At 37.4% G+C, this 71,405-nt stretch overlaps 3 protein-coding genes and 5 non-coding genes across 14 annotated transcripts; 4 read left to right on the forward strand and 4 right to left on the reverse strand.

Moving 5' to 3' along the window:
• Positions 1–6,600: 6,600 nt before the first annotated feature.
• LOC112767520 (small nucleolar RNA R71) lies at positions 6,601–6,707 on the reverse strand. The gene has a single exon (XR_003184962.1). It is a non-coding gene; the product is annotated as a small nucleolar RNA R71 (small nucleolar RNA).
• A 12,884-nt stretch (positions 6,708–19,591) lies between these two features.
• LOC112768506 (small nucleolar RNA R71) lies at positions 19,592–19,699 on the reverse strand. Its single transcript, XR_003185924.1, has one exon. It is a non-coding gene; the product is annotated as a small nucleolar RNA R71 (small nucleolar RNA).
• A 15,979-nt stretch (positions 19,700–35,678) lies between these two features.
• Positions 35,679–35,786, forward strand: LOC112768812 (small nucleolar RNA R71). The gene has a single exon (XR_003186199.1). It is a non-coding gene; the product is annotated as a small nucleolar RNA R71 (small nucleolar RNA).
• Positions 35,787–49,141: 13,355 nt separating this feature from the next.
• On the forward strand, positions 49,142–54,550 carry LOC112766690 (endoplasmin homolog). The gene is made up of 15 exons (XM_025812588.3): positions 49,142–49,393; positions 49,534–49,654; positions 49,767–49,920; positions 50,012–50,092; positions 50,215–50,326; positions 50,423–50,549; positions 50,649–50,787; positions 51,381–51,483; positions 51,609–51,808; positions 51,933–52,148; positions 52,240–52,405; positions 52,630–52,768; positions 52,869–53,019; positions 53,131–53,535; positions 54,026–54,550. Exons 1-15 carry the CDS (start codon positions 49,327–49,329, stop codon positions 54,260–54,262), a joined length of 2,418 nt encoding a protein of 805 aa, XP_025668373.1. The 5' UTR covers positions 49,142–49,326; the 3' UTR covers positions 54,263–54,550.
• A 777-nt stretch (positions 54,551–55,327) lies between these two features.
• Positions 55,328–55,411, forward strand: TRNAL-CAA (transfer RNA leucine (anticodon CAA)). Its single transcript has one exon. It is a non-coding gene; the product is annotated as a tRNA-Leu (tRNA).
• Positions 55,412–56,619: 1,208 nt separating this feature from the next.
• On the reverse strand, positions 56,620–59,873 carry LOC112765083 (pathogenesis-related thaumatin-like protein 3.5). Its single transcript, XM_025810949.3, has 3 exons — positions 59,575–59,873; positions 58,777–59,476; positions 56,620–57,487 (listed from the first exon to the last, which is right to left on the reverse strand). Exons 1-3 carry the CDS (start codon positions 59,642–59,644, stop codon positions 57,241–57,243), a joined length of 1,017 nt encoding a protein of 338 aa, XP_025666734.1. The 5' UTR covers positions 59,645–59,873; the 3' UTR covers positions 56,620–57,240.
• A 2,488-nt stretch (positions 59,874–62,361) lies between these two features.
• Positions 62,362–62,468, forward strand: LOC112768427 (small nucleolar RNA Z279/snoR105/snoR108). Its single transcript, XR_003185859.1, has one exon. It is a non-coding gene; the product is annotated as a small nucleolar RNA Z279/snoR105/snoR108 (small nucleolar RNA).
• Positions 62,469–63,512: 1,044 nt separating this feature from the next.
• Positions 63,513–68,357, reverse strand: LOC112765082 (protein PSK SIMULATOR 2). 7 transcript variants are annotated; one of them, XM_025810946.3, is made up of 13 exons: positions 68,167–68,357; positions 67,566–67,858; positions 67,019–67,332; positions 66,839–66,931; positions 66,641–66,734; positions 66,258–66,351; positions 65,987–66,084; positions 65,762–65,831; positions 65,004–65,098; positions 64,809–64,925; positions 64,587–64,663; positions 64,430–64,474; positions 63,513–64,312 (listed from the first exon to the last, which is right to left on the reverse strand). In XM_025810946.3, the coding sequence occupies exons 1-13, from the start codon at positions 68,171–68,173 to the stop codon at positions 63,790–63,792; spliced, it is 1,920 nt and encodes a 639-aa protein (XP_025666731.1). In that variant the 5' UTR covers positions 68,174–68,357; the 3' UTR covers positions 63,513–63,789. The 7 variants fall into 7 exon arrangements, with proteins under 7 accessions (XP_025666731.1, XP_025666730.1, XP_072079305.1 ...); XM_025810945.3 differs by having other exon boundaries at positions 65,004–65,104; XM_072223204.1 differs by having other exon boundaries at positions 67,981–68,357.
• Positions 68,358–71,405: the final 3,048 nt, after the last annotated feature.

The following is a 71,405-nucleotide window of genomic DNA, read 5'->3' on the forward strand; positions in this document are numbered from 1 at the left end:
AGACTGATTGGATGAAGACAGCAGGAAAGCAGAGGTTCAGAGGAACGAAAGCATCTCTATGCGCTTATCTGAAATTCTCACCAATGATTTACATAAGTATTTCTATCCCTATTTTATTAATTATTTTCGAAAACCCCATTACTATTTTATATCCGCCTGACTGAGATTTACAAGGTGACCATAGCTTGCTTCATACCAACAATCTCTGTGGGATTCGACCCTTACTCACGTAAGGTATTACTTGGACGACCCAGTGCACTTGCTGGTTAGTAGTGCGAAGTTGTGAACCATGGTATTGGCATCATGTTTTTGGCGCCATTGCCAGGGAAAGAAAGAGCAATGAATTTTACATCATCAAAGTGTAATCACAATTTCTGCGCACTAGAAGCCTAGCTTGTGCTCAAATTTAGGTTGAGGGCATATTGAAAATCGGCCAAGGTATGGTTTCGATTTCCTCTATGTAGTATATAATATTCATGGACACTTAGACTAGTGACCTATAGGATAGGGTTGAATTGATATGGTTGTTGATGTTGTGAACGTTGTTAAATAATGATGTTGGGAGGTGATGTATGATGAACTTATATGAATGTGCATTTTTTATTATTAATATAGAGCATGAATGAGTTGATGATGAAGATTGATATTGATGAAATGAGGATTGGTGAATGTGTTGGTGGGAAATTATTTGATATGTTGTATATGTGATAATTGAGGATAAGAATGAGGAAGTGTGATGGAAAAATTAATATGAATGGTGATATGATTCAAGAGGGTAGATTGAGCTATAAATGAAATTTTGGTATTGAGTTAGTTGGATGTATCTTGAGAATTTCGAAAAATTGAGTATTTGTGCACTTTTGGTAAAAAGGGAATTTTTGTGAACTTTGTCTAATCATAACTTATGCCTCAGTCCTTGAAATTGGTTGAAATTTATTTAGACTTAAAATTTATCGAAAACTCTTCAAATCGATATAAAGTTTGCAAAATTTGGATTTTTGTAGAGGAAATTATGATCATTCAAAAATTGGTGTTGAAATCTGAAATTCTGCAAAGTTACAGAATTTTATGATTTCTGGTATGTGCGCATGCACAGCCTTGTGCGCACACACAACCTTGCAAAATTTTAAACCTGTGTGCACGCACAGACCTGTGCGTACGCACAGGCACGGAAGGGCTTTCTGGTTGCAGCGCTAGCACAGCTTATGCGTGCACACACCAATGAGAATTTACAACCTGTGTGAGCGCACAGCCCTGTGCGCACGCACAAGTTGGGAAGGGGATTCTGTTGAGGACGCTAGCACACCCTGTGCGAGTGAACAGACCTTGTAAAAATTGGTACCTGTGCGTACGCACACCCTTATGCATACGCACACTTTTAAAAATCTTCCTGGGCGTGTGCACGCACACCCCTGTGCGTATGCACACGCCCTGTTTCTCAAATTTAAACTTTGTTTTCAACTATTTCACCTTTCCAACAATATTGTAAGCTTTTGTGAAACCATTTTAAGGCTTTTGGGCTTAATTTTGGCCATGAGAACATGGGAAATAACCTAAGGGTTATAGTTGATGATTATTATGAAAAATTAGCAAACAGAGGCTTAGGTTTCGGGTGTACTAAGGATGGTTTGATGGCGTGTGAAGGTAAACTGATATGTGAATTAAAAACTAATGAACTGTTGAGTTCGGAATCGAAATGTGAATTGACAGTAGTTGTGATGAGTCGAGGACTCGGAAATGGAAATGTTGATGCGGCAGTGGTTGAGATGAGTCGAGGACTCAAATGTGCAATGATGAATCACTGTTGTATTGAAAATGTTTTATGAAAAACCACTAAACAACTGTTTTAAATTGAGATTATAAGACGCTATGCGCCCGACAGGGACGGCGGTTGGATCTCGCCTATGGAAGTAGTGGCGGCGGCGTAAGGGCGGTGGTTTGTCCCGCTTGCCTTGAGATGTGAGGTCTGTGGCAAGAGTATCTCGCTCGCATCCTTTCAGATCAATAGAGCGTGCAGGCGCAAAACCCTGGACAGTGATCCGAGCACTATACCTCGGGGGTTCCCAATGGTAATTCCGAAGGGTGACATCTCCATGGAGATGTGTCGGGTTGGCAGTTGAACCAACAATGTGATATTACATCCAATAGGGCAGGTATTCATCATGTGCATCTTCTACCTGTTTGTATGCTTTGACTACTTGTAATGGTTTGCCTATTTATATAACATGCCTATTTGCTTACTTGAAATACTTGCCTTATATGCTTCTACTTGTGTTTTACTTGCATTGTAATTAATTGTGATTTCTACTGGGATTGAGGAGGTTCGGAAGGCGATGGCGATGGGATCGCATGGAGGATAGGTTAGTGAAGGCTGTGGGACAGCGGTGTTGGTTAGAATAAAAATCCCCTAAGATAGAGTACCCTATTTATTTATGTTAAGATCTATATATATATGCTTTATTGTTTTAGTTATGCCTTAAGATTGAAATCTTGTGATGGATATGAAGTCTAGGATTGCCTTTAGCGTCCCGGGGTCCTATATCCTACATCACTGGGCACTGTTACTATACTGAGAACCTTCGGTTCTCATACCATATTTCTGTTGTGTTTTTCAGATGCAGGTCGCAACCCACCTCAGTGAGTTGCTTTGGATGGTGACAGAAGCGGAGGATCCTTATCTATTTTGGATGTCTTTTGGTTATTTTGTTATACATCTCTCACTTTTGTATTTTACTTTAGCCTAGAGGCATGTATTGAGAGAACAAAACTTGTATAAGCTATTCTAAACTTCAAGTTTTATTTTGTCTGTATATATAGCTAGCCGGCTTAAACTCCGCGAGCCGTGGCTAGATTCCTATGATATTATACTATTGTCTTTTGCTATATCTTATCTATATCTTGTGCTTTAAGTTAGTAGCCCCGTTAGTACGTTTTGTGCTTTTTAAATTCTGTTTTTGAGCTATATCCTTCATCGGGCTTCTAGATTATATTATTTTCTTCTATATATTATATGTATGAGCTTAGAACTATCATAACCTTTGATTAACCTTTGCTTTACGACGCGAGGTAAAACTTAGGCTAATTAGGGTGTTACATTTAGTGGTATCAGAGCGATTCGTCCTCGTGAGCCTGAGGGATGGACCGATTGTGCTTCATTGCATACTCTATGTGTCTTTTCTTCGATGGTATTAGGTTATCTATTTGATATTTCATAGCATGCTTGTTTGTGAGTGCCTGTTTGGGATAATTGAAGCACCAGGCTTTGATATTGAGACTGATCACCTTGATATCGATTGTTTGGTGTAGACAGGAACCCTAATGGCCACTCGCGGATGAGGTTGAGCACGTTCACGAGAGAGTAGGAATGCACAACCGGTGGACAACCATGCCAAATGATGAGCGGATAATTTATACGCTTTTTGGCATTTTTTACATAGTTTTCAGTATAATTTAGTTAGTTTTTAGTATATTTTTATTAGTTTTTAAATAAAAATCATATTTTTGGACTTTACTATAAGTTTTTGTGTTTTTCTGTGATTTCAGGTAATTTTTGGCTGAAATTGAGGGACTTGAGCAAAAATCAGATTCAGAGGTTGAAGAAGGACTGCAGATGCTATTGGATTCTGACCTCCCTGCACTCAAAGTGGATTTTCTGGAGCTACAGAAGTCCAAATGGTACGCTCTCAATTGCGTTGGAAAGTAGATATCCAGGGCTTTCCAGCAATATATAATAGTCTATACTTTGCCTGAGTTTAGATGATGTAAAATGGCGTTTAACACCAGCTCCCTTCCCTATACTGGAGTTAAACGCCAGAAACAGGTTGCAAAGCAGAGTTAAATGCCAGAAACAGATTACAAACTGGCGTTTAACTCCAAGAAAGACCTCTGCACATGAAAGCTTCAATGCTCAGCCCAAGCACACACCAAGTGGGCCCGAAAGTGAATTTCTGCATCAATTACTCATTCATGTAACCCTAGTAACTAGTTTAGTATAAATAAAACTTTTTACTATTGTGTTAGACATCTTTTGATCATGTTTTGATGATTGAACCCTCTTTGGGAGGCTGGCCATTCGGCCATGCTTGGACCATTATCACTTATGTATTTTTAACGGTAGAGTTTCTACACACCATAGATTAAGGTGTGGAGCTCTGCTGTTCCTCATGAATTAATGCAAAGTACTACTATTTTTCTATTCAATTCAAGCCTATTTCTTCTCTAAGATATTCATTCGCACTCAAGAACATGATGAATGTGATGATTATGTGACGCTCATCATCATTCTCACTTATGAACGCGTGCCTGACAAACACTTCCATTCTACATGTAAACAAGCTTGAATGTGTATCTCTTAGCATTCTGATCGTGAGATCAGAGTCTTCGTGGTATAGGCTAGAACTATTGGCGGCCATTCTTGAGGTCCAAAAAGTCTAAACCTTGTCTGTGGTATTGATAAACCACTATTTTATGGTTTATATTGTGTTTAATTGTGTGGTTTTATCATGATCCTTACCCACTTATTCATTAAATTAGCATGAAATTATAATTCCTTCCTGAATTTATAACATGTTTGAAAACTACTCCCTAGAGACTTTAATTATGTAATTTTAATTCTCCTTTATTCCATTCGATGCCATGATCTGCGTGTTGAGTGTTTCAGACTTTATAGGGCATGAATGAGTTGGAGATTGGAAAGGAAGGTAGCAAAAATGGAAGGAACACTAGAATTTGAGGAGATAACCAGCGAGAAGTGATGCGGTCGCATGGCTCACGCGACCGCGCAAAGGAGAGCAAATCGCAGTGACGCGGCCGCATGGCTCACGCGGCCACGCGGATTGGAAAAGCTCAAGCGACGCGGAAGCGTGGACGACGCGAACGCGTGGCAAGGAAAAAAGCGCGAATGACGCGTCCTCATGGATGACGCGATCGCGTGACATGTGCGATCTGCATAATCTGCAGAATTCGCTGGGGGCGATTTTGGACCTTATTTCGACCCAGTTCTCGGCCCAGAACAGCAGACTAGAGCCAGAGAATATGCAGAAACAAAAGACAACATTCATTCTACACATTTTTAAGTTTTAGATCTAGTTTTACTCCCTTAGGTTTCTTTCTCTAGGTTTTAAGAATTTTAATTTTCAATTGGTCTTATCATTGGAACATTGAGAAGAGTTATTTCCTCATCAAGACTTCGTCATTCTAGTTCGTTCTCTTAACTTGGTTTTATTCTTCCATGTTCTTCGCTTTGTTCAATTTTGTTATTTGAATACTTTCATGATTATTTAATACAAGGATTATTTCTTCCATTTTAATTTATTTTTCCATTCCAATAATCGTGTCTTCTTTTAATTCCCTTTCATGTGTTATGGATTTATTATTTACAATGAGTGAGTAGTTCCCTCACTTGATGGGGAGTTGATTGAAAAGAACTCTTGAGTTGGAAGGACTGAAAGAAAAATTGTAATTGGGTTAACTGTTGGATTGTTATCTAATCACTAACACCAATCCCTTTGAACTAAGTGGGTTGCAACTCGTGAATAGATCTAGTATTCCAACTTGTTTGACTTTCCTTGACCTAGTAAAGGATAACTAAACAGAACAACCATTAATTATAAATTAATCTTGAAATCATCTCATCAATGATAGAGATTCCAACTAATCAACTCCCAGTCAAGGCTTTTATTCATATTATTCGAATTTTCTCAATTTAATTTTCCACCTACTTAACTCAACTTCTTGGAACATCTGATTAATAAAATAGCACACTTTTCTGCAACTCGTTGGGAGACGACCTGGGACTTAAACTCCAAGTAATTTTTAATTTAAACTCTCTGTGACATATTTCTAAATTGATAGGCAGATTTTCGGTGAGTTAAGAACTATACTTGCAACGTAACTATTTTAATAATTTTTAATTCACCAACTTCTGTGTCTCATCAATTTTTGGCGCCATTGCCGGGGAGTTGCAATAGAGTGCTAAAGTTATTAATTAGAATTTATTTATTTGCATTTTATTTTATTTTGCTACTATGAGCTGCATGTTTCTTTCGTCAAATGACGCGTTCACTTCCTGATCCGCGCTTGCTAATATTCGATCCTGAAATTGAAAGGACTATTTCACGAATAAGGCGAGAACAGCATCGGTTAGTCCGCTCTGAGGGCGGATCTGAAAGTGAACTTGAGGAAGAAATCAGCCCCCGTTCTACTGATTCGGTTGTTTTACGTGCAGAAGACATGGCAGCTAGGAGAGTTACCATCCAGGAGGAAGGAGCCCCTGATTTTACAATGCAACCGTTTCAAGCGCATCATCCAGCAGTAGCTACAGATTTTGAAATAAAAACCGCACTGCTAAATTTGATGCCCAAGTTTCATGGCCTACCTGCTCAAGAGCCTATCAAGCACTTGAGAGATTTCCAAGCAGCCTGTTCTACTGTCAGGCGTGATGGTACTGATGAAACTTCAATTTTGCTGAAAGCTTTCCCGTTTTCTCTTGAGGGAAAAGCAAGAGAATGGTACTACACTCAACCTCTAGCAAATGTATCCAACTGGGATACACTCAGAAAGGAGTTTTTGGAGAAATTCTTTCCATCTGAAATTACTGATAAACTGAGGAAGGATATTTCCACAATTGCTCAGGATGACAATGAAACTCTCTTTGAATACTGGGAGCGCTTCAATAATCTTCTGGAAGCATGCCCCCACCATATAATTGACAAGATAGTGTTACTTAGCTATATCACACAGGGCATGAGGCCCCAAGATAAGACCACATTGGAAAGTGCTAGCAATGGGTCTATGAAGAAGTACAAGACCACTGATGAGGCTTGGCAACTGATCAGTGATCTAGCTGAATCTACTAGGAACCACAGGCAAAAGCAAGGCCGTTCAAAAGCCGTTGCAGAAGTATCCTCTAGCAGAGAGACTGCGGCTCTAGCTCAGAGTATATGCGAGATGACCAACTTGATGAAGCAAATGCAATTGAATCAACAACAAGCTCAACCTCCCTCGCCACAGCAAAACCAACAACTAGTCCCACATAGAGTTTGTGGAATCTGTGCTGATTACAGCTATTATACTGATGAATGCCCGTAGCTCCAACAAGAAGACAACATGGTGGCATCCACTCATAACTTCTATGACCGCCCCAACCAAGGGTACAATCAAAGTGGAAATAATAACCATGGATGGCAGGACAATTCTAACCAGAATTGGAGGGACAACAATAACAGAGGAGGCAGAGATAATCAGGGAAATCAGAGATGGAATAATAACAACAATAGGCAGCAGAATCAACCTTACTCATTCTTCTTTATCTCCTAATGAAGAGCTACTACAATCTTTTGAGCAAAGACAACAGACCATGGAAAATAACATCATGAGTAGTATTAATGCCAGTCTGAATGGTCTCACCTCTACTTTGCAAGCTCTTATGTCACAGATTGGATCAACGCAAAATTTCAGTAACCAACCTTCAAGCTCCACTGGAATCCCCTCTCAACCATTACCCAATCCAAAGGGAGGCATTAATGCCATCACCCTAAGGTCTGGAACCACACTGCAGGAGAGGAATCAGGAGGAACCAAGTCCACCAGAACACACCTCAGCTGAAGAGGTAGTAGAAATAGAAGATGTTGAAGAGGCAGAGAACATACAGGACATAGCTGAAGAAGAAATAGCTCAACCACAGGAGGAAGCACCAAAAGGCGCAAACACCACAGAAAACACTACTCCTATTCCATTTCCACAACTTGCAAAGAAGCCCAGGAAGAAGCTGGAACCCGACCCCAAAATGGTAGAAATATTCAAAAAGGTAGAGGTAATTGTTCCTCTTTTTGATGTTATTCAGCATGTGCCTAAATATGCAAAGTTTCTAAAAGACATATGTATCCATAAAGACAAAATTAATGAATTAGAAACTATTCCTTTAGGTAGTTCTATATCTGCTTTAATGGGAGGATTACCTGAAAAATGTAGTGATCCAGGTCCTTGTATAGTTAGCTGTACTATTGGTAGTGTAGTAATTTATAATTGCATGTGTGATTTAGGAGCATGTGTCAGTATAATTCCTTTGTCTATATATGATATTTTGAGGCTCCCTCCCTTAAAAAGGTCGGCAGCTCGTTTTGTGTTAGCAGATAAAAGCATTATTACAGTGGCTGGAGTTGCTGAAGATGTTTTGGTGAATATTAAAGGGCTTACATTTTTCACTGATTTTTATATCTTGGAGATGTCCCATAATGATTCAGATAAGCCATCATCAATCCTACTTGGAAGACCATTCCTGAAGACATCAAAATTCAAATTGGATGCCTTTTCAGGAACATACTCCTTTGAAATAGATGGTCGCATAGTAATCTTCAACCTGAATGGAATCATTGACAACCCCCCAGAAGATCGTTCTATCTTCCAGTGTGATGTCATAGATGAAAGTGTAGCTGAAGTTCACAAGGAAGAGTTAGAAAAGAGGCACACTGGACAAGGTCCAAGTGTGGAGACCCTCTTAACTGACAATGAGGGCACTTCGTCATTTTCACAAGCTCCAGATAATCCAGAGCCTGCCCATGATCAAAAGTTAGAATTGAAACCCCTCCCTCCATATCTCAAATATGCTTATCTTGAAGATGAGCAGAGGTTTCCAGTTATCATTGCAAGGGAACTTACTTCTCAACAAGAAGAGCAGTTACTTGATGTGCTGAGGAAGCATAGGAAGGCAATTGGGTAGAGCTTGGCAGACATAGTAGGCATCGACCCTCAAGTATGTGAGCATAGAATATTTTTAGAAGAGGGAGCAAGACCTGTCCGTAACCCCAAAGAAGACTAAACCCCACCATCTTGGAAGTTGTCAAAAAGGAAGTGACCAGACTATTGGAAGCCGGTATCATATATCCCATTTCAGACAGTGAATGAGTAAGCCCAGTACAAGTGGTGCCCAAGAAGTCTGGAGTCACTACAGTGAAGAATGAGCATGGAGAGCTCATAGCAACTAAAGTTCAGAATGCTTGGAGAGTCTGCATTGATTACAGGCGTCTCAACCAAGCTACCCGTAAGGATCACTACCCACTTCCATTCATTGATCAAATGCTGGATTGCCTGTCAGGTAAATCACATTATTGCTTTTTAGATGGTTACATAGGTTATTTCCAGATTCATATAGCTCCTGAGGATTAGGAAAAGACTACTTTTACATGTCCTTTTGGGACTTATTCTTACAAGAGAATGCCCTTTGGCTTGTGCAATGCACCAGCTACTTTCCAAAGGTGCATGATGAGTCTTTTCTCTAATCTTATTGAGGACTGTATGGAAGTTTTTATGGACGATTTTAGTGTTTATGGTGATTCTTTTAGCCTTTGTTTAGATGGATTATCTAAAGTATTAGATAGATGTTTTAATACAAACCTTGTATTAAATTTCGAAAAATGTCACTTTATGGTAAAACAAGGAATTGTATTAGGACATGTGGTATCTAATAATGGCATTTCTGTAGATCCAGCAAAGGTGAATGTTATTTCTAGTCTACCTTACCCCTCTTCTGTGAGGGAAGTCCGTTCGTTCCTTGGCCATGCAGGTTTTTACAGGAGATTTATTAAGGACTTTAGTAAGGTCGCACTTCCCTTATCCAGATTACTGCAGAAGGATATTGAGTTCGAGTTCAGTGAGGATTGCAAACAAGCGTTTGATAAGCTGAAGACTGCTCTGACTCAAGCTTCAATTGTGAGGGGACCAGACTTGAGCCAGCCATTTGAAATCATGTGCGATGCTTCCAACCATGCAGTAGGAGCAGCGCTGGCTCAGCATGAAGGTAAGGATCCTTTCGTTATCGCTTATGCGTCTAAGACTTTAGACACTGTCCAGTCCAATTATACTACTACTGAGAAAGAGCTTCTTGCTATTGTTTTTGCTCCGGATAAATTCTGAGCTTATTTACTTGGCACTAGAGTAGTAGTGTATTCAGACCATGCAGCCTTAAAGTATCTATTAGCTAAAAAGGAATCCAAACCAAGACTCATACATTGGATACTGCTGTTACAAGAATTTGATTTAGAAATAAAAGATAGGAGTGGTAATTAGAATTTAGTGGCAGGCCACTTGAGTCGCCTTGAGCATATTAAGAATGATTCTACTCCTATAGATGATAATTTTCCTTTTGATAACCTGCAAGCAGTATCTGAGGTAGTCCCTTGGTATGCACCTGTTGCTAATTATTTAGTTAGCCACACATTTCCTCCAAATTTTTCTAAGCATCAAAGAGACAAGCTGAAAAGCGAGTCTAAATATTATACATGGGATGACCCATATTATGGAGATGTGGCACTGATCAAGTAATTAGACGTTGTGTGCCTCAATCAGAATTCCAGTCCATTTTAGAGGCCTGTCACTCATCTGAGAGTGGAGGACATTTTGGTCCTCAAAGAACAGCTAGAAAGATCTTAGACTGTGGATTCTGGTGGCCTACTCTTTTTAGAGACGCTGCTGAATTTTGTAAATCTTGTCTCCCATGCCAGAAATTTGGCAATATATCCAAGAGAGATGAGATGCCTCAACAAATTATGCTTTTCTGTGAAATTTTTTATGTTTGGGGCATTTACTTCATGGGTCCATTTCCAAATTCTAATGGATATTTTTATATATTATTAGCTGTGGATTATGTTTCCAAATGGGTGGAAGCAATTCCTACCCGCACTGATGATGCTAACACTGTTGTTTCCTTTGTGAGAAACCATATTATATGTCGCTTCGGATCACCACGAGCAATCGTGAGCGATCAAGGCACCCATTTTTGTAACAGGAGACTAACAGGATTAATGAAGAAGCATGGGATAATTCATAAAGTTGCAACAGCTTACCATCCCCAAACTAATGGGCAAGCCGATGTGTCAAACAGAGAAATTAAGCGTATCTTGCAAAAGATAGTAAAGCCTCATAGAAAAGACTGGAGCACTAGGCTACAAAATGCACTCTGGGCATACAGAACAGCATACAAGACACCCATTGGGATGAGTCCTTTCCGCTTGGTTTATGGAAAAGCTTGTCACCTCCTAGTTGAAGTAGATCACAGAGCTTTTTGGGCAGTTAAGGAGTGCAACATGGGAATTGAGAAAGCCGGAGCTGAAAGGAAGTTGCAACTGCAGGAACTGGAGAGCCTTCGCCTAGAAGCTTATGAAAACTCCAGAATATACAAGGAAAAGATGAAGGCTGTACATGATCAAAACATCAAGAAGAAAGAGTTCCAACCTGGGGATTTAGTCCTCCTTTACAAATCTCGACTAAGGCTCATGCCAGGCAAGTTGAGATCAAGATGGGAAGGTCCATACAGAGTAGAGAAGGCCGAACCGTACGGAGTTTATCACCTAAGCCACCCTTCAAGCTCTGAACTTATTAAGGTTAATGGACAACGCCTGAAGCTATACCATGGCGAGAAGATGCAAAGAAACAAGGAGCTTGAGATCTTCCTCTTGGAAGATCCCCACATAGCAGAAGATTGAGCTATTGGAGCGTCCAACTTACAGACGTTAAAGCAAAGTGCTAGATGGGAGACAACCCACCATGGTATGATCGTTCTTTTCTTTATTTTTAGTCTTTCCTATTCAATAACTCTTCTCTTTCTTAGTACTTTCGTGCATCTACATTTACATATTTTTATTTTTAAAAAAAAAAATTTTTTTGCTACGCGACGCGATCGCATCAGCGACGCGTCCGCGTCGCAGGGAGAGTAAAGAAAAATAAAAATGAACAGAAAATCACGCTGGAGTGTGGCTGGAAGCATGCCAATGGCACAAATCAACCCACGCGACCGCGTCGCTGACGCGTTCGCGTCGCATGGGAATCATTGCCTCCCACGCGACCGCGTGCCCCACGCGGCCGCGTGCCCTGAGTTTTCGATGTAAGAGGGTGCACAATGAAATATTGTGTGAGAGTGATGCTGGATTGGTGCTGGAAGCACAATCCTTATCACGCGACCGCATCGCCGACGCGGCCGCGTCATCCGTTTTCTGACGCACACTCACGCGATCGCGTGACCCACGCGATCGCGCAACCCCAATTTTGGCAAATAAATTAATTTGAACAAAGAGTTGTGCTGGTGCGAGGCTGCACTCGCGCCAGAAGCATAACATAGGTCACGCGACCGCGTGACTGACGCGATCGCGTCACCTTACTTGAAGCGCATTCACACGAACGCGTGCCCCACGCGGCCGCGTTGCGTGCGCTGCACAGCTCAACCTAAATTGCCAAATTATCTTATCTTTCTCTCCTCCAAATCCTAGTTTTTCTTTTCACTCCTTATTTCTTCCTTCCCCCTTCTCCCTTCTATCTTACCTTTCACTCTCTATCTCTCTCACCTCCATTAACAAGGTTTTACTTTCTTCCTCTCTCTTTCTTTTTCTATCATTCTTATTATTTTATATATATTTTCTTTTCCTTTCTTTTTCTTTTCATTATTCATCTTTTCTTTCTTTTTCTTTTCCTTTTTACATGGTGTTAGAAATTTACTTGTTTTTCTTTTTTGAGTCATTATCCCTCATTATATGCTTGTGGATTGTTGCAAATTGTTTGACAGTTATTTTTATTCTATTTGAGGGATTGCTTACATGTTCACCTTCATATTTTCTATACCTTATTCAACATGCATGCTATGTGTTTGTGAATAAGCTCAAATGGCATTATGCACTTCTCTATGTTGTTATACTATTCAATGCTTGCTTTTCACAACTTTCCTTTACTATTGTATTAATTGAATTTAATTGTCAATACAAACGTGATGGTTTGTTACAAAGTATTGCTTGGTCTATTCTACTCATGCCCTTTGCCGGCATGCCAATAAATACCTTGCAGTCACTTGTCTTTATATGCACTAGCTATTTTCCATTGTTGGCTTTTCACGTGTACTCGCGAGCATGTGATAATGTCAGTATATCTTAATGTGCACCCATCACCCTCTTTTCCATTTCCTTCCTTGCTGTATATCTCTTTGAATTTAATTTACTTTCTCTTCCCTTCTTTTAGGATGGCCACCAAGAAAGGAAAAGAGAAAGCTACTTCCAAACCACCAGCAAGAAGAGGAACTAAAAGAGCATTAGTGGCAGAGCCTTCTTCAACCGCAGTCAAGCCCTCAACAAAAAGAGTTAAGAGGATAATAAAGGTTGATGAGAAGGAGAAAGCCTTTCTAGCAAAGGACACTGCGCGATTTCTCAATCGCTACTGTGAGCAGATGTTCCCTATCCTGGCAGAAAGAAGCTATAACAATGAATACCTTCTTATCCTCCCGTCCAATATTGCTTCCTTTGTTGAGCCACAAATTGAACGACGACAATGAGGTTTCCTACGGAGACAGCCAAGGCAGGTCAATCTTTCTTGGGTAGTTGAGTTCTACTCTAACTTCTACATGCCAATCCTGCGGTCTGTTTATGTCCGGCAGAAGCAAGTCCCCATCACAGAAGATGACATTCAGCAAGCTCTGAGTCTTTTCCCTATTCTAGAAGGAATGGACGCCTTCCAAGAAGCCGCACTTAAGCCTTACCTTTTCCCGCCTTGGTCTCAGATCTTGTCTCAGCAGCCGGAGTCTCCTACAGAGCTGGGGACACCAAAGCCGTGCTTCCACGGGATGATCAGTATGTCCCTAACGGACACCAAAGTTATCCTACTACTCCAGTTGAAGATTATCCTTCTTCAACACCACAAGTACCTACAACTGATGAATTACTCCAGCAGATAATCGAAAGGTTGGATCGGCAAGAACAGAAAGCAAAGATGAGAGAGCGCCGTAACGAGCGCCGATTCAAATACCTCAAGGAGCTACTCAAGGGACACTTCAAGGACTCAGATACCCTGGACTCCACTTCTTTTACCAGCACAGGGAGCCATAATGGTCCCGACTGTGGAGATACTGCCACCAGCCTACCCCTGTTCCTGACAGACGGCACCGAGGACGGTGCAAAGCCTTAAGTGTGGGGAGGTCGGTCAGTACCTGACTTCCGGAGGTAATTTCTTTTCCCCAGCACCAATAATTAGGATATTTTAGTTAGATTTTCTTTCTTTTATAGAATAGAATAAATTGCATAGGTTAGGATAGTTGCATGCATGTTCTACTTGATTGAAAAGACAATAAGTTTCTTTTAAGACTCTATCTTTGGAACAAAATTTCACTAATTTTTCAAAATTTTTATGATAAATTTGCTTGAGTTGTATTTGGAACATGACATTTAAGCTAAAGAATACACAACCTGTGAAAGATTTGAGCCTTTATGTATGGTTACATTATTTAACCATAATTATTTCATTCTTGTGTGTTTACTTCTCTGTGATTGTAATCTATATTTTGTTTTATCTTATATGTCCAATATTTATTATATTTGCATGCTTGCACATGATTGAGGCCATTATTTGTTTAAACTCACTTATCCAAATTAAGCCTACCCTTTTCAATTACCTTTGTTATCCACTTTAAGCCTTTAAATCCCATTTGTTCTATATTTTACCACATTACTAACCTTAAGCTGAAAAACAATTGTATATCCCAAATTGAATCTTTGGTTAGCTTAAGATAGAATTGTGTGTGCTAGTTAAGTATGGGAAATTATGGGAACAAAAGTTGTTAAGGGAATGTGTCATGAGAATTTAATGGGAATTTGGATACCTACTCATGTGAAACTATAAGAATTAAAAATCTATGTGCATTGATAAGCTATATTTATTTTAATGTCAAAAAAAATTATATAAATAAATAAGGGGACAAAAATTACCCCAATGTTAAATTCAGAATTCAAAGATCAATGCACATATGATAGAACCAAATATAAAGTTGATACATGAGTATGGATAGAAAAAGGGAATTCTGGGTAGCTAGGTATGAACTTTAAGATTACATTAAAAATATATAGGTTGGGTTGAAGCTTGGGTTAATTAAAGATTCAATTTATTAGCTCACTTGACCAAATGTATACCCCTACCTGTACCTTAGCCGCATTACAACCTTGAAAAGACCTCATGATGTTTGCATTGGTATATTAACTTTTGTTGATTGGTTAGGAGAAGAACAAAAGTTAGAAAGCATGATTAGAGAAGGATAGAGTGATTACCCTATACACTAGAGATTAGAGCGTACATACACTATCAGTGAGGGTTCAATGCTTGAATTTTCATGTTTCCTGCTTTCATGAGCTATCTTCTTGCACTTTTATCTGTTTTATTGTATAATGATAGAATTAGTAGAATTTGATTTGTAATTGCTTTGAAGAGCTTATTTACTTTTGATCAAGTGGGCAAGAATCATATAGTTGCATTTATTTATATATGTATAGGCTTGCATTGCATTTCATGAGTTTCTACATGTTCATACTTATTTCCTTATCTCCTTCAATTAAGCATGAGGACATGCTAATGATTAAGTGTGGGGAGGTTGATAAACCACTATTTTATGGTTTATATTGTGTTTAATTGTGTGGTTTTATCATGATCCTTACCCACTTATTCATTAAATTAGCATGAAATTATAATTCCTTCCTGAATTTATAACATTTTGAAAACTGCTCCCTAGAGACTTTAATTATGTAATTTTAATTCTCCTTTATTCCATTCGATACCGTGGTCTGTGTGTTGAGTGTTTCAGACTTTATAGGGCATGAATGAGTTGGAGATTAGAAAGGAAGCTAGCAAAAATGGAAGGAACACTAGAATTTGAGGAGATAACCAGCGAGAAGTGACGCGGTCGCATGGTTCACGCGACCGCGCGAAGGAGAGCAAATCGCAGTGACGCGGCCGCATGGCTCACGCGGCCGCGCTGATTGGAAAAGCTCAAGCGACGCGGAAGCGTGGACGACGCGAACGCGTGGCAAGGGAAAAAAGCGTGAATGACGCGTCCGCATGGATGACGCGATCGCGTGACATGTGCGATCTGCATAATCTGCAGAATTTGCTAGGGGCGATTTTGGACCTTATTTCGACCCAGTTCTCGGCCCGGAATAGCAGACTAGAGCCAGAGAATATGCAGAAACAAAAGACAACATTCATTCTACACATTTTTAAGTTTTAGATCTAGTTTTACTCCCTTAGGTTTCTTTCTCTAGGTTTTAAGAATTTTAATTTTCAATTGGTCTTAGCATTGGAACATTGAGAAGAGTTATTTCCTCATCAAGACTTCGTCATTCTAGTTCGTTCTCTTAACTTAGTTTTATTCTTCCATGTTCTTCGCTTTGTTCAATTTTGTTATTTGAATACTTTCATGATTATTTAATACAAGGATTATTTCTTCCATTTTAATTTATTTTTCCATTCCAATAATCGTGTCTTCTTTTAATTCCCTTTCATGTGTTATGGATTTATTATTTACAATGAGTGAGTAGTTCCCTCACTTGATGGGGAGTTGATTGAAAGGAACTCTTGAGTTGGAAGGACTGAAAGAAAAATTGTAATTTGGTTAACTGTTGGATTGTTATCTAATCACTAACACCAATCCCTTTGAACTAAGTGGGTTGCAACTCGTGAATAGATCTAGTATTTCAACTTGTTTGACTTTCCTTTACCTAGTAAAGGATAACTAAACAGAACAACCATTAATTATAAATTAATCTTGAAATCATCTCATCAATGATAGAGATTCCAACTAATCAACTCCCAGTCAAGGCTTTTATTCATATTATTCGAATTTTCTCAATTTAATTTTCCACCTACTTAACTCAACTTCTTGGAACATCTAATTAATAAAATAGCACACTTTTTTGCAATTCGTTGGGAGACGACCTGGGACTTAAACTCCCAGTAATTTTTAATTTAAACTCTCTGTGACATATTTCTAAATTGATAGGCAGATTTTCGGTGAGTTAAGAACTACACTTGCAACGTAACTATTTTAATAATTTTTAATTCACCAACTTCTGTGTCTCATCAGGTATTTCGAGTAGGATCCAAGAAGGGATGGCTGTGACGAGCTTCAAACTCGCGAGTGCTGGGCGTAGTGACAGACGCAAAAGGATTACTGAATCCTATTCCAGTATGATCGAGAACCGACAGATGAATAGTCGTGCGGTGACAGCGCATCTTGGACCATTTTCACTAAGAAGATGGGAAGTAGCCATTGACAACGGTGATGCCCTACACAAAGCTTGCCATAGAAAGGAGTGGGAATGATTGGATGAAGACAGCAGGAAAGCAGAGGTTTAGGAGGAACCAAAGCATCTCTATATGCTTATCTGAAATTCTCACCAATGAATTACATAAGTATCTCTATCCCATTTTACGTTTTATTTATCTTTTAATTATTAAAACTCTATAACCATTTGAATCCGCCTGACTGAGATTTACAAGGTGACCATAGCTTGCTTCAAGCCGACAATCTCCGTGGGATCGACCCTTACTCACGTAAGGTTTATTACTTGGACGACCCAGTGCACTTGCTGGTTAGTTGTGCGAAGTTGTGACAAAGTGTGTGAATTACGTTCCAAGCACCAAGTTTTTGGCGCCGTTGTCAAGGATCACAATTTTGTGCACCAAGTTTTTAGCGCCGTTGCCGGGGATTGTTCGAGTTTGGACAACTGACGGCTCATCTTGTTGCTCAGATTAGGTAATTTTATTTTATTTTTAAGCTTTTTATTTCTTATTTTCAAAAAAATACAAAAAAATTATTTGTTTCTTTTTCGTTTTTCCCAAAATAATTTCCAAAAAAAAAACCAAAAAAATTAATAAAATCATAAAAACCAAAAATATTGTGTTTCTTGTTTGAGTCTTGTGTCAATTTTTAAGTTTGGTGTCAATTGCATGCTCTTATAATTTTCTTTAATTTTTGAAAATTCATCATATGTTCTTCATGATCTTCAAGTTGTTCTTGATGATCTTCTTTATTTGATCTTTGCATTTTCTTATTGTGCATCTTTTCTTGTTTCTCATATGCATTTTCAATTTGTTAGAATCTCAACATTAAAAATTTTTAAGTTTGGTGTCTTGCATGTTTTTCTTTTCTTAAAAATTTTCAAAAATAATTCTTGGTGTTTATCTTGATATTCAAAGTGTTCTTGGTGTTCATCTTGACATTCATAGTGTTCTTGCATGCATCATTTATTTTGATCCAAAATTTTCATGCATTGAGTCTTTTTGATGTTTTTCTCTCTCATCATTAAAATTCAAAAATAAAAAAAAATATCTTTCCCTTTTTATCTCATAAATTTTTGAAAATTTGAGTTGACTTCTTCAAAAGTTTTTAAATTTAGTTGTTTCTTATGAGTCAAATCAAATTTTCAATTTAAAAATCCTATCTTTTTTAAATCTCTTTCAAAAATTAAATCTTTTTCATTTTTTCTTTCATATTTTCGAAAATTTCAAATTGATTTTCAAAAATCTTTTTCTTATTTTGTTTCATAATTTCAAAATCTTTACTAACAATTAATGTGATTGATTCAAAAATTTTAAGTTTGTTACTTGCCTAGTAAGAAAGGTTCAATCTTTAAAATTTAAAATCATATCTTTTTGTTTCTTCTTAGTCAAGTAATCAACTTTAATTTTTCAAAATCAAATCTTTTTAAATTTTTTTTCAAATCTTTTTCAAAATAAATTTCAATCACATCTTTTTCAAAATCAATTTCAAAATCTCTTCTAACTTTTTATCTTTTCAAAATTTGATTTTCAAATCTTTTTCAATTAATCTTATCTTTTTGTTTGATTGTTATCTTTTTCAAAACCACCTAACTAATTATCTCTCTCTAATTTTCGAAAATCACCTTCCTCTTTTTCAAAATTCCTTTTTAATTAACTAATTGTTTTAAATTTTAACTTAATTTAATTTCATTTTTCTTTTTAAAATTTTCGAATTATAAATGCTTTTAAATTAAAAAAATAAAAATAAAAATATTTTTATTTTATTTTATTTTATTTTATTTTCGAATTCTTCCCTCTCTCATCTCCTTCTAACTATTTATTTATTTACTAACACTTCTCTTCATCTCAAAATTTGAACCCTCTCTTCCTCTTGGTGTTCAAATTTCTCTTCTTCTATTCTTTTCTTCTTCTACACACATAAAGGAATCTCTATACTGTGACATAGAGGATTCATCTTCTTTTCTGTTCTCTTCTTTTTCACATGAGCAGGAGCAAGGAGAAGAACATTCTTGTTGAAGCTGATCCTGAACCTGAAAGGACTCTGAAGAGAAAGCTAAGGGAAGCTAAAGCACAACTCTCTGGAGAAAATCTGACAGAAATTTTCAAAAAAGAATGAGACATGGCCGAAAATAATAACAATGCAAGGAAGATGCTTGGTGACTTTACTGCACCAAATTCCAATTTACATGGAAGAAGCATCTCAATCCCTGCCATTGGAGCAAACAATTTTGAGCTAAAGCCTCAATTAGTTTCTCTAATGCAACAGAATTGCAAGTTTCATGGACTTCCATCAGAAGATCTTTTTCAGTTCTTAACTGAATTCTTGCAAATCTGTGATACTGTTAAGACCAATGGGGTTGACTCCAAGGTCTATAGGCTTATGCTTTTCCCGTTTGATGTAAGAGACAGAGCTAGAATATGGTTGGACTCTCAACCTAAGGATAGCCTGAACTCTTAGGATAAGCTGGTCACGACTTTCTTAGCCAAGTTCTTTCCTCCTCAAAAGCTTAGCAAGCTTAGAGTGGATGTTCAAACCTTCAAACAGAAAGAAGGTGAATCCCTCTATGAAGCTTGGGAGAGATACAAGGAACTGACTAAGAAGTGTCCTTCTGACATGCTTTCAAAATGGACCATCCTGGACATATTCTATGATGGTCTGTCTGAATTATCAAAGATGTCATTGGACCATTCTGCAGGTGGATCCATTCACCTAAAGAAAATGCCTGCAGAAGCTCAAGAACTCATTGATATGGTTGCAAATAACCAGTTTATGTATACTTCTGAAAGGAATCCTGTGAGTAATGGGACGCCTCAGAGGAAGGGAGTTCTTGAAATTGATACTCTGAATGCCATATTGGCTCAGAACAAAATATTGACTCAGCAAGTCAATATGATTTCTCAGAGTCTGAATGGATTGCAAGCTACATCCAACAGTACTCAAGAGGCATCTTCTGAAGAAGAAGCTTATGATCCTGAGAACCCTGCAATAGCAGAGGTGAATTACATGGGGGAACCCTATGGAAATACCTATAATCCCTCATGGAGAAATCATCCAAATTTCTCATGGAAGGATCAACAAAAGCCTCAACAAGGCTTTAATAATGGTGGAAGAAACAGGTTTAGCAATAGCAAGCCTTTTCCATCATCCACTCAACAACAGACAGAGAATTCTGAGCAGAGTTCATCTAGCTTAGCGAATATAGTCTCTGATCTATCTAAGGCCACTGTGAGTTTCATGAATGAAACAAGGTCCTCCATTAGAAATTTGGAGGCACACGTGAGCCAGCTGAGTAAAAGAGTCACTAAAACCCCTCCTAGTACTCTCCCAAGCAATACAGAAGAGAATCCAAAAAGAGAGTGCAAGGCCATTACCTTACTTGGTGTGGCCGAACCCAGAGAGGAGTAGGAGGACGTGAATCCTAGTGAGGAAGACCTCCTGGAATGCTCAGTGACCAATAAGGAGTTTCCCTTTGAGGAACCAAAGGAATCTGAGACTCATCTAGAGACCATAGAGATTCTATTGAACCTCCTTCTACCCTTCATGGAATCTGATGAGTATTCTTCCTCTGAAGAGGATGAAGACATTACTGAAGAGCAAGTTGCTAAGTACCTTGGTGCAATCATGAAGCTGAATGCCAAATTATTTGGTAATGAGACTTGGGAAGATGAACCTCCCTTGCTCACCAATGAACTAAATGCATTGGATAGGCAGAAATTACCTCAAAAAAAAATAGGATCCTGGTAAATTCCTAATTCCCTGTAACATAGGCACCATTACCTTTGAGAAAGCTCTGTGTGACCTGGGGTCAGGAATAAACTTAATGCCACTCTCTGTAATGGAGAAACTTGGGATCTTTGAGGTGTAAGTTGCCAGAATCTCATTAGAGATGGCAGACAACTCAAGAAAACAGGCTTATAGACTAGTAGAAGACGTGTTAGTAAAGGTTAAAGGCCTTTACATCCCTGCTGATTTCATAATCCTAGACACTGGGAAGGATGAGGATGAATCCATCATCCTTGGAAGACCCTTCCTAGCCACAGCAAGAGCTGTAATTGATGTGGACAGAGGAGAATTGGTCCTTCAACTGAATGAGGACAACCTTGTGTTTAAAACTCAAGAATCTTCTTCTGTAACCATGGAGAGTAAGCATGAAAAGCTTCTCTCACTGCAGAGTCAACCAAAGCCCCCACAGTCAAACTCTAAGTTTGGTGTTGGGAGGCCACAACCAAACTCTAAGTTTGGTGTTGAACCCCCACATTCAAACTCTAAGTTTGGTGTTGGGAGGTTCCAACAATGCTCTGAACATCTGTGAAGCTCCATGAGAGCTCACTGTCAAGCTATTGACATTAAAGAAGCGCTTGTTGGGAGGCAACCCAATGTTATTTAATTATATCTATTCTATTTTTATTTTATTTTATTTTATTTATTTATTTTAGGTTGATGATCATGTGGAGTCACAAAAACTACTGAAAAATCAAAAACAGAATGAAAAATAGCTTTAAAAACAGCTCACTCTGGAGGAAGAACTTACTGGCGTTTAACGCCAGAAAGAAGCATCAAGCTGGCGTTAAACGCCAGAAACAAGCACCAGACTGGAGTTTAACGCCAGACATGCATGCTAAGGGCGTTTTACACGCCTAATTGGAGCAGGGATGTTAAGTCCTTGAACCCACAGGATCTGTGGACCCAACAGGATTCTCTCAGGATCTGTGGACCACACAGGATCCCCATATTTTCTTCTCTCCTCTTCACACCTTTTCATAACTCTCTTCCACAAATACCCTTCACCAATCACCTCAATCACTCTTCCCCATCACCTCTTCACCACTCACATCCATCCTCTCTTCCCCAAAAACCCCACCTACCTCCAAAATTTAAACTCTTCTCCCTTCCAAACCCAACCCTAATGGCCGAACCCTAAACCTTCCCCACTCCTATATAAACCCATATTTCCTTCTTCATTTTCACACAACACAACCCTTTCTTCTTCTCCTTGGCCGAATACACACCTCTCTCCCTCTCCTCTATTTTTCTTTTTTTCCTTCTTTCTTTCTTCTTTTGCTCGGGGACGAGCAAACATTTTAAGTTTGGTGTGGTAAAAGCATAGCTTTTTGTTTTTTCATAACCATTAATGGCACCTAAGGCCAGAGAAACCTCAAGAAAGAGGAAAGGGAAGGCAATTACTTCCACCTCTGAGTCATGGGAGATGGAGAGATTCATCTCAAAGGTCCATCAAGACCACTTCTATGAAGTTGTGGCCAAGAAAAAAGTGATCCATGAGGTTCCTTTCAAGCTCAAAAAGAATGAGTATCCGAAGATCCGACATGAGATTCGAAAAAGAGGTTGGGAAGTCCTCGCCAACCCCATTCAACAAGTCGGGATCTTAATGGTTCAAGAGTTCTATACAAACACATGGATCACTAGGAACCATGATCAAAGTGTGAACCCGAATCCAAAAGCATTGGCTTACCATGGTTTGGGTGAAATACTTAAATTTCAGTCCGGAAAATGTAAGGCTGGCGTTCAACTTGCCAACGATGGAAGAAAACGCACGCCCCTACACTAGAAGGGTCAACTTTGATCAAAGGTTGGACCAAGTCCTTATGGACATATGTGTGGAAGGAGCTCAATGGAAAGTTGACTCAAGAGGTAAGCCGGTTCAATTGAGAAGACTGGACCTTAAGCCTGTAGCTAGAGGATGGTTGGAGTTTATTCAACGCTCAATCATTCCTACTAGCAACCGGTCTGAAGTTACTATAGACCGGGCCATCATGATCCATAGTATCGTGATTGGGGAGGAAGTGGAAGTTCATGAGATTATACCTCAAGAACTCTACAAGGTGGCTGACAAATCCTCTACTTTGGCAAGGTTATCATTTCCTCACCTCATTTTCCACCTCTGCAATTCGGCTGGAATTAACATAGAGGGAGTCATCCTCATTGAAGAGGACAAGCCCATCACTAAGAAAAGGATGGAGCAAACAAGAGATCATGGACCTCAACAAGAGCATGAGGAAATTCCTCACTATGAAATCCCTGAGATGCCTCAGGGGATGCACTTTCCTCCACAAAACTATTGGGAGCAAATCAACACTTCCCTTGGAGAATTAAGCTCCAACATGGGACAACTAAGTGTGGAACACCAAGAGCACTCCATCATTCTCCATGAGATTAGAGAAGATCAAAGAGCTATGAGGGAGGAGCAACAAAGACAAGGAAGAGACATAGAGGAGCTCAAGAGCACCATTGGTTCTTCAAGAAGAGGAAGACGCCACCCTCACTAAGGTGGACCCGTTCCTTAATCTCCTTGTTCTTATTTTCCTGTTTTTCGTTTATTATGCTTCATGTTTATTTATGTTTGTATCTTTACTATATGATCATTAGTGTCTAAGTGTCTATGCCTTAAAGTTATGAATGTCCTATGAATCCATCACCTCTCTTAAATAAAAAATGTTCTAAAAACAAAAGAACAAGAAGTACAAGGTTTCGAATTCATCCTTGAAACTAGTTTAATTATTTTGATGTGGTGACAATACTTTTTGTTTTCTGAATGAATGCTTGAACAGTGCATATGTCTTTTGAAATTGTTGTTTATGAATGTTAAAATTGTTGGCTCTTGAAGAATGATGAAAAAGGAGAAATATTATTTGATAATCTAAAAAATCATAAAATTGATTCTTGAAGCAAGAAAAAGCAGTAAATACAAAAGCTTGCGAAAAAAAAAGAGAAAAGAAAAATGGCAAAAAAAAAAGAAAAAGAAAAAGCAAGCAGAAAAAGCCAAAAGCTCTTTAAACCAAAAGGCAAGAGCAAAAAGCCAATAGCCCTTAAAACCAAAAGGCAAGGGTAAAAAGGATCCAAGGCTTTGAGTATCAGTGGATAGGAGGTCTTAAAGGAATAAAATCCTGGCCTAAGCGACTAACCCAAGTTGTCCCTAACCATGTGCTTGTGGCGTGAAGGTGTCAAGTGAAAACTTGAGACTGAGCGGTTAAAGTCAAGGTCCAAAGCAAAAGAAGAATGTGCTTAAAAACCTTGGACACCTCTAATTGGGGACTTTAGCAAAGCTGAGTCACAATCTAAAAAGGTTCACCCAGTTATGTGTCTGTGGCATTTATGTATCCGGTAGTAATACTGGAAAACAAAGTGCTTAGGGCCACGGCCAAGACTCATAAAGTAGCTGTGTTCAAGAATCAACATACTGAACTAAGAGAATCAATAACACTATCTGAATTCTAAGTTCCTATAGATGCCAATCATTCTAAACTTCAAGGGATAAAGTGAGATGCCAAAACTATTCAAGAGGCAAAAAGCTACTAGTCCCGCTCATCTGATTGGAGCTAAGTTTCATTGATATTTTGGAATTTATAGTATATTCTCTTCTTTTTATCCTATTTGATTTTCAGTTGCTTGAGGACAAGCAACAATTTAAGTTTGGTGTTGTGATGAGCGGACAATTTATACGCTTTTTGGCATTGTTTTTACATAGTTTTCAGTATAATTTAGTTAGTTTTTAGTATATTTTTATTAGTTTTTGAATAAAAATCACATTTCTGGACTTTACTATGTGTTTGTGTGTTTTTCTGTGATTTCAGGTAATTTTTGGCTGAAATTGAGGGACTTGAGCAAAAATCAGATTCAGAGGTTGAAGAAGGACTGCAGATGTTGTTGGATTCTGACCTCCCTGCACTCAAAGTGGATTTTTTGGAGCTACAAGAGTCCAAATGGCGCTTTTAATTGCGTTGGAAAGTAGACATCCAGGACTTTCCAGCAATATATAATAGTCCATGCTTCGCTCGAGTTTAGACGACGCAAACTGGCGTTCAACGCCAGCTCTCTGCCCTATTCTGGAGTTAAACGCCAGAAACAGGTTGCAAAGCAGAGTTAAACGCCAGAAATAGGTTACAAACTGGCGTTTAACTCCAAGAAAGACCTCTGTACGTGAAAGCTTCAATGCTCAGCCCAAGCACACACCAGGTAGACCGGGAAATGAATTTCTGCATCAATTACTCATTCCTTTAACCCTAGTAACTAGTTTAGTATAAATAGAACTTTTTACTATTGTGTTAGACATCTTTTGATCATGTTTTGATGATTGAACCCTCTTTGGGAGGCTGGAAATTCGGCCATGCCTGGACCATTATCACTTATGTATTTTCAACGGTAGAGTTTCTACACACCATAGATTAAGGTGTGGAGCTCTGCTGTTCCTCATGAATTAATGCAAAGTACTACTGTTTTTCTATTCAATTCAAGCCTATTTCTTCTCTAAGATATTTATTCGCACTCAAGAATATGATGAATGTGATGATTATGTGACGTTCATCATCATTCTCACTTATGAACGCGTGCCTGACAAACACTTCTGTTCTACATGCAAAAAAGCTTGAATGTGTATCTCTTAGCATTCTGATCATGAGATCAGAGTCTTCGTGGTATAGGCTAGAACTATTGGCGGCCATTCTTGAAGTCCGAAAAGTCTAAACCTTGTCTATGGTATTCCGAGTAGGATCTGGGAAGGATGGCTGTGACGAGCTTCAAACTCGCGAGTGCTGGGCGTAGTGACAGACGCAAAAGGATTACTGAATCCTATTCCAGTATGATCGAGAACCGACAGATGAATAGTCGTGCGGTGATAGTGCATCTTGGACCATTTTCACTGAGAGGATGGGAAGTAGCCATTGACAACGGTGATGTCCTACACAAAGCTTGCCATAGAAAGGAGTGGGAAGGATTGGATGAAGACAACAGGAAAGCAGAGGTTCAGGAGGAACGAAAGCATCTCTATATGCTTATCTGAAATTCTCACCAATGAATTACATAAGTATCTCTATCCCATTTTACGTTTTATTTATCTTTTAATTATTAAAACTCTATAACCATTTGAATCCGCCTGACTGAGATTTACAAGGTGACCATAGCTTGCTTCAAGCCGACAATCTCTGTGGGATCGACCCTTAATCACGTAAGGTTTATTACTTGGACGACCCAGTGCACTTGCTGGTTAGTTGTGCGAAGTTGTGACAAAGTGTGTGAATTACGTTCCGAGCACCAAGTTTTTGGCGCCGTTGTCAAGGATCACAATTTCATGCACCACCGAATTCATGGCGGCCATGGCAAACCTTGCGAATACTATGGAGGCTAATGCTGCTGTGACTCTGCAAGCTGTGCAGAGGTTAGGCCAACCAGCCGAAAATGGCAACAAAAATGGTGAAGGGAATGTGAATGATAATGCTGAGGGAAATGGAGATAATGCAGGAGGTGCCCCGATGACCTTGGTGACTTTTCTCAAGGTTCATCTACTAATTTTTCGAGGATCAAATAATCCTACTGAAGCGGACTACTGGTTTTAGGCCATGGAGCATGCTTTACAGGCGCAGCACGTTCCGAATAATCAATATGTTGAATTTGTTGCTTATCAGCTGGTAGGAGAGGCTCAACACTGGTGGCAAGCAGAGTGCCGAATGCTACAGCTTCAGAATGCCGACATACCTTAGGATGTATTCCAGACGGCCTTCTACAAGAAGTACTTTCCTGAGTCTGCAAGGGAAGCGAAGGAGATAGAACTGATGCAGCTGAAGCAAGGTTCCTTGTCAGTGGTAGACTACACAAGCAAGTTTGAGGAGCTTTGTAGGTTTTCTAGGGTATGTCAGGGTGCCCCGAAAACCTATGAAAGTTGGAAGTGTATCAAGTACCAAAGAGGCTTGAAGGACAACATTATGACTGCTATGGCTCCAATGGATATTTGTAGTTTTTCTGACTTGGTGAACAAGGCGAGAGTGGTGGAAGAGTATGCTAAGATGGTAGCTTCATCCAAGAAAACTCACGGAGGGAGTTCTAGTCGGGGACGTGGCAAGTATTTTCATCCAATGGGTCAAAGTTTCAAGAGAGAAGGATATGCGCCTCAAGGTCAAGGAGGCTTCAGAAAGAACACTCAGGATCAGTTTCAACGTGGCAAAGGGAGAGGAAATCAGAGTAAGATTTCTCCAGATTTGACTTGTGTGCGTTGTGGACGTTTTCACCCATATGACTCGTGCAAGATTGGTTTATGTGGTTTTTCAACTGTGGATTGCCTGGCCACATTGCGAGGGATTGCACTCGTGGGAGGAACCCGAATGTGGGCCAGAGTCAGCATCAAGGTCGAGTCTTTGCTGTGAACGCCAAGGATGCTTCTAAGGCAGATCCTTTGATGAGAGGTATATGTTTAGTTGGTGATAAGACCTTAATTGCATTATATGATACTGGAGCATCGCATTCATTTATTTCGTTTGCTAAAGTTGAGGAACTAGGCTTGAAAGTGTCAGAGTTAGCATTTGATCTACATGTACATACTCCGCATCAGACGGTCATAACTAGGTCAGGGTGTAGGCAAGTAGGTTTCAAGCTTGAGGGTAGAGACTTCATGAATAATTTGATCAGTTTACCAATGGTTGGGTTGGAGATGATTTTGGGATTTGATTGGTTGTCAAAGAACCGAGTTTTGTTGGATTGCTTTGAGGGGTCAATTCAGTTTATGCCAGAAGGAGAAAAGGGAGCAGTGATAGCTGAAGGTTACTACCTGAACTCTGTAATGGTGTACTGTAGTGGAGAAAAGCGTCAGGGTTATATTCTGTTGGCTACAAACACGTTAGGTGATAATCAGGAACTAGATCAAATTCTGGTAGTTAGAGTCTTTCCGGAGGTATTCCCGGAAGATATTCCTGAATTTTCACGTCAGAGGGAGATTGAATTTGCGATTGAATTGGTGTCGGGAGATGGACCAGTGTCGATTGCGCCATATAGGATGGCTCCGATAGAACTGGCTGAACTAAAGGCTCAGTTGGAAGAGCTTCTGAACAAGAGGTTCATTCGACCGAGTGTATCACCGTACGGAGCATCAATTTTATTGGTGAAAAAGAAGGATGGACGAGTGCGACTGCGTGTGGACTACCGACAGTTGAACAAAGTAACTGTGAAGAATAAGTACCCGCTGCCACGGATAGATGACTTAATGGATCAACTGCAAGGAGCTGGGGCGTTTTCCAAAATTGATTTGAGATCCGGTTACCACCAAATAAGAGTGAAAGAGGATGATATCTCTAAGACTATGTTTAGGACACGCTGTGGACACTACGAGTTTGCGGTGATGTCCTTTGGGTTAACAAATGCACCTGTTATTTTCATGGATTACATGAACAGAGTCTTTCGTCCCTTTTTAGACAAATTCGTGGTGGTTTTCATAGATGACATCTTGGTTTACTCTAAGACGGTAAAGGAGCATGAGGAACACCTGAGGATTGTGTTGCAAATCTTAAAAGAGCAGAAGTTGTATGCTAAGTTGTCGAAGTGTAAATTTTGGAAGGAGGAAGTAAAGTTCTTAGGTCACGTGGTGAGCAAAGGAGGAATAGCCGTAGACCCTTCGAAGGTAGAAGCGGTAATGGAATGGGAAAGACCAACGACGATGACAGAAGTCCGAAGCTTCTTGGGCTTAGCTGGATATTACCAAAGATTTATTGAAGGATTTTCCCGGATAGCACTACCGATGACTAAGTTGATAAGGAAGGAAGTGCCATTTGTGTGGACGTCAGAGTGTGAAGAGAGTTTTCAAAATTTGAAGCAGAAATTAACTTTAGCACCTGTTCTAATCTTATCGGAACCGCATGAACCGTTTGAAGTATATTGTGATGCATCACTGAAGGATTTAGGTTGCGTGTTGATGCAACACCGGAATATGGTGGCTTATGCATCGCGTCAGCTAAGAACGCATGAGGTAAATTACCCAACTCATGATTTGGAATTAGTGGCGATTGTGTTTGCATTGAAGATTTGGAGACACCACTTGTACGGAGTAAGGTTTAGCGTCTTTTCTGATTATAAGAGTCTCAAGTACATCTTTGATCAAAAAGAGCTTAATATGCACCAGAGAAGGTGGATGGAGTTGCTTAAAGATTATGATTTTGAGTTGAGTTATCACCTGGGAAAGGCGAATGTGGTAGCAGACACTTTTAGTCGGAAGTCCTTAACAATAGCTTGGATGAGGATTAAGGAAGAAGAGCTAGTGGATAAGTTTGTGGATCTTAAGTTAGACATTGGTGAAGTTGTCGGAAGAGCTTGCTTGAATTAGTTATAGATCTCGAGTACCTTTAAAACAGAGATTCAGAAGGCTCAGCAAGATGAGCAAAAGCTTCAACAATTGTTTCAACCAGTTGGTGATAAGAGGCGTGTAGAATTCACTAAGGATGGTGAAGGATTATGGAGATACAAGGGAAGAATTTGTATACCAGATGTTGGGAGTTTGAGGCAAGACTTATTGTCGGAAGCTCACAATAGTGGGTTTTCTATTCATCCCGGAAGTACGAAAGATGTACTACAACTTAAAGAAGATGTTCTGGTGGCCTGGGATGAAAGGTGATGTAGCAATCGTGGTATCCAAGTGCCTGACGTGTCAGAAAGTGAAGATAGAGCATCAGAAACCATCGGGGATGTTACAGCCACTTGAGATTCCTCATTGGAAGTGGAAAGGAATTGTAATCGATTTTGTGACCGGTTTACCGAGGACTAGGTCGGAATTTGATGCAATTTGGGTGATCGTGGATCGCTTAACCAAATCTACTCATTTCCTGCCTATCCGAGTGAATTGTTCTATGGAGGAGTTGGCGAGATTGTATATCAAGGAGATAGTAAAGTTGCATGGTGTGTCATTGAGCATAGTCTTGGACTGTGATCCCCGATTTACATCAAGGTTTTGGGGAGCTTTTCAAAGACCTTTCGGTATGAAGCTATGTCTCAGTACCACATATCATCCGCAAACTTACGGACAATCGGAAAGAACTATTCAGACGTTGGAAGATATGCTGAGGGTGTGTGTATTGGATCAACCCAGAAGTTGGGACCGTTACATGCCATTAGTGGAGTTTGCGTACAACAACATCTTTCATACGAGCATTGGGATGGCTCCGAATGAGGCCTTGTATAGTGGTGCACGAAATCGTGATTGTTCATTCCTTGGTAACGGCGCCAAAAACTTAATGTGTACGTTCATATTCTTAGTTCTTTTTCACAACTTCGCACAACTAACCAGCAAGTGCACTAGGTCGTCCAAGTAATAAACCTTACGTGAGTAAGGGTCGATCCCACGGAGATTGTCGGCTTGAAGCAAGCTATGGTCACCTCGTAAATCTCAGTCAGGTGGATTCAATTGGTTATAGAGATTTGATAATTAAAAGATAAATAAAATATAAAATAAAGATAGAGATACTTATGTAATTCATTGGTGAGAATTTCAGATAAGTGTATGGAGATGCTTAGTTCCTTCTGAATCTCTGCTTTCCTACTGCTTTCATCTAATCCTTCATACTCCTTTCTATGGCAAGCTGTATGTTGGGCATCACCATTGTCAATGGCAACATCCCGTCCTCTCAGTGAAAATGGTCCAAAATGTGCTGTCACTGCACGGCTAATTATCTGTGGGTTTTCGATCATACTGGAATAGGATTTAGTAATCCTTTTTGCGTCTGTCACTACGCCCAGCACTCACGGGTTTGAAGCCCGTCACAGCCATCCCTTCCCAGATCCTACTCGGAATATCACAGATAAGGTTTAGACTTTTCGGATCTCAAGAATGGCTGCCAATAATTCTAGCCTATACCACGAAGACTCTAATCTCAACATTCAAGCTTGTTTGCATGTAGAACAGAAGTGGTTGTCAGGCACGCGTTCATAGGTGAGAATGGTGATGAGCGTCACATAATCATCACATTCATCATATTTTTGTGTACGAATGAATATCTTAGAGAAGAAATAGGCTTGAGTTGAATAGAAAAATAATAGTACTTTGCATTAATTCATGAGGAACAGCAGAGCTCCACACCTTAATCTATGGTGTGTAGAAACTCTACCGTTGAAAATACATAAGAACAAGGTCCAGGCATGGCCGAATGGCCAGTCCCCTAAATGTGTACAAAATGATCTAAAGATGATCAAAAGGTCCCCTTAAGATGATAGTAAAAAGTTCTATTTATACTAAACTAGTTACTAGGGTTACAGAAATAAGTAAATGATGCAGAAATCCACTCCCGGGCCCACTTGGTGTGTGCTTGGGCTGAGCATTGAAGCTTTCACATGTAGAGGTCTTCCTTGGAGTTAAACGCCAGTTTGTAACGTGTTTCTGGCATTTAACTCTGCTTTGCAACCTGTTTCTGGCGTTTAACGCCAGAATAGGGCAGAAAGCTGGCGTTGAATGCCAGTTTGCGTTGTCTAAACTCGAGCAAAGCATGAAATATTATATATTGATGTAAAGCCCTAGATGTCTACTTTCCAACGCAATTGAGAGCGTGCCATTTGGACTCCTGTAGCTCTAGAAAATCCACTTTTGAGTGCAGGGAGGTAAGAATCCAACAGCATCTGCAGTCCTTCTTCAGCCTCTGAATCTGATTTTTGCTCAAGTCCCTCAATTTCAGCCAGAAATTACCTGAAATCATAGAAAAACACACAAACTCATAGTAAAGTCCAGAAATGTGATTTTTATTTAAAAACTAATAAAAATATACTAAAAACTAACTAAATCATACTAAAAACTATGTAAAAAACAATGCCAAAAAGCGTATAAATTATCCGCTCATCACAACACCAAACTTAAACTGTTGCTTGTTCCCAAGCAACTGAAAATCAAATAGGATAAAAAAGAAGAGAATATACTATAAATTCTAAAATATCAATGAAACTTAGCTCCAATCAGATCAGCGAGACTAGTAGCTTTTTGCCTCTGAACAGTTTTGGCATCTCAATTTATCCCTTGAAGTTCAGAATGATTGGCATCTATAGGAACTCAGAATTCAGATAGTGTTACTGATTCTCCTAGTTCAGTATGTTGATTCTTGAACACAGCTACTTTATGAGTCTTGGCCGTGGCCCTAAGCACTTTGTTTTCCAGTATTACCACCGGATACATAAATGCCACAGACACAAAACTGGGTAAACCTTTTCAGATTGTGACTCAGCTTTGCTAGAGTCCCCAATTAGAGGTGTCCAGGGTTCTTAAGCACACTCTTCTTTTTACTTTGGACATCGACTTTAACCGCTCAGTCTCAAGTTTTCACTTGACACCTTTACGCCACAAGCACATGGTTAGGGACATCTTGGTTTAGCCGCTTAGCCCAGGATTTTATTCCTTTAGGCCCTCCTATCCATTAATGCTCAAAGCCTTGGATCCTTTTTACCCTTGCCTTTTAGTTTTAAGGGCTATTAGCTTTTTGCTCTTGCCTTTTGGTTTAAAGAATTTTTGGCTTTTTCTGCTTGCTTTTTCTTCTTTTTTTCTCTCTTTTTTTTTTCTTTTTTTTTTTTGCCATTTTTCTTTTCCTTTTTTTTCGCAAGCTTTTGTATTCACTGCCTTTCTTGCTTCAAGAATCAATTTTATGATTGTTCAGATTATCAATAACATTTCTCCTTTTCATCATTCTTTCAAGAGCCAACATATTTAACATTCATAAACAACAATATCAAAAGACATATGCACTGTTCAAGCATTCATTCAGAAAACAAAAAGTATTGTCACCACATCAAAATAATTAAACTAATTTCAAGGATGAATTCAAAATTCATGTACTTCTTGTTCTTTTTGTAATTAAAGCATTTTTCATTTAAGAAAGGTGATGGATTCATAAGACATTCATAACTTTAAGGCATAGACACTTAAATACTAATGATCATGTAATAAGACACAAACATAAACATAAAGCATAGTAAACGAAAAACAGGAAAATAAGAACAAGGAGATTAAGGAACGGGTCCACCTTAGTGAGGGTGGCGTCTTCCTCTTCTTGAAGAACCAATGGTGCTCTTGAGCTCCTCTATGTCTCTTCCTTGTCTTTATTGCTCCTCTTTCATAGCTCTTTGATCTTCTCTAATCTCATGGAGAATGATGGAGTGCTCTTGGTGTTCCATCCTTATTTGTCCCATGTTGGAACTTAATTCTCCTAGGGAGGTGTTGATTTGCTCCCAATAGTTTTGTGGAGGAAAGTGCATCCCTTGAGGCATCTCAGGGATTTCATGGTGAGGAATTTCCTCATGCTCTTGTTGAGGTCCGTGAGTGGGCTCTCTTGTTTGCTCCATCCTTTTCTTAATGATGGGCTTTTGACATGAATCTCTCCATCTCCCATGACTCAGAGTTGGAAGCAATTACCTTCCCATTCCTCTTTCTAGAGGTTTCTCCGGCCTTAGGTGCCATTAATGGTTATGGAAAAATAAAAAGCAATGCTTTTACCACACCAAACTTAAAAGGTTTGCTCGTCCTCGAGCAAAAGATGAAAGAAAGGATGAGAAGAAGAAGAGATGGAGAAGATGGAGGTGTGTGAATGGTTCTGCCAAGGGGGGTTTTAGGTGGTTATGATGTGTGAAAAGGAAGGAGTGATGGTTTGAATTTGAGTGGGTGGGTGTAGGCGGGTTGTATGATGGTTTTGGAGGAGTAATGGAGGTGATTGGTGGAGGTTATTTTGGGGAAGAGTGTTATGGAAAGGTGTTAAGAGGAGAGGAGAAGAGGTAGGGTAGGTGGAGATCCTGTGGGGTCAAGGACTTAGCATCCCTGCTCCAATTAGGCGTGCAAAACGCTCTTAGAATGTATGTCTGGTGTTAAACGCCAGTCTGGTGCTTGTTTCTGGCATTTAACGCCAGCTTGATGCTTCTTTCTGGCGTTAAACGCCAGTTTGATGCTTCTTACTGACGTTTAAATGCCAGTAAGCTCTTCCTCCAGGGTGAGCTATTTTTAATGCTGTTTTTCATTCTGTTTTTGATTTTTCAGTTATTTCATGATCATCAACCTAAAGAAAACATAAAATAGCAATGGAAAATAAATAGATATAATTAAATAACATTAGGTTGCCTCCCAACAAGCGCTTCTTTAATGTCAATAGCTTGACAGTGAGCTTTGATGGAGCCTCACAGAGGTTCAAAGCATTGTTGGGACCTCCCAATACCAAACTTAGAGTTTGAATGTGGGGGTTCAACACCAAACTTAGAGTTTGGTTGTGGCCTCCTAACACCAAACTTAGAGTTTGACTGTGGAGGCTTTGGTTGACTCTGTAGTGAGAGAAGCTTTTCATGCTTCCTCTCCATGGTTACAGAAAGAGAACCTTGAGTCTTAAATACAAGGTAGTCCTCATTCAGTTGAAGGACCAACTCTCCTCTGTCCACATCAATTACAGCTTTTGCTGTGGCTAGGAAGGGTCTTCCAAGGATGATGGATTCATCCTCATCCTTCCCAGTGTCTAGGATTATGAAATCAGTAGGGATGTAAAGGCCTTCAACCTTTACTAACAAGTCCTCTACTAATCCATAAGCCTGTTTCATTAATTTGTCTGTCATCTCTAGTGAGATTCTTGCAGCTTGTACCTCATGGATTCCCAGTTTCTCTATTACAGAGAGTGGCATGAGATTTATCCCTGACCCAAGATCACACAGAGCCTTCTCAAAGGTCATGGTGCCTATGGTACAAGGTATGAAGAACTTTTCGGGATCCGGTTTCTTCTGAGGCAATGTCTGCCTTATCAATTCACTGAGTTCATTGGTGAACAAGGGGGGTTCATCCTCCTAAGTATCATTACCAAATAAACTGGCATTCCACTTCATGATGGCTCCTAGATATTTAGCAACCTGCTCTTCACTGATGTCTTCATCCTCTTCAGAGAAAGAATAGTCATCAGAGCTCATGAATGGTAAAAGGAGGTTCAATAGAATCTCTATGGTCTCTAGATGAGCCTCAGATTCCTTTGGTTCCTCAAAGGGAAACTCCTTATTGGTCAGTGAACGTCCCAGGAGGTCTTCCTCACTAGGATTCACGTCCTCCTCCTCCTCTCTGGGTTCGGCCACACCAAGTAAGGTAATGGCCTTGCACTCTCTTTTTGGATTCTCTTCTGTATTGCTTGGGAGAGTACTAGGAGGAGTTTCAGTGATTCTTTTACTCAGCTGGCCTACTTGTGCCTCCAAATTTCTAATGGAGGACCTTGTTTCATTCATGAAACTTAGAGTGGTCTTAGATAGATCAGAGACTATATTTGCTAAGCTAGATGGATTCTGCTCAGAATTCTCTGTCTGTTGCTGAGTGGATGATGGAAAAGGCTTGCTATTGCTAAACCTCTTTCTTCCACCATTATTAAAGCCTTGTTGAGGCTTTTGTTGATCCTTCCATGAGAAATTTGGATGATTTCTCCATGAGGGATTATAGGTGTTTCCATAGGCTTCACTCATGTAATTCACCTCTGCTATTGCAGGGTTCTCAGGATCATAAGCTTCTTCTTCAGAAGATGCTTCTTTAGTACTATTGGATGCAGCTTGCAATCTATTCAGACTCTTAAGAAATCATATTGACTTGCTGAGTTAATATTTTATTCTGAGCCAATATGGCATTCAGAGTATCAATTTCAAGAACTCCCTTCCTCTAAAGCGTCCCATTACCCACAGGATTCCTTTCAGAAGTGTACATGAACTGGTTATTTGAAACCATGTCAATGAGTTCTTGAGCTTCTGCAGGCGTTTTCTTTAGGTGAATGGATCCACCTGCAGAATGGTCCAATGACATCTTAGATAATTCAGACAGACCATCATAGAATATATCCAGGATGGTCCATTCTGAAAGCATGTCAGAAGGACACTTTTTGGTCAGTTGCTTGTATCTCTCCCAAGCTTCATAGAGGGATTCACCTTCTTTCTGTTTGAAGGTTTGAACATCCACTCTAAGCTTGCTAAGCTTTTGAGGAGGAAAGAACTTGGCTAAGAAAGCCGTGACCAGCTTATCCCAAGAGTTCAGGCTATCTTTAGGTTGAGAGTCCAACCATATTCTCGCTCTGTCTCTTACAGCAAACGAGAAAAGCATAAGCCTGTAGACTTCGGGATCAACCCCATTGGTCTTAACAGTATCACAGATTTGCAAGAATTCAGTTAAGAACTGAAAAGGATCTTCTGATGGAAGTCCATGAAACTTGTAATTTTGTTGCATTAGAGAAACTAATTGAGGCTTTAGCTCAAAATTGTTTGCTCCAATGGCAGGGATTGAGATGCTTCTTCCATGTAAGTTGAAATTTGGTGCAGTAAAGTCACCAAGCATCTTCCTTGCATTGTTGTTGGGTTTGGCCATGTCTCCTTCTTTTTCGAAAATTTCTGTCAGATTTTCTTCAGAGAGTTGTGCTTTGGCTTCCCTTAGCTTCCTCTTCAGAGTCCTTTCAGGTTCAGGATCAGTTTCAACAATAATGTTCTTATCCGTGGTCCTGCTCATATGAAAAAGAAGAGAACAGAAAAAAAAATATGGAATCCTCTATGTCACAGTATAGAGATTCCTTATATGAGTATAAGAAGAGAAGGATGGAAGAAAGAAAAGATAAGAATTCGAACACAGAGGAGAAGAGTTGGTTCAAATTTTTGAGTAGAAGAGAAGTGTTAGTAAATAAATAAATAATTAGAAGGAGATGAGAGATGGAAGAATTCGAAAATAAAATAAAACAAAAATATTTTTGTTTTTAATTTAAAATTAAAGTTAAAATTCGAAAATAAAAAAGACAAATGAAATTAAAAAAATTTAAAACAATTAGCTAATTAAAAAGGAATTTTGAAAAAGAGAGAAGAGGTTTTCGAAAATTAGAGAGAGAATTAGTTAGGTAGTTTTGAAAAAGATAAGAATCAAACAAGATAAGATTAATCGAAAAACATTTGAAAATCAATTTTGAAAAGATAAGAAGTTGGAAAAGATTTTGAAAAAGATATGATTGAAATTGAAGAAGATATGATTGAAATTTAATTTGAAAAAGATTTAAAAAGGAAATTAAAAAGATTTAATTTTTGAAAATTAAAGTTGATTACTTGACTAACAAGAAACTAAAAGATATGATTTTAAAATTTAAAGAATGAACCTTTCTTAATAGGCAAGTAAAAACTTTAAAATTTTTGAATTTAAATGCTAGTAATGAATTCGAAAATATGAAACAAAAATAAGAAAAATTTTGAAAATCAATTTGAAATTTTCGAAAATATGAAAGAAAAAATGAAAAAGATTTGATTTTTGAAAAAGATTTGAAAAAGATAGAATTTTTAAATTGAAAATTTGATTTGACTCATTATAAACAACTAAATTTTAAAAAGTTTTGAAAAAGTCAACTCAAATTTTCGAAAATTTATGAGTGAAATAAGTAAAGTAATTTTTTTTATTTTTGAATTTTTAATGAAGAAAGAGAAAAACAACAAAAAGACTCAAAACATGAAAATTGTGAATCAAAACACATAATGCATGTAAGAACACTTTGAATGTCAAGATGAACACCAAGAACTTATTTTTGAAAATTTTTAAGAAAAGAAAAATATGCAAGACACCAAACTTAGAAATTTTCAAACTTTAGACACTAACAAATTGAAAATGCATATGAAAAACAAGAAAAGACACAAAACATGAAAATGCAAAGATCAAACAAAGAAGATCATTAAGAACAACTTGAAGATTATGAAGAACACCATGCATGGGTTTTCGAAAATTTTTAAGAAAAATTAAAAATATGCAATTGACACTAGACTCAAACAAGAAACACAAAATTATTTTTGGTTTTCATGATTTTATTAAAATTTTTTTGGATTTTTTCAAAAATTATTTGGAAAAAGAAAAATAAGGATTTCAAAATTTTTAATGAGAATTCCAGGAATCATGCAATATCAGCCTAAAACTCCGGTCCAGGAATTAGAAATGGCTTATTAGCCAGCCAAGCTTTCATTGAAAGCTCCGGTCCAAAACACAAGACATGGCCAATGGCCAGCCAAGCTTCAGCAGAACATTACATACAACAGCTAATTTGCTGAGAAAGACAAAGAAGCTCTTCTCTAATGATAGTTGAAACCTCGGTCCAAAGGATTAGACATGGCTTTACAGCCAGCCAGACTTCAACAGATCATCGTGAAACTCTAGAATTCAATCTTAAAAATTCTGAAGCCATAGAATAATTTATTTTTAAATTTTTTTTTTTGAAAATTTTTCGAAAATTAAAAATAATAAAAACAAAAAGCTTAAAATTAAAATAAAATTACCTAATCTGAGCAACAAGATGAACCGTCAGTTGTCCAAACTCGAACAATCCCCGGCAACGGCACCAAAAACTTGGTGCACGAAATCGTGATTGTTCATTCTTTGGTAACGGCGCCAAAAACTTAATGCACACGTTCATATTCTTAGTTCTTTTTCACAACTTCGCACAACTAACCATCAAATGTACTGGGTCGTCTAAGTAATAAACCTTACGTGAGTAAGGGTCGATCCCACGGAGATTGTCGACTTGAAGCAAGCTATGATCACCTTGTAAATCTCAGTCAGGCGGATTCAATTGGTTATAGAGATTTGATAATTAAAAGATAAATAAAATATAAAATAAAGATAGAGATACTTATGTAATTCATTGGTGAGAATTTTAGATAAGTGTATGGAGATGCTTAGTTCCTTCTGAATCTCTGCTTTCCTACTGCTTTCATCCAATCCTTCATACTCCTTTCTATGGCAAGTTGTATGTTGGGCATCACCGTTGTTAATGGCTACATCCTGTGCTCTCAGTGAAAATGGTCCAAAATACGCTGTCACCGCACGGCTAATCATCTGTCAGTTCTCGATCATACTGGACTAGGATTCAGTAATCCTTTTGCGTCTGTCATCACTACGCCCAGCACTCGCGAGTTTGAAGCTCGTCACAGCCATCCCTTCCCAGATCCTACTCGGAATACCACAGACAAGGTTTAGACTTTCCAGATCTCAAGAATGGCCGCCAATATTCTAGCCTATACCACGAAGACTCTGATCTCATGATCAGGAGGCTAAGATACACATTCAAGCTTGTTTGCATGTAGAACGGAAGTGGTTGTCAGGCACGCGTTCATAGGTGAGAATGGTGATGAGCGTCACATAATCATCACATTCATCATGTTTTTGTGTATGAATGAATATCTTAGAGAAGAAATAGACTTGAGTTGAATAGAAAAACAATAGTACTTTGCATTAATTCATGAGGAACAGCAGAGCTCCACACCTTAATCTATGGTGTGTAGAAAATCTACCGTTGAAAATATATAAGAACAAGGTCCAGGCATGGCCGAATGGCCAGCCCCCTAAACGTGTACAAAATGATCTAAAGATGATCAAAAGGTCCCCTTAAGATGATAGTAAAAAGTTCTATTTATACTAAACTAGTTACTAGGGTTACAGAAATAAGTAAATGATGCAGAAATCCACTCCCAGGCCCACTTGGTGTGTGCTTGAGCTGAGCATTGAAGCTTTCATGTGTAGAGGTTTTCCTTGGAGTTAAACGCCAGTTTGTAACGTGTTTCTGGCGTTTAACGCCAGAATAGGGCAGAAAGCTGGCGTTGAACGCCAGTTTGCGTCATCTAAACTCGAGCAAAGTATGGACTATTATATATTGCTGAAAATCCCTAGATGTCTACTTTCCAACGCAATTGAGAGCGCGCCATTTGGGTTTCTGTAGCTCCAGAAAATCCACTTTGAGTGCAGGGAGGTCGGAATCCAACAGCATCTGCAGTCCTTCTTCAGCCTCTAAATCTGATTTTTGCTCAAGTCCCTCAATTTCAACCAGAAATTACCTGAAATCACAGAAAAACACACAAACTCATAGTAAAGTCCAAAAATGTGATTTTTATTTAAAAACTAATAAAAATATACTAAAAACTATGTAAAAAATAATGCCAAAAAGCGTATAAATTATCCGCTCATCATATAGACGGAAGTGCCAATCTCCAATTTGTTGGTATGAATCGGGTGAAGTGAGTATTTTGGGTCCTAATTTGATAGCAGAGACTACTAAGAAGATTAAGAAGATACGAGAGAGAATTCTAACTGCTCAGAGTCGACAGAAGAGCTTTGTGGATTAGAGGAGGAAGCCATTGGAGTTTGATGTAGGAGAACATGTATTCTTGAAGGTTACACCGATGACTGGGATTGGACGAGCGATCAAAACCAAGAAGTTGAATCCAAGGTTCATTGGACCGTTTGAGATTCTAAGGCAATTCGGGCCAATGGCGTATCAAGTAGCCTTGCCACCTCATCTGTCTAACTTGCATGACGTATTTCACGTGTCATAGCTTCGTAAGTACACGTCGGATGCGGCTCATGTGCTAGAGCCTGAGTCGGTTGAGTTGAGGAAGAACTTGACTTTCCAAGTAACGCCAGTGAGAATTGATGACACTAGTGTAAAGAAGTTACACGAAAAGGAAGTTTCATTGGTTAAAGTAGCTTGAGAGCGAGCTGGAGTAGAAGAGCATACTTGAGAGTTGGAGTCCGAAATGCGAAAGGATTATCCCGAGCTTTTCTTAGGTAATCACTAAATTTTGAGGGTAAAATTTCTTATTTGGTGGGGAGAATGTAAGACCCGAGCTTAATTAACCATTTAATTAAGTAATTAATTGCCCCAAAATAGAATTCGAAAGTTTAGAATGAGAATTTGAATATTTAAATGTGATTTTTGGACTCAGTAGGTTTTTCTGAGTTAGAAAATGTGTTTTCTACGAAAAATTGCGAAAAACTGCGAACCGGCAGTCGAACCGGTTGAACCGGTTCAAGTCTGCCCGGTACTGCACGAGAAAAAGTGAAAACAGCAAGGTTGTGAGAACCGGACCAGTCAATAAACCGGTAAGGTCACTGGTTTATTGGTTTACTGGTTCGACCGGAGTTCAACCGGGGTTCAACCGGTTTTAATTAAATATTAAAAAAATTATTAAAAATTTATATATAATTTTAAACATATATAATTATATCTTCATCCTATAATTTTTTACCAATAGAACTGAGATGTTCTGGGTTTCATGCTTTGTAAAACCAAAATAAAGAAACTCTTCATCACAAATCATAATTAACCACCACTCAGACTTAATCCAAAAAATATCAAATTATTCCAAAATCATTCTAATAAACAACTCAGAATAATTATAATCAACAAAAATAAAATAAAAAAACAAAAACAGCAACTCACAATGGTTACAATCAACCAAAAAATAATGCAACAGCAACAAAAGTTCTGTCCAGAAACCAGACTCCAAATTCAACAGAAGAGCAATTCAAAATCTGAGGATCATTATAATCAACTCCAATTTCATAAACACTGGCAACTCAGAATAAAATAACAAATTCACAAAATCAGTAACACAATATCTGAGGATCAACAACAAATTCTTTCCAGAAAATTTAACAAAATAAGCACAAATTAACAAAATCAGTAACTCAGAATGACAAATCCTAAATCAGCAACTCAATTATTAACAGTAAAGCCAGCAAACAGAGGAGATGAGGAGGAGGAGGCGACACCAGCGAACACAATATTATCAAAATCCAAGCCACAGTGCTTACCAGCGGCGAGGAGGAAAGGGAGAGACAACGACGACCAAGGAGACAGAGACACCGGCGAAAAGAGAGAGAGCGCGCTCGAACAGAGGAGACGACGGCCACAGAGCTTCCACACGACGGCGACACAGCTTCCTAGGACGGAGACGGAGCTTCCTACAACGGCGACATAGCTCCTGCGACGGCGACGGAGCTTCCGAACGTGACGCCTCTACCCAGCGGAGATGAGTTCGTTGATGACAATAAAGCGTGGTTGCGCGGATCTGGGGGCTGCGGGGCGCAGTGGCTGCGGTGGCTGGAGGGCTAGGGATCTTTGTGCTTTCAATTTAAAATTTGCAGTTCAGTTTCAGAGAGGTGAGGAGAAGAGAGGAATGGGGTTGGGTGCGTTGGGGATCGGGTTTCTTTTTATGAATTTTTTTTTTAAAGAGACAACGACGCCGTTTAGCATTTTTTCTTTCAAACCAAAAACCGCTAAAAAACTGGACGGTTTTCCCGGTTCACCGGTTAACCACCGGTTTGACCGGTTTTTTGCCAGATGGTTTCTGACCTTACCCGGACCGGTTAGGTAACCGGTTCCCGATTATTCCGGTTGAACTGGCCGGTCCGGTTCGATTTTCAGAACCATGGAAAAAGGTTAAAAACCTTAGAAAAATAATAGAAGTCGAAAACCGGGCATTAATTTTAAAAGTTTGACCCAAACGGGCTAAAAACGCTAACGAGTTGGACTGGGCCCAAGTTGGGCCCAAACCCAACATATATAAACACTTAAGTGAGCCCAATTTCAGCACAACACTCACTTAAACACACACACTCAACAGAAAAGAAAAGAGTGAAGAGGAAGAAGAAAATACTATTCACTCTCAACTTCACAAGCTCGTATCTTGAGCTATAGAGCTCTGATCGCCGCACCGTTTGTGGCCACGCGTTTCTTGCGAGGAGCTCTACAAAACCCACCTAAGAAACTAGTAAGAAAAGCTCGAAATCCTCTCAGTTCTTCTCTTCAAAATTTCGAGTTTTAGGGCTTTTGATTAAGTGAGGTTTTATGATTTTTGGGTGTTTAGGTTCACTCTAATCATTGCTTATCATTGGATTTTGGCTTTCAAAGCTGTTGAAAAAGGTAAGAGGTCTTGAACCCTTGTGAAATTTCAATTATAATGAGCCCTAGGTTGATTTGTCATGATTTATGTGTATATAGTTTGATTATTGTGAGTTTGGAGCTTGTTGGTGCTTGTTGGAGTTATATTGGAGGCTTGCTTGTGGTTGGAAGCCTAGCTTGTGCTCAAATTTGGGTTGAGGGCATATTGGAAATCAGCCAAGGTATGATTTCGGTTTCCTCTATGTAGTATATAATATTCATGGACACTTAGACTAGTGACCTATAGGATAAGGTTGAATTGATATGGTTGTTGATGTTGTTAAATAATGATGTTGGGATTTGATGTATGATGAACTATATGAATGTGCATTTTTATTATTAATATGGAGCATGAATGAGTTAATGATGAAGATTGATATTGATGAAATGAGGATTGGTGAATGTGTTGGTGGAAAATTGTTTGATATGTTGTATATGTGATAATTGAGGTTGAGAATGAGGAAATGTGATGGAAAAATTAATATGAATGGTGAATTATGACCCAAGAGGGTAGATTAAGCTGTAAATAAAAGTTTGGTATTGAGTTAGTTGGATGTATCTTGAGAATTTGGAAAAATTGAGTATTTGTGCACTTTTGGTAAAAAATGGAATTTTGGTGAACTTTGTCTTATCATAACTTATGTCTCAGTCCTCGAAATTGGTTGAAATTTCTTTAGACTTAAAACTTATTGAAAACTCTTCAAATCGATTTAAAGTTTGCAAAATTTGGATTTTTGTAGAGGAAGTTATGATCATTCAAAAACTGGTGTTGATATCTGAAATTCTGCAAAGTTACAGAATTTTATGATTTCTGGTATGTGCTCACGCACAACCCTGCAAAATTTTAAACATGTGCGCACGCACAGACCTGTGCATATGCACAGGCAGGGAAGGGCTTTCTGGTTGCAGTGCTAGCACAGCTTGTGCGCGCACACACCAATGAGAATTTACAACCTGTGCGCGTGCACAGCCCTGTGCGCACGTACAAGTTGGGAAGGGGAGTCTGTTGAAGGCGCTAGCACACCCTGTGCGAGTGAACAGACCTTGTAAAATTTGGTACCTGTGCGTATACACACTCTTATGCGCGCGCACACTCTTGTGCGTACGCACACTCCTTGTTTCTCAAATTTAAACTTTGTTTTCAACTATTTCACCTTCCCAACAAGATTGTAAGCTTTTGTGACACCATTTTAAGGCTTTTTGGCTTAATTTTGGGCATGAGAACATGGAAAATAACCTAAGGGTTTTAGTTGATGATTATTATGAAAAATTAGCAAACGGAGGCTTAGGTTTCGGGTGTACTAAGGATGGTTTGATGGCGTGTGAAGGTAGACTGATATGTGAACTGAAAACTGATGAACTGTTGAGTTCGAAATCGAAATGTGAATTGACAGTAGTTGTGATGAGTCGAGGACTCGGAAATGGAAATGTTGATGTGACAGTGGTTGAGATGAGTCGAGGACTCGAATGTGCAATGATAAATCATTGTTGTATTGAAAATGTTTTATGAAAAATCACTGAACTACTATTTTAAATTGAGATTATGAGACGTTATGTGCCCGGCAGGGACGGCAGTTGGATCCCGCCTGTCGAGGTAGCGGCGGTAGCATAAGAGCAGTGGTTCGTCCCGCTTGCGTTGAGATGTGAGATCTTGGCAAGAGTATCCCGCTCGCATCCCTTCGGATTAATAGAGTGTGCAGGCACAAAACCCTGGACAGTGATCCGAGCACTATATCTCAGGGGTTCCCAATGATGATTTCGAAGGGAAACATCTCCATGGAGATATGTCGGGTTGGTAGTTGAACCGACAATGTGATATCACAGCTAATAGGGCAGGCATTCATCATGTGCATCTTCTATCTGTTTGTATGCTTTGATTACTTGTAATGGTTTGCCTATTTGCATAACATGCCTATTTGCTTACTTGAATTACTTACCTTATATGCTTCTACTTGTGTTTTACTTGCATTGTAATTAATTGTAATTTCTACTGAGATTGAGGAGGTTCAGAAGGTGGTGACGATGGGATCGTATGGAGGATAGGTTGGTGAAGGCTGTGGGACAGCGGTGTTGGTTAGAATAGAAATTCCCTACGATAGAGTACCTTGTTTATTTATGTTTATATATATATATATATATATATATATATATATATATATATATATATATAAATTGAAATCTTGTGATGGATATGAAGTCTAAGATTACCTTTGGCATCCTAGGGTCTTATGTTCTACATAACTGGGCACTGTTACCATACTGAGAACCCCCGGTTCTCATACCATATTTCTGTTGTGTTTTTCATATGCAGGTCGCAATCCACCTCGGTGAGTTGCTTTGGATGGTGATAAAAGCGGAGGATCCTTATCTATTTTGGATGTCTTTTAGTTATTTTGTTATACATCTCTCACTTTTGTATTTTACTTTAGCCTAGATGCATGTATTGAGAGAACAAAACTTGTATAAGCTATTCTAAACTTCAGGTTTTGTTTTGTTTGTATATATGGCTAGCCGGCTTAAACTCTACGAGCCGTGGCTAGATTCCTATGATATTATACTATTGTCTTTTGCTATATCTTATCTATATCTTGCGCTTTAAGTTAATAGCTCCGTTAGTACGTTTTGCGCTTTTCAAATCCTGTTTTTGAGCTATATCCTTCATCGGACTTCTAGATTATATTATTTTCTTCTATATATTATATGTATGAGTTTAGAACTGTCGTAACCTTTGATTAACATTTGCTTTACGACGCGAGGTAAAGCTTAGGCTAATTAGGGTGTTACAAGTTAGATGAGTTGATATCGGATTTCAAGAATCGGAGGTTCTTTGGCAATATTTCTGCATGTAAGTTATATATATATATATATATATATATATATATATATATATATATATATATATATATTATTCTTATACTTTTTTGTTCATATTTTGATGTCAATTATTTATACAGATGTGTGCACAGTTGAATTTCAAAAACAAGGTTTACCACATGCTCACATTCTGTTGTTCATGCAACCACAATATAAGCCTAAATCACCCAATGATATTGACTGCGTGATATCAGCTAAAATTCCTTATAAGACTAACATGCCTAGACTTTATGCAGCTATTAAGAAGTTCATGGTTCATGGTCCGTGTGGGCGGCACAACATTAGTAGTCCATGCATGCTAAATGGAATGTGCTCTAAGTTTTTTTCCAAAGCCATTTAGGAATAGAAGTATTATTGACGAGAGTGGTTTCCCAAAGTTTAAAAGGGTGGATAATGGTCATACAATAACTAAGAAGAATGCAGTTCTGGATAATTCTTATATTGTACCATACAATCCTGATCTACTCTAAAAGTATGGTTGTCACATTAATGTGGAGCAACATATCAGACTTCTTCTATTAAATATTTATTCAAGTATGTCCACAAGAGTAATGATAGGGTTACTGCCTCATTTTACCAAACATCTGGTGATCAGTCTCCTCAACAAGTTGTAGATGAGATACGTAACTACTATGATTGTCGTTACATTTCTGCATGTGAGGTAGCTTGGAGGATATTTGGTTATGAGATTCAGCTTAAAGAACCTGCAGTGATTCGTCTACCATTCCACCTACCTGACGAGCAACCAGTTGTTTTCAATGACCATGAGAACATTGCTAATGTTATTCAATGTGTAAATGGTAAGGTTACTAAGTTAGCTGTTTGGATGTTGGCTAATCGTGAGTATCCTTTTGCTAGATCTTTAACATACAACAAGTTTTCTACAAAATTTGTATGGAAAGATGATTCATGCATGTGGTTTCCTCGCAAACAAGACTTTTCTATTAGACGGCTGACTCATGTTCCACGTGGTAACGGTGAGGATTATTACATGAAAATATTGTTAAACATACAAAGAGGATGCATGGGATTTACTGATTTACATACTGTGGATGGTGTGGTATACAACTCATTCAAGAAAACATGTTATGCTTTGGAATTCCTAGAAGATGACAAGAAATTTGTTTATGCAATTCTAGAAGCAAGCACTTGGGCATCTGGAAACTACTTACGAAATCTGTTTGTTGTGTTGTTGATTTCTAATAACATATCTAGACCTGAATTGGTATGACAGCAGTGCTACCAACAATTATCTGAAGATTTATTATATTCATATAGAATTTCAACACTTAATCCAGGTATATCATTCAACATGTTAAATCAATTTTGCTTATAAGATTAAATAATATTTTTTATCTTAAAATACCTCATTAATTGCTTAACAACTTTTTTTTATCTTCATTTTAGATATTCAACTTAGTGATGATCAACTATTGAATATGACTCTTTCAAAGGTTGTGATGATGTTGCAAGCTAATGGTAGGTCACTTAGGGAGTTTAATGGCATTCCTCTCCCTGATTTAGATATCATTGATGGCTTGGATGATCGGATAATAGCTGACGAGCTAACCTTTGATATTGTTGCCCTAAGGAACTAATTAGAAGTTATGTTGTCCCAAATGAACTGTGAACAATAAAATGCTTTTCATAGAATAATCGAAGCCATGAATAATAACCTTGGTGGTTTTTTCTTCATATATGATTATGGTGGAACAGGTAAGACATTTCTATATAGGGCACTTTCTGTAGCTATTCGAGTCAAAGGAGAATTGTTCTTAATATTGCCTCAAGTGGAATTGCATCTCTTTTGCTTCTAAAAGGCCATACAGCTCATTCTAGGTTTAAGATACTTTTGGAATTTAATGAAGATTCTATATGTAGTATAAAACAAGGGTCTCCACTTGCTAAGTTGATTTGCAAAGCAAAGCTTATTATATGGAATGAGGCTCCAATGCTAAATAAGATTTGTTATGAAGTACTCGACAAGTCTTTCAAAGACATACTTAGATCTTCATCATCATACAATGAAGACTTACCCTTTGCTGGTAAGGTAGTCGTACTTGGAGGTGACTTTAGACAGATTATACCTGTTATAAATATGGGATCTAGAAAAGATATTGTACAAGCTATAGTTAACTCATCTTATCTGTGGTCATCGTACAAAGTAATTACTCTTTCTCAGAATATGCGTTGGTGTGCCTGAATCTGAGTCTATTAAAATCAAACAATTTGCTTAATGATTTCTTAGAATTGGTGATGGTCTTGAAGGAGATTCAATTGATGGTGAGTTTGAAGTCAATATTCCAGAAGAGATTCTAATCAAGGACAGTGCTGATGGCTTTGACAATATCATTAAATTTGTATATCCTGGTATACTTATTAATTTACAACAATCAACTTTTTTTTAAGGAGAGAACCATTCTTGCTCTTACACTAGATATTGTGCACGGGGTAAATAATTATATAATAAAGTATATTGAATCCGACGAGAAAGTTTATTTGAGTTCTGACTCCATGTGCGTTGAAAAAGGTAGCATGGAGTCAGAACTTAATACATTTACTCTTAACGTACTAAATGCCATTAACTGCTTAGAGTTATCACCTCATGAACTTATATTAAAAGTAGGTGTTCCTGTTATGTTACTAAAAAATATTGACTAATTTAATGGATTTTGCAATGGTACAAGATTACAGGTAAGGAGATTAGGTAATCATGTAATATAGTGTGTTATTTTGACTGGGGATAAAGTAGAAGATGTTGTTCTAATACTTCGCATGAACATGATTCCTAATAATCCAACGTTATCTTTCAGATTCCAAAGAAGGCAATTTTCATTGCTCATCTCATTTGCAATGACCATTAACAAGTCATAAAGACAGACTCTCAACACAATTAGGTTGTATTTACCCAAACCAATTTTTACACACGAATAACTATATATTATTTTATCAAAGGTTAAATTTAAGATAGATTTAAGAGTATTGATTCAAAATAACACATATATATCTACTTCAACAACAATAAATATTGTGTACAAAAAAATCTTCTAAAATATATCTTAAATTTATATCTTATTTTATTGCTGAATTATATCATTAATAAAATTATATCAGATTAACCATTTATTTCTTATTATTCAATTCACATATTGGTTTAGAACATTATAAAAATATATATACATAAACAAATTTATTTTTTATTATCATTTAAAAACTTTCTTTTAACTACATAAATTAATTACTTCCCATTATATATAAACATTTAACAACCATACGTATATATAATATTATTAATTATAACTTTTAATTATATTAAATTATTATTATATATCTTTTATTCACTTTCCAAAATATTCTCTATGTTTATAGTTATCAACCGTTATTTTTAAATTTGTTTCAATTAATTTATAATTATATATACATAAATTTTTTTATACATGATACGAATTATTACACTAGTTAAAATAATGGAGAAAAATAATGTTAGTGAAATCCATGCAGATCTAAGGCCACCAGAAATTGCCACGTATACAGAAAAACTGGAACCTCGAACCAATAACTTGGTGCCACGTTTCACAAGAGGCAGTGGCATTGCCAATCAAATTGATCGTAGACTTGGAATTACAAGTCGTTCCGTAGGGTCGTCCACAACATTGACGTTCTCCACGTCAAGGGAAACAGAATAAGCCAATAAAACCAAGCCACGTTTCGAGACCACATCTTCAACCGTCAGATCATCCACGGTGGCAAAATGGAGCGAGTCAGAGCCTCGTGTCACAAGTCCTCGTAACGATCACGGTAGCAATGCAAAACCCAAGTATATAACGAACCTGAGAAGAGTGACTGCACTGGTAGAAGTGTGCAAAGCCGAAGAAGGTACTAGAAACAAAGCTAGCTACTACGATGAGGAAGTGGACGCTCCCTTCCGCTCTTCTTCTCCTTTCTCTCCTCCTCCTATTTGCAGATCAAGGCGAGCCATCTTCATTCATTGCACTTCTTCATCTTCTTCTTTTCTGCTCTCTGTTGTTGCTAATCGTTCCGTACCAGCTAGCTAGCTCTTCTACTTCTTAGCATTTCTAAATTTGAATCTGATTTACGATGTTTGGATAGGTCGCAAGCTTCAGGCAAATGCCGAAGCTGATTCTGACGAGCTTGTAGATCCACCTAAGGTTGAGGACAAGATCGGTGCCGTTCCTAACGGTCTTTCCACAGATTCAGATGTCGCCAAGAGGTGCTTCATATTATAATTTTGTTTTCTTCAATTCTGTTAATATTATTTTTGCTTTTGTTTTTGGTTAACCCATTATTTGGTGATTGAAAATGTGTGTTTGTGTGATTCTTAGGGAGGCGGAGTCGATCTCGAAGAGATCTCTTCGCAACAACGCGCAGAAGTTTGAGTTCCAGGCCGAAGTTTCTCGGCTTATGGATATTCTCATCAACTCTCTCTACAGCAACAAGGATATTTTCCTCAGGGAGTTGATCTCTAATGCTTCTGACGTAAGCACATTTCCTCTTATGCAATGCGTTTCGATAATCTTAGACTTCAATTTTCTGTTGATGATGAAAGCTCCCCGTCGTATTATTTTAGGCGCTGGACAAGATTAGGTTTCTCTCTCTCACCGATAAGGAGATTCTGGGGGAAGGTGATACTGCCAAGCTCGAAATCCAGGTTAGCACTACAAATGTTTGACATTATGTCTAAGTAATGAATATATTAGCACAACTGTCGTTTACATGGTTTATTTATATGTTTGTTACTTAGACATTTTACTGCTTGTGGTGAAATGACAGATTAAGTTGGACAAGGAGAAGAAAATCCTTTCCATCCGAGACAGGGGTATTGGTATGACAAAGGAGGATTTAATAAAGAATTTGGGGACCATAGCAAAATCTGGAACCTCAGGTATATATGATATAGCTTATGGCTTATGGCCTTAACTGACAGAATTCCCATTTCTAAGGAGCAAATACATTAACTGAAAACTATCCATACATGCAGCGTTTCTTGAGAAAATGCAATCAAGTGGTGATCTCAATCTTATTGGGCAGTTTGGAGTTGGTTTCTACTCTGTGTACCTTGTGGCTGACTATGTTGAAGTAATTAGCAAACATAATGACGATAAACAGTATGTCTAATTTTCACACCTGATATTGCTTTTTTATTGATAGTTTGTTAGACTGTTGTCCATGGAATCTTACCTTCCTTTTTCTTCTTAAAAACCCAGGCATGTGTGGGAATCTAAAGCTGATGGAGCATTTGCGATTTCTGAAGATACATGGAATGAACCACTGGGACGTGGTACTGAGATTAGGCTACACCTCAGAGATGAAGCTGGGGAGTACTTGGAGGAGCATAAGCTTAAGGTATGAACCTAACTTTTAGTATTGTTTTGTAGAGTTTAATTTTGATATCCTGACATTTATCTAATTAGATTCATGCATTTAGATTATTTTTTAAGTAGCAGATTTGGAAATTAAAAATTTTTTGCTAATATGACAATACACTGTTAGTTGTTTGTGTAAAATTCTTTTACACAGACCAAGCATGAAAAATAAAAAAATTCTTGTTTTATAATAGAATTAACAACATGAAACTATACTGCTTAGGACTGCACCATGGGCTTTTGTTATATTAATCTAAATTGCAAGTGTGTACTGCACACTTACAGGAAGCATATACTGCGTATTTTCTTTGCTAACGATTATAGATGTGTATAGAGGTGTATTCTCAGGGCAGTTTTTGTTTCATGGTTACAAGTACTGTACCTTTTTTATTCAGAGCTGTTGCCAAACTTTTAAGTGGGCGCCTCTTTATTTTCCTACTAAGTGTTTCATCTTTATCTTGTATTAACATATATACAATTTTTTGGTGTTCTTTTGTTGCTTCATTTTGTGTTGCTTGGAATTCATTCATAGTGCATTGTGGAATCTAATTCACTACCTATTGATTGACACAGGAATTGGTAAAAAAATACTCTGAATTTATTAACTTCCCTATTTATCTCTGGGCAAGCAAAGAGGTTGATGTGGAGGTCCCTGCTGATGAAGATGATGAATCATGTATGTGTTTACCATTTGTAACATTGCAAGATACTGATTTGTTTTTTCATCGTTAACTTTTCTCCATTGTATAATACTATCACAAATTTTGCTATCTCTCATACCTTAGTTTACTCTTTGATCAGCTGAAAGCAGCTCTGAGGAAGAAAATAAAGATGATGATGCTGAGAAAAGTGAAGATGACGAAGAGAAGCCCAAGACAAAGACAGTGAAGGAAACGACTTATGAATGGGAACTTCTAAATGATGTGAAAGCTATATGGCTGCGAAATCCAAAGGAGGTTTCAGAAGAAGAGTACACCAAATTCTACCATACTCTTGCCAAGGTAATGTTTCCATCTTAATTATTCACTGGACATTGTGAGGGCATTCCCTAGACGTTCAATTCATCCTGAACATTAACTTGTTAATGTTCATAGTTGTGGGTTTAACTGTTCATATTTCCTGCAGGATTTCGGTGATGAGAAACCTTTAGCATGGAGTCACTTCAATGCTGAAGGCGATGTTGAGTTCAAGGCAGTGCTTTTTGTGCCACCTAAAGCCCCTCATGATTTATATGAGAGTTATTACAACTCTAACAAATCCAATCTGAAGTTGTATGTTAGACGAGTATTTATTTCAGATGAATTTGATGAACTGTTGCCTAAATACCTCAGCTTCTTGAAGGTAACCAGGTTATGCTGTTATTGCAATTTAGTTTGTTTTAACGCGATCAGAATATTTTTTTTCTGAGATGTCCTTTTGACATTGAGAACAGGGCCTTGTTGATTCTGACACGTTGCCACTTAATGTCTCCCGTGAAATGCTTCAACAACACAGTAGCCTGAGGACAATCAAGAAGAAACTTATCAGGAAAGCCCTTGATATGATCCGTAGGATTGCTGATGAGGATCCAGATGAGTCCACTGACAAAGATAAGAAAGGTAGGTTTTACTAAATATATTGGCGTTGTGTGCTTGGAGTGCCAATACTTAGTTGGTCTCCATGTGTTTCATGCAATGGTGGTTCAGATCCTCCATGCTTTCAGCATGTTGCGTCATGCATAAATTTTGTCTTTCATATATTATGTTTTCCATTGTATTTCTAAGCGGTATACTTGAACCCATAAGCCCTTAAATTTGACTCTGCTTCCTCCAACTTTATGCAGAAGAGGTATCATCTGACAATGATGAGAAAAGAGGTCAATATGCTAAGTTCTGGAATGAGTTTGGAAAGTCCATCAAACTTGGCATCATTGAAGATGCTACTAACAGAAACCGTCTGGCAAAACTGCTGAGAGTTGAGACGTATGTTACTTGATTCCTTGCATTTTTTTATTTATTTGCTGCAGTGTTATTTCCCTCCTTTCATTAGTTGACAAAATATTGTATACCTGATTACTTACAGCTCAAAGTCTGAAGGTAAATTGACGTCTCTTGATCAGTACATCTCCAGAATGAAATCTGGACAAAAGGATATCTTCTACATAACTGGAACTAACAAAGAACAACTGGAAAAATCTCCTTTCCTTGAGCGGCTTAGGAAGAAAAATTACGAGGTATGATTTTCTCGCTGAATATACTTGTTTTCTGTTTCTTACACTCCATAAACTTTCTCCAGTGGGAGCTAAGATGTATCTTCTAAATGTTTGTATTTTAAACTGGTGCAGGTTATTTACTTCACTGATCCAGTTGATGAATACTTGATGCAATATCTTATGGATTATGAAGACAAAAAATTCCAAAATGTGTCCAAGGAAGGTCTGAAAATTGGAAAGGACGCCAAAGCCAAGGAACTAAAGGAATCCTTCAAGGATCTCACAAAGTGGTGGAAAAGTGCACTTTCCAGTGAAAATGTTGATGATGTGAAGATATCCAACCGTTTGGATAACACTCCTTGTGTGGTGGTGACTTCGAAATTTGGTTGGAGTGCTAACATGGAGAGAATAATGCAGGCACAAACTTTATCAGATGCTAGCAAGCAAGCATACATGCGTGGCAAGAGGGTTCTTGAAATCAATCCTAGGCACCCTATTATCAAGGAGCTCAGGGAGCGTGTAGTAAAGAACCCTGAGGTACATTCTTGACTTGAATACTTTCTATTAGCTTTTGCCTTTACTTTGTTGTGCTAATAAAAATTGAGGTGATAATAATATCATTAAAACAAGCCTTCTTTTCTTTTTCCTTTTTCCTTTTTCCAAATTTGGTTTTTTGCATGCTAGAATTAAGTCCCTTCCATTGATTGATTTGATTCTTATGAATGCTCTCGAAGTGATACCGTTCTCTGCAAACCTTGTCTGAATCATTGGTTCCATGCCTAACTGCTGCTTTTAGTTGTTTCTATATTTGGAATAATGCTTGCACCCTTTCATCACGGAGTATATGCCAACAGTGATATGCATGACCTTAAAATAGAACAACCTCCCCTCTGGCAAAGGATTCCTGTAGCCCAAAAGACAGATAGAAAGAAAAATTATTTTCCCCTTTTCATGGTTTTATTGTAACCCGAGCAGACTGAATTAAGGTTTATTTTGAGTTTTTGACCCAATTTGGTTTGTTCTTCAGGATGAGAGTGTGAAGCAAACAGCACAGCTGATGTATCAAACTGCTCTCTTTGAAAGTGGTTTCCTGCTAAATGACCCCAAGGATTTTGCATCTCGCATTTATGACTCAGTGAAGTCCAGCTTGGATATTAGTCCTGAAGCAACTGTGGAAGAGGAGGAAGAAGCTGAAGAAGTTGAGGCCGAGAGTGAGGCAAAGGACGGTGCATCTGCTGATGCTGATGTGAAGGACGAGTTGTAGATTTTAAGGCGGACATTTCCGTACTGACTTAAGTTCCCCTTTTCTTTGTTACTTGGTCTTTAGCAATTTGAGAAGCCCCTTTCAGAATGATTTTTGCTTCCATAAGAAAGTCTAATAGAGAGAAACATTAGTCGTAAGTTACTGTAGTCACTTTATCCCATGGAATTTCGCTTAGCATTTTAGTACACGGTTGAAGAAAATTACGCTGTATTTTTATGTGGAAAACTGCATCATGGCTTATTTACAATGACCAGCAAACATCGAGTTAAGCCCTACTTTGATCCTTGAGATTGGTGAGTTTATTGATCTGGGTTCTGACTTTTTAATTGTTACAATTTGGTCTTTCAAATTAAAAGAAGTGCATCAATATAGTCCTTTCTCAATAATGATAGCACTAAATGATATCATTTCAGTGTTTGAACAATATGAAAAAGGAGAAGTATACCATATTAGTATTGTTTAAATCTTCAAATGACGTCATTAAGTGCTTTCTTTAGCGTCAAAATAAATACCACGTCGTTTTAATATGTCTAGCGTGACAAGGTTTGGGCTACGTCACTAACGGCATTGAATTTCAGCGATGGAAGATACACAAAGAACTACATTGGTGTACTTTTTTTAATTTGGAGGACTAAATTGTAGCAATTAAAAAGTCAAAGACCAAATCAGTGCAACTCACCCATCTTAGAGACCAAAATGGAGTTTAATTCAGCAAACATCCTTTATCCCTTTTTTATTTATTCCATGGTGTCCGATGGCATCACGTTGGGGCAATAGATCTACTGACACACCCCGTTGTGGGTATTTATCCATCCTTATATTGGAACAAAGTCTCTCAAAGATATAGCAAAGAAAGGTAGAATAATGTCGCTCATTAAAACCCGTGATGCTTAGGTCTCTTGCGGAATATTTTTTTCTCCCCTTGATCGCGGTAAAGTACTAAATATTTTATTTGTTGATACATTAAAATTAAGTTCAATGTTTAATTATTTATATGTTAAGCAGATCAGGCATGTCAGTTATAATTACTATGTAATCAGGTTAAATCAAAATAACTAGGCATAAGTCAGGATGGCCGAGTGGTCTAAGGCGCCAGACTCAAGTTCTGGTCCTCATGTGAGGGCGTGGGTTCAAATCCCACTTCTGACAAAATTTATGTTTTATATAACTAATAAGCTTTCTTTGTGATAAAGTCATAAAACGCTTTGAGAAGATGACAAGCACAATATATAGGGTAAGTGTAGTGTGAGGGTCACTGAGGCGTGCAAATTGTCGAGATAGTGGTAAGCATAAATGAGTACGCGACCAGGACCAGGACCACCACCCATAAGTATGACGAAATTAAAGCTGCCATTGGAGAAAGACATATAGTTTATGCTAGTAGGATTTAATTGTTTACACTTCACACTACACAAACACTATCTGATCTAGACAACCCAAAAAAAAAAAAAAAAACACACACTATCTGATCTGATCTGAAAGGCATAATGAAGGGATCAAATATTAATTATGCTTCCTAGCTAGCTAGCATAGCATAGCGTCTATTTCAGTTGCCCCCTAAAATAATGATATCATCCACAAATAAGCGTCAATTCAATATTTAACATTTTGACTTTAATACTTAGTGATGAGGTGTATCCACCTGTGATAGGGTAAGTGCCACTCAAGACTCAACCATAGGACGCGCATGGTAGTGAGTAGATTGGATATATGATATGTAAACTTCAACCACTCCTAAATAAAATTAAGTCATCATTGGCATGGCTAAAGTCAAATTTTCCCTCTAACGCACACCCTTTAATTTTATTTGATCCTTTGGAGTCGATCTTAACTAATAATTAAATCAGGATATGCAAAAAAAAAAAGTCTAGAGAACTAACTAGGTGTAGTCAATTTAAAGACAAAATTAGTTAAAAAATAGTTTTATTTTTAATTTTAAATTTTAAAAAATTAGAATAGTGGAAGATTTTTTTTTTTTTTTTGTGATGGACTTATTTTTTAACTAGTTGGTTCTGAATAGGCTATTTTCTAGTGAGATTTTTTTTTTTTACCAAAGATATGAAGACTCGTAACCTCTTAGATGAATACGGGGAGATTATGCCATTTGAGCTATTACTCATTGGCGGTTTTCTAGTGAGATTGGATACAAAAATATAAATTAATATCATATAAAATTAAATTTTGAGGGGAAAAAGGAATAAAGGTACATATTTGATTGAAATTAGAATGGGGGATAAGATATTAAGATAGGGGAAGATCCAGCAGATCAGTAGTGGAAGAGAGATAGCTGGTAACAAACGCTTGGTTGGTGAGGATTGGAGGATTACACCCACTTTTAGCTTACTGCCAAACCATCATAAAAAACTCCGGTGCTCCATCACATTCACACCACTTATATATATTTATGGATCGGATGTTAATTAATTTCAATTATAGCGGTCCCAGGACCAACAGATATTAGATAGATGCATCGAAACAAAAAGCCCCTTATCTTTACGCCCCAACACTACATTTAATGAACACTATACTCAAATAAAGACTGATATACTCTACTTTAGGTAGCTAAGTAGGAGTTCATTTAGCAGTTTTTGATCATGAAACATGGTCTAACATTCCCGAACCAATAAATGAATCTCATCATCGCCCACAAACAAAGAATTCTATAGTATATACCTACGTATCCCTCTTCTTTTTGCGAGAGCTTTCTGCTTTCTGCTTTCTGCTTTCCCTTCAGATGACTCACATGCTTGTCACCATGTCCATGTACGGGCCCTACTGAACTCACGTCACGTGACCCATACAGGCCGGATGAACTAAAAATGAATGTTTCTACTTTCTAATGAGTAGGGCCCTACCATACAAAATTAAAAAAGAAGACATGGCTCACATGGGCCTGGCTCCGTGAAAGATGCCCAAGGAATTAACATCAATAAGATGTGTGGGGTGGGGGGTGGGGGGGGGGGGGTAAAAGTGTAAAACTAAAAGAGCAGTTGCCACAAGCGCCAACTTGCCATAATGACGATGAAGGTTGCAATGGATTGGGATTCCCTAGCACGAGTGCACGCTGACCATGGTATTTCACTTTGGTCTAGTGCACCTACGTACACCATTCCTCCCTTGCTCACCTGTGGTGATGTTGGAGTAGAAGACGAAGATGAAGATGATGACGAAGAAGATTCGTTACTATCTGAGTTCGAGTTTTGTCCCTCCCACGATTTCTTACTACTGCAAAATCACATTCATCAAAATAAGGATAATTAAACACTATTCGAACAAGTAGACTAATGGTGAGTAAAATTGAGAGCTTACCTTAAGATGTGTGTAAGTGTAAAGTATTATTCTGATTGTTCTAATTTGGTATTTAATGTTTCAGCCGTGTTATTTTAATTTCAAAAAATTTTAATTTTTTTATTTAGTCTTAAGGGTATTCAATGTTATTATACAATTAAATTTGACACAAACAATTAGCATATTAAATGTCAATGTTTGATTTTAGTATATAAATAAAATCGATTGGTATTAGCATAATGTTTGATTTTAGTATATAAATAAAATCGATTCACCAATGTAAAAGTTTTTCTTTTGATTATAGAGCATTAATGAATGATAAGTAGGATTTGGATTTTTTTTTATATAAGAAGAAGATCTACAAGAAGTGTTACAAAAATATTTTGGTTATGTTTTTTTTTTAACATAGAATAAAATATGAAATAATAATACCGCTGTTAATATTTATGTCCGTCATTCTCATAATTATTTGTATCAAAATTAACAATGAAAAATATCAAATTTATTTAAAAAATTTTAAAATAAAAATAAAACATTTGAAATGAATTAAAATTTAGTTTAAACGTTGATACCCAAAATAATATTTTACCGGAGGTTTAAAAGTTCATTTGAATATTAGTATTACTATACGGTGCTAAAATCTAACTTGTATGGTATGGAGATTCGATACTAGAAACAGTACTTATTTTATTCAAGAGACGGTTCCCTATTTCTGAGACCACATGCTGAATTTAAAACTAACTAGGCTAACAAGGATTGAAATTTGGAGATGCATGTTTCACGGGCACACATACAGCTCTATTACCATGTACCCACCATACTATTGTGCAACAATCCATACCATGAGAAAATTAGATATAGCAATAAGTGAGAGAAGAAAAAGGTTTTTGTTTTTGGTCGACAGTAATTATGAAGTCTATAAAAGTAAGAGCATACCCACCGCTGATACTATACTAAATTACTAATCACCGAATATGATGTAATTGTTTGTTGTTTAATAATTACAAGTTCTATTATTATTGTTGCAACTTGGATACTATCTACTACTTTATGTCCATTCTTTATAATATTGTTCACAAATCACAATCAAGACAAATAGTGAAAAAATCCCCACAAGCCTAAATGCCACCAACGTTCATATTCATAGAAGGACGAAAATACCCTTTTAACCGTTAGCGTGAAAAATAAAAAATGAGGGGCAATGTAACGAAATATTGAAATCTAACCTGGGGTTAGTATCGGGGGAAGGACAAAACGTAATGGTGTAATCGGCAGATGCGCACGTAAATGTGCTCGTCTTGTCGTCATACGCGTAGCTATACGCGCGTGGGCACACGCTCTTGAACACCTTCGAGTAAGACGAAGGCTTGCAAGTGTCCGGTGAGCGGTACGCGCCGTCGCAGCAATACTGCGGCAACCGGAACGCATCGCACGCGCTCTTACACGCCACGCCACGTTTCCCATCCTCGCTCATAACCCTCAGCTCCGATGGACAATCGCCATTGAGGTCTCCTACGCACCCCGTGACGGTGCAGTTTTCGCCGGAGCCACCCTGCGGAACCACCGTAATCGGGAGGTTGTAACCGTCGACCAAGCTGACGTCAAAGAAATCTAGTCCTCCGGCGCCATGGAGGGTGAACTCTGCCAGGGTTGCCGGCGGCGTGGCACCGCTGCCAGCACATTCTAGTTTGCCGGAGCCGCAATCGCCAGTGCCGCATGAGAATTTTCCGGCGGAGTCTTGGGCGCAGAGTGTCCTGCCCCAGAAACGGCCACCCCAGGTGGTTGGTGCCGTGATGGTTTTGGACTCGCCAGTTCGGAGGGCGAAGCCGGTGACCGGAAGAGGGTCGACACCAGCGTTAGTGAGAATTCCCGGCCACACAGTGTAGTCACATTTGTTGAGTAGTGTGAAGGTAGTTGCTTTCCCCTCTGCAAATTTGTGTTCACACCCACACACATTAACATAAAATGGTAAACAATTTCATTTTAATTTGGTAATAACATGGTTTATGGAGTGATTTACTTACCTGATACTAATACACAAAGTGTTATTAGTACTGAGATTGGATTTATTAATGTGAGCTTATTATGCTCCATGTGGAGGTTCAATTAGTTAGTGTTTGTGAATAGCTAAAAGAATAAGAATGGAACCTAGGAAGACGGTGAAGAAACGTTGGAAATGGAATCTGCTGTGAGAATAATTATTATTTATAGGCAGAAATTAATAATAAAGCTGGCGGGTAGACAGGGAGGGAAGTAACGTTCTGCTTCAACTCACCATTTATAAGGATTTTATGTTTTCGTAACGCTGTATTATTTTGTTATTAAATAACGGGATAATAATTTCATTATAAAATAGTATTCGAAGGCTTGTATTGTTAAAAAAAAAAATCTAAAAGATATAAAAACGTGATTAAAAAATAAAAGATATTATTCTTTTTAGAAAGGTTAGACAACTTTTATATCTTTATGAATTTAAATTTTTATAAAAATATTTAAATAATTATTTAAGATATGAATGAAAAAATAAAATTCTATCACTATATTTCTTTTTCATCTTTTTTTTTTAATTTCAGTCATTCATTAAAAAAATACAAAAAATATCTAACATAAAATCATCAAATTTTAAATATAAAAATATTTCATTAATATATCTGATCATTTTTGTTAATTATAATTTTTTTTTAGAATTTGCTTTAATACATACATTCAAAGTTATTTTTATCATTGATAATATAAATTTGAGAGTATCATTTTGGTGATTTATTTTGCTGACATAAAATATCTACTATACCTAGCTAGATAGAAGTTGAGGGGGTCTCAATAATTTTCATGGGTGCAGACAAAGACAGGCATTTGGTAGTGGGAATTCTGATATGTGTTAGACACTCGAATTTGCTGCATGATTTTTATTTCAAGGCGATGGCTCAATTTGTTGCGTGTGGCAAAGCTCTGCCACATTTTTCTTTGGCATTTTGTTAGCGTTCATATATATTATCTTTTCGGCAAAATGCTATCATTTCTTTATGTTTTCATTTTTTCCCTTTCTCTTAGTTGGTCAAACTCAATAAGTACTATAGTTAGATGAAAGTAGGCATGTTATGTGCAGGTAGTACCTAATCTGGTTTGATATTATCTTATTCATGTTATTTTGTTCAGTAAAATCTTCTCGATAAAAATAGCAGAAAACAAAAGAAACAGGATGGAGCTCCATTGTGTATTGTTCTGTTTACATATATTTTTCCTGCTTATGTATAAAACATTTTGGATCAATTATGCAATTTGTCTTGAAAATTACTTGATCTCTAATATAAAATTCTAATAAGATCATAACTAGCTAGCAGATTACCGTCTTTTAATTACCAAATAAAATCGTTTAAACCGTCTTTTCGTCTTGTACAATTCGTCACACTCTTTTCGCCAAGGACAAAAATTTCCCTACCTATGTTCCTAATATATTAAATGTTTTAAAATAACTTAATTTATCAAATTTATATATATACACACTTTACCCAAAACTACCTCACTAATTACTTATATCAAGTAGAGGAAGAAGAGACACACTAGTATTTTGTAACTTTATTTATTGGAGCATATTTTAACATAATCCCAGTCAATATAAATTAGCAAAATATAATATCAAGATTAACAAATAGGCAAATCATGCGCAACAAGCTTTCGTCAGTCTTATATAGTAGCATACTAATTAAGTCTTTGTTTTAGTGCATAATCATGGAAATCCAAATAAAATCGCCACTACGTTCTCGTGTAATTTTGTATTCAAGAATCGATCAATGAGGTATTAGGTATTCAAGTGATAGTAATGTTTGAGCAACCACCCAATTAATCATCTCGCACGCTTCCAATATTTTTTGAGATAACAGCAAATTAAAGATGACGCAAAAAAGCAATGAATCCATTCTAAAGACGGTATTTTATTATGTTAGTACCAATTTGCATTTCAAGCTTTTTGTAGTTTCCTATCATGACAAAGAGGAGTGCTAGGGGCCAGCACTTTTGTTAAATTCTGGTCAGCACTTAACTATCAAAAGGAAATTGAATGATTCTACACCATTAGATGTAATCTCCCACCATTAAAAACATCATTGATGGCTAATTGATGGCTAAAAACCACAAAATCTGCTGGTCCCTAGACTTTCTCCATGACAAATACCATCGCTATGTAGCTAGCAACGCTTATGCTATGAATATGGCTGATTTTTGCTTGGCGAAATAAAGTGTATGGGTATTAGCTATGAAATGGAAGGTACAATAATCATGAATCATGACATATTGATATAAACAGTAGGATATGTTGCATAACTTGTGAATTATATAGAGAAGACAGCTGGTTGTAATTCAAATTTTCATGAGGGATTTCCAAACTTAAGGTGCTTGAGGTGACTCAAAGAAGCCTAATTCTTAATATCCGTTGGTCCAAGTGGCTAAACTCAAATAGGGAGATGCTTTGTTCTGCCTCAGGATTCTTGACATTTGACTTAGAGAGCTATGGAAGTGCTAAGTAGAAGGCGAAAGGAAGTGGTGAGAGTGCAAGTAACCAGAAAAATGAAGTGTTAGAGTAATAAGGAAATTGTTTATAGGATTTTAGGATGCAAAATGCAAGGGAATAGGCAGGGCTTGGAGGAGAAAATGCTGGTTTATGAAGCAGAATAAAAGAAGAGAGGGGGGGTGGCTTCGTAACTCGTTAGCAAGGTGCGTCCCACATCGTTTGAAAGCGTTACGGAGAAGAAATTGGGGTGTTATAAGATGACAAGAGCAGGAATTTAGAAAGCATGATCCTTCAGGCAGTAAAGGGGATATGAGGAGTGGATGGATCTCGCCATTAAGAATGCGAGTTGGGTGTCCTTCCCAAGCCTGGTTACGACAACTTGGGCACTCCCCCGTCTTCCAATCTGATCCCTGTCTTGAAGGACAACAAATTCTAATTTAGTCTTAAATTTTTCAAAATTAAAATTTTTGCTAGCATGGTTTTAAACTCTACATTTGTTTGAAGGTAGAGTTGATTTTTTATTAAATGTAAAATTTTTTTAGTTACTATTAACTATTAAGTGGATATTGAATTAAGGATTTCATACCAAATACAAGTGGATGTTGAATTACCAAAAAATTCTTAGTTACTAAGGAGAAGATTATTAATATTTTTAACATAAAAATTTGTTTTAATTTAAATTATTATTAAATTATATAATAATGTTATATTTATTTAATAATTTGTGTGAGTTATTAATAATTTGCGTGTTGGATAGAATTAGGGATGTGATATTTTTAGATGTGATTCAAATTAAACTCTACTTTTGTCACTTCTAGATAGATGATAGGAAAGAAAGAAAAAAAAAATGATAGGAAAGAAAGAGAAAAAAAGATAGAAGAGGTTCGATTTGCACGAAGAAAAAATTATGTTAATATATTTATTTGTATTATATTATATGTGAAATAAATTTTTAATACAAAATAAAATATAAATATTTTTATTTATTGTATTTTATAAATATTATAAAATATTATAAGTTTATATATTTAATTTAAATTATTTATCTAATGCATACAATATTTAAATGTAAATTTTTATTATAATAATTTATTAAAACTATTAAAACTGAATTTATATTAATAATTATTAATGACTATAACCAAGTAGTATTGGAAACATGAAAAAAATATTTTTCCTTCTCTTATTCTTTTACTTGTGATGAAAAGAAAAAATTTTTGTGGGAGAATTCTTTTGGCAAGCACAATTTTATTTTCTTTCTATTTTTTTTTAATATCCAAACAAAAAAATATTTTTTTCCATTCATTCTTTTTTTACCTTTTTTCTATCCTCTCATTTTTTTATCAAACCAAACAAATAATTTATAGAGAACTTTGAAATGCTTTTCTTCAATAACTAAAATGTCTCTGCACTGTATAGTAGTATCCTTTATAGAAGATTGAGTCATAAATGACCTTTATAGAAAATTCAGTCATAAATGCATTTTACTCATTCTCATATGCTGCTATAAATTGTAGGACGATACATTCACCCACCAAAGAATTGTCGAACAATCTAGTTATACTTCTATTTTGCTGTACAAAACAAATTTGAGAACTAAGAAGATCTGGGGTTAGTTACTTATAATGATATATACATATAAATTAAGGATGAAGAAATGAATGATGAAATGCTATATAGCAAGAAAGAAACTGGACTAGCAACGCCAGCAAGAGGAAGAGAAGAAATGAATTCAGAATGAAAGGTCTCGGTATCCTAATCCATCCATGATATCCAAAACGTTGTAGTTTTGTTGCTCTGAGCCGAGTCTCGTACCCATACCCGTACCCAAGAACTCCTTGACAGGCGAACTGCTAGCGCTTTTGGCCATGTACCGATCTCTTCTTGATTCTCTTTTCTTTGGAGCATCAAAATCCATGCTTTTGCTAATTCCAGGACGGCTCCTCCTTGTAATCACCTCCTCTAACAACCTCCTATCCTCTTCAGAGACTTCACGTCCCAACGTCTTGTTGCCACTGCCGTCTGGGGAAAGGAACTCAAGCATCTTGGGCTGGAATCTCCCTTTTGGAGGAGATCGCATAGGCATTTGCTTCAGGGTATTCTGTCTGGATCTTACAAAGCTTATCAGATGGTGAAGCCATGCCAACAATTCAACGATGTAATTATCGATTTTATGCTTATCAGCATAATAGAGTGTCTGGATGCGCATCAGCTTACTACTTTCAGCGGGTGTACTCTCACCAAAATCGTTACCACTGCAAATCAGAACAAGAATTATCATCAATTCATGAAATTCAAGCTGTTATTAGTTCACACAGCACATGTAAACACAATCATAATCCCACAGATATACAAGTTTATATATAGCTAACCTTGTGTTTGCCCATTCACCGATCCATCCAAAACCTTGATGTGCTCTGTCCAAAGTAAAATATGTTACATAAAGCAATTGCATAGACTTCTAATGCAATTTTATATATGAAAATAGGGCCAGCATGGGAAACCAAAAGAGTTGAAAGCATATCTTACTTGATAGTATTTGTGGCAAATGGAAGAAGGCATTGAAGAGTCTTATCCATTTCGGCTTTAATCTGAGTGATCGGCAGCTACAAAAAATTGTCATTTTATTTAGGATAATGCACAACGATGTAAAATTCAATCTTCATGAGCAGAAGTGACCAACTCGGAGAAAGTGACACCATAAAAAATGACTGGTAGGAAATGAATATATCTGCAACTTGAAGGGCATACCTCTTTTGTGACATCAATGGATTGCAACCGAGAGGGAAGAGAACTCTTGATATTATTAGGCAAACCATGATATAACGTGTCCCTTGTATTTGGGGGAAGAGCTGTTGGGCGAGAAGCCTGATAGAGAGAATTTTTTATTTAAAGAAAAACTGAGGTGAGGTCACTACAAATTTAATTAGCAAGATAAAAACTTACAATCATATTTATCTGATTGATGATATTAGCATAGTGCAGTGCAAGACCAGCTTCGCCCAGTCTTTGAGACCCTTTACTATAGTTATCGGCAGCAGCTGTACCTACCATGAATTCACAATTTCATTAATATTACAATCAATCATCATACCACCCTTACAACCTACCAATAAGATTGACATGATAGATAGAAAACACAAGATTTTCATATGTCTTGATAAATGACTAATATAAAATCGAGGATTTAGGGATTCTTTTTGTAGTTTTAAGAGTTTTCCCAAATGCTCTAAGACAGTATGCTAATCCAAGCAGAAAAATCATGTACAAGAAAGACAGCTGTAAAATTACAATAAATAATCCCTCTCATTCATGTGATTCAAGCTAGAAAGATAAAACTGAGCAACTAAGTGGAAATTTGAGCCAAGAAATTTTAAAGAAAACTTGGGAAGCACCTATTTTCAGAGTTTCCATCCTTAGTAAATGTATTATGTGTAAATAATATGCTATAGATATCTTTCATTTCAAGTAAGTTTAAATTCTAAACAAACACGAGTTCAGACTTCCCAACAAACATGTCATACAGACAGAATGCAAGTAATTTTCTTTGAAGCATAGCAGAGGGTCGTGATAAATTGAGCAAATTTAGACTTCAAAACCTAAGGTTGGAAAATCTGATGAATTCTTATTGAATAAGGACAAGTAGATGCCCTCTATGCTAGCAGCAACATATGGTTTTTTCTCAGAAAAGACACGTGTCATACCGTTGTTTCCGAGGAACTCATGAATAGTTTGATGCATATAGGTAACGATATCAACAAGCTTTTCAACTATCTGCAATAAGCAAATCACATAGAATAATTACATTGCTTTAAATAAACGTAGACATAGAACATTTACTTCTAGCCAACTAAATAAGGTTTCGTTCCAACAAAGGAACCGAAAAATACAATTAGGTCCAACATTAGGAACTATCCCTTCATTCATACCTCTTCCATGTTTCTGGACCAAAGAGACTTCTTTTTCAAGCTCCTCACAATCTTTCTTTGATGCTTTAGCTCACTTTGAAAAAACGTGATACCCTCACCTGAAATTATAAGGCATATAGAGCTGTCAATCATTAATTAATTTCTGCATACTTCGCTTTGCATGTGTCTTGCATATACTACGTACATCCGACTGAAGATAAAAAATGATTATCATTGGAAAAACAAATACCATTAGACATTCTAGGGAAAAGCATATAATAAATTTTCTAACCTTTTAAAGGAAGATTTAAGGACTCCATTTCCTTAATCTTTTGCTGATAATCTTGTTCAAAACGGTCATAAGCATTTAATTCATGGTACAATTCCTACATACAAAAGGATAAAAACAGTAATTCAAAGATGGACTACACCAAAATCTGGAATGGTACCCTTATTTTAACAAGTAAAGAACTCAAAAGAATACCAGAAGTATAAAATGAAAATTATATGAACAACATATAGATACAAGCATAATAACTCAAAAGTCAAAACTATGTAAAGATCAAAGATCTATTAATTAAAATCATTCAGCAAACATGGAATAACCAGAATGACTTGTGCATCCATCAGTTTGTTGAGGCATGCAAAGATTAAAAAAATTGACAATGGGCTTACAGAAGTCTGCTGAGCTAGACTGGTAATCTCCTGCATTGTCTTTTCTGCCTCTACCTTGGATTGCATATCACCCAAGGCATGGTCCAAGTCTAATCTGAAATTTTTGTTCAAAATCCTAATGAGAAATGTTTGTAAATTGTAATACTCTAAGAATTCAATCATGGCAATTAGTATAAATGTGTAATCATGTGATAGCACCTTGAGAAATATCGATCTAGATTGTGCCACTGCGGATCTTTACACATATTTCCAAATCTTGCTACTTCCCGTGAGAAACCACAAAGCTCATCCCTATAAATTGCCCCAAAACAAGAGATAAATAAAATAAAAAGAACTTCAAAACTCTGAAGACAACACTGATCCTTGAATGCACTAAACCTTTTGTCAGCCGCAGCAAGATTAATTAACTCAGTCATATCAGTTGAAACTAATTGTTGAACTCCTTTTGATTGTAGAATCTCCTTTTTAAGGAACTGAATGTTCTCTTCAGAAAGTGATTGAAACAGAATTGACCCTTTGGTTATTGTATTAGCTACTTCAAAAGCCAATATAGATATTCTTTTGCCTCTAGAAGCCATTCCAGAGGCAAACCCGCTGTTGGTGTTTAACTTTGGCATGCCACTCCCAAGTGAGTCTAGAACATCAACGGCCTTCTCACTAGCTCTTCCCAGAAAAGAGCCCCTGTGGATGAACTGCCAAAAGGAAATATACACAAAGATAGTATCTCCACAATTAGAATTAACAACATACTTTATTTGAGGGAAAATCACTAAATCAAATAATGAAGTCAAATCTACGAACTACAACAGAAACAACACAAGTGAATCCACTTCGAAAGTCAAAATTTTGTAATTTCTCTAAATCCATGGAAAACTAACTGCATCCCATTAAGACATAGAAAGATCAGTACAGATTGGAAAAATACCTGTTTTGCCCCTTTTGGAGCGGGACTGGAGGATTTGAGTTCGCCGGAAAAATCAGCGACCTGCTTCTTTTGCTTTTTACCACGACTATTACTCCTTGAATCTGAAAAAGTTTCTGACTTTTTGTTGATAAAGCTATCTTCCTTCTTAAGCTTCCCAGAAAACCCCAAAGTATTCTTCCCTCGCAGCTCAGCATTGCCCTCAGCCATGCCAGCTGAACAAACCGCTCCCATTTTTTCTTCAAATAGCAAACCCAATGCTTCCGCTAATTCAGCTTTTACTTCAAAATCCGCAGCTTCAAGAAGAAAAAGAAAGAGACTTTGTTAGGTGAGAGGTGGAGAGTGGAAAAAGACAAAACGCCATCTAGGAGACCATGGCGGTTGAGTAATGGTAATATTAGTACCTAATTAGAACTACCTATAGAGAGTAATGGTTAGGGAGATGGAGATGGAGAAGAGTGGAATTAAAAAGGAGGAGAATGTGAATTGAGAATGGAGATGGAGATGGAGATGGAGAACGAGATAGGGAAAGAAAGAAAGAAAAGTCGCTGAGAATTTACGACTCTGGAGGGTTTGACTATGATGAATTGAAAGATAGACATACATGGCATGACGTGTTTGTGCTGTGTTGTGTTTTGTAGCGTCGACGACGATATTCGTAACGTTGAATATTTTGAAACCCAAATAAATGAAAATGAATAAAGTAAGGTGCTTATTGGTAAAAGTAAACCCTTTATTTAATTAAATAAATCAACTAAAATTAAAAAGAGAAAGAGAAACGCGCAAATGGAATGTAAGGATTGGAAATTTCATAGGATCGAGTATTTGACTCGGAATGAAGGGAGACGTGGCATGCTATGAGACGAGATCATTGAATATCTATCTATGGGCTCGTGGACATTAACCAAAAAAAAAAAAGGGCGTTAAAACCCAGGCGGTGGTAGCATTAGTACAACTGCAACCAGCTTGCCACCTTATTCCCCCTCTTGATTTTTTCTCTCTGCCTTCACTTTCTACGTAAAACTAATTACAAATAAAATTCTGCATTTAGTATATAATAGTTCGTAGTGAGTAAATAATAATTCTGTAATATAATAATCATATATCTGCATCTTAGCTCTTAAATTTAACAACCATTTGACGTGATAAAACGAGCTAATATTATCATATACATTTGAAGGCTACGTGTAACCTAAATCAACACATGGTCAAATGTATGTTAATATGTTTCACTGTTTTTCTTATTCAAAGACTTTGAGTAGTCATATAAAATTACTGCATAAAAATAGCATAGGTAAGGTTATGTTTCAAACGTTAATTTTTTTTAATTAGTTTTTAAGTAGATTTAGGAGCATAATATATACAAAGCTCACGTGAAATATACTCCAATATATTGTCATAAAAAAACACAAATTATTTTGTATATCTAAAAGTTATTGGTTTTTTTTTTTTTTTCAGAATATTAATGTTTATGGTGTTTGACAGTATTATAAATATTTAAAGTTGTTCTGACGTGGTGGAAACATGGCATCTTCTTATGCAACACGCAGGAAGCGTGTTATTGTGCCTGAAAAAGTTTTTTTAGATATTTTTCTGCAATTTTTTTAAAGTAGTTTGACTGCTTTTTCAACATGTAAGGGCGTGTTGTCAGCCTACTTGCATGTATGCAGGAGATAATACATGCTTTGAAAATCACTACACAACAAAAAAATATTCTTGTACTACTCTTTGTTGGTCCCAAGAAACAGAGGAGGCTAGGTTAGTCGAAAGATGATTATCGGTTCAAAGACGCAAGGTGTCTCTAGTGTGCTAGTTATCATGCTGACGGTAAATGTTGGGTAGCCAAGTGCAGAGCGAATAATTACTGAAAGCATCTAAATAGTAAAAAAAAGGTCGAAAATTATCGGATTTATCGGCGGAAATAATCTAATGGTATAAATGTCACGGGTAATAGTTTACTATCGGACTTTGTCTCTTCAACGCTAATAATCGTTAAAAAAATTTAACGATAAATATTATTGAATGACCAATTTTTGGATGACGTTGTCATAGAAAAAATCTAACAGTAACATTAGCGCTAATAATTGAGTTTTGCGCCATGATTACTATGGAGGTTTTTTGTTGGTAATTTTGGCAGTAATATTTTTTTAGAATTTAAAGTTAAAAAATAAAACAAATAGTGTGAAATTTTATTAGACACAAAATCCGATAGTAATATTTTTTTGAATTACAAAATAATTTTTTAAAATATTTTTTATAATAATTATAACTTGTTTAGAATTAAATAAAAATTAATAAAAGGTTGGTCCCTAAAACCTGTGCCTGCCAAGTAAAAAATGCAGCAAATGTAGAGAGTAATTGAGTAATCGTCGAATATAAGTTACCCGTTTTTACCCCAATCATGTTTCGATGCTATCTTTACTAGTTATATCTACCTGAAATATATAAATATAGTGGCAAATAATTCACAAAAAAAAGTGTATATATAAATGCAAGTAGCCGTGAAGATGACAAATACGACTAAATCCCCATAATGATCTCCCAGATTCAACCCGTGCACCGATTTAGTCCCTGAGATTCCAATTACACTATTTATATCCTCCAGATTGCGATCCGGGCACCATGATGATCCTTCGGTAAATTTTCGGCGTGACTCAGCGACGGTCATGCTTATGTGGCACAGCCACTACCACGTTGGACGTCAGAGTGTACAGATGACGTCGATTGTGTTATAAAATTCCCCAATGTAGTCCCTGTCTTCATGTTTAAACTCTAAAACTTCGTTGGCATCCCCTCAATGTGGTTCTCTCCATCAACGTCTCCTTCTGCATCTGTTGTGTACACCAATAGCTATCCCCCATGAGAGGAACTGGGAGCCATGTTGCAGGAAGTTCGAACCGGTCATCGTCGACGGAGAACTGGAGAGGGAGAAGCACAACACGAAGCAAGCAGGGGCGGGTTCCGGACTGGTGCGGCTGTGGTTGTCGCCCGATGCTAAGGTGGTCAGGGACGGAGAAGCATCCTAACAAGCCCTTCTTTGGTTGCCCCAACTATAATGTGAGTAAAGGTAAATGATTTGTAGCTGATTGAATTTTTTTTTTTGGTTGATTTTTTTGGTTGTTTGCAGACAAGTGGGAAAACATGGTGTGGGTTATTCGTCTGGGCTGATTGTGTGCAAGAGGAGTTGTCTGAAAGAGCTATTTCAGGAGATGATGATGGTGACAGGAAGAAGAACTTTGCATGGCGGATGGGGAAGATGGAGGCAGACATTAGGAATCTGAAATTCATCACTCATGTTCTTGGGTTTGGATTCTTAGTAGTTGTTGTTTTTGTAGGAATGGTGCTATTGAAGGGTTGAGAACATGTCAATGTAATGTAGTTCCCAAAGTAATGAATGAAAGTGTTATGTGGTAACATCACAAGGTTTCTGTAACTGATCTTAGTTTACTATAATATAATATCCTGTTGGATGAAGTAAAAGTACATATAAATAAGTAAAAGAAAGATTGATTCAAACCATGGATAGAATTAATTGATCTATACCAAAATATGGCAAACCATTCATAGTTTTAACACATTACAGCCATAAGTAATTGAACAAGTAGCATGACATACTTGATTAGTAATCAACAAAATGAACCATTGTTTAGAGTGAGCACAGTCACTGTTTCTTTTAACAAAAAACAAACACTTGACAAGTCTAATGTCCTAATATGAAAGTTCACTTCTTCCGGGGGTGCTTAAATCCAGGGGTCGGCACAAACTTCAGAAAATTTGTGAATCGTGAGGCAGTGGCAGAACTCGCACCCTTCATTGGGTCTAGTGCTGTAGAAGGGGTAGTCG

Source organism: Arachis hypogaea, chromosome 17 (genome assembly GCF_003086295.3).
Source record: "Arachis hypogaea cultivar Tifrunner chromosome 17, arahy.Tifrunner.gnm2.J5K5, whole genome shotgun sequence".
Classification (NCBI taxonomy): domain Eukaryota; kingdom Viridiplantae; phylum Streptophyta; class Magnoliopsida; order Fabales; family Fabaceae; genus Arachis; species Arachis hypogaea.

Excerpts from the sequence above, each read along its gene's own strand:
- LOC112766690 (XM_025812588.3), top strand. The coding sequence starts at position 49,327 with ATGAGGAAGTGGACGCTCCCTTCCGCTCTTCTTCTCCTTTCTCTCCTC. Across the intron at positions 50,550-50,648 it reads AAACATAATGACGATAAACA|GCATGTGTGGGAATCTAAAG; the intron begins GTATGTCTAATT and ends TTAAAAACCCAG. Across the intron at positions 51,484-51,608 it reads TGATGAAGATGATGAATCAT|CTGAAAGCAGCTCTGAGGAA; the intron begins GTATGTGTTTAC and ends CTCTTTGATCAG.
- LOC112765083 (XM_025810949.3), bottom strand. The coding sequence starts at position 59,644 with ATGGAGCATAATAAGCTCACATTAATAAATCCAATCTCAGTACTAATA. Across the intron at positions 59,477-59,574 it reads ACTTTGTGTATTAGTATCAG|AGGGGAAAGCAACTACCTTC; the intron begins GTAAGTAAATCA and ends ACAAATTTGCAG. Across the intron at positions 57,488-58,776 it reads TCCCCCGATACTAACCCCAG|TAGTAAGAAATCGTGGGAGG; the intron begins GTTAGATTTCAA and ends GTGATTTTGCAG.
- LOC112765082 (XM_025810945.3), bottom strand. Across the intron at positions 64,664-64,808 it reads CCATTGATGTCACAAAAGAG|CTGCCGATCACTCAGATTAA; the intron begins GTATGCCCTTCA and ends AATTTTTTGTAG. Across the intron at positions 64,475-64,586 it reads TTTGCCACAAATACTATCAA|AGCACATCAAGGTTTTGGAT; the intron begins GTAAGATATGCT and ends TACTTTGGACAG.